Raw genomic sequence first — 72089 nt, forward strand, 5'->3', positions numbered from 1 at the left:
CACATTCTCTATTTTATGTGCTTCACTTGAACTACTCAATATACAAACAGTTTATGGATGGAGCAATGCAAGTCTTGACACATTATTGAAGTAAGTATTCTAACTTGCAAATTTGAATTAGTGGTTTAGGGTTTAGAGTTTAGGGTTTAGGGTTTAGGACTAATTGATGATATTGGATGCAGGCTATTATCAAACATGCTTCTAAAGGGAGATAGACTACCCACCTCAAGAGACATAGCGAGGCGCTATGTGACATCTCTTGGAGGATTGGATTATGATCGCATACATGTATGCGTCAATGATTGCATTCTCTTTTGTGGGACGCATAAGGAGACTCGACATTGTCCCACTTGTGGTGAAGCAAGGTATAGAACAGATGTGAAGAGTTTTGATGTACCTCGTAAAGTCTTGCGACACTTTCCTATAATTCCTCGCATCAAACACATGTTCAAGTGAAAATCCATAGCAGAGCTCATGTCATGGCATTCCTCACATCGATCGGATGATGGCATGTGGAGAATTCCCGCAGACACTCCTGCTTGGAAGCATATTGAAGATGAGTGGCCCAGCTTTAAAACAGAGCCCAGAAACTTGAGACTTGGCCTAGGCATGGATGGAGTGAGTCCATTTGGTTTCAAAAGCACCGCATACAGCGTGTGGCCAGTTGTGTTGGTGAATTACAACCTTCCACCATCAATGGCGATCAAGAAGGGACATCTTATGTTATCCCTTCTAATTCCAGGGAAACATAAAGTCAAGCATATGGATGTTTATCTCGAACCGTTGATTGATGAGTTGGAGGAACTATGGAGAGGTGTTGCGGTGGTGGACATTAGTAGCCCTCCCTCCTCTCGACACTTCGACTTAAAAGCAGTGTTGATGTGGACAATGCATGACTTTCCAGGATACAGCGATTGTTCTGGTAAGAATTCTAATTACCTCCCGACTCTAATACTATTGGCTATATTAATTATAACTATTGACTTTATTATTCTAACTTTTATTTATATTTTAACAGGTTTGAAAACATCGGGTAAACATGCATCTCCTATTTGTGGCCCTTCGTTAGTACATGAGTATGCTGACGGTTTGTGTAAGACCATATTCGATAATCATCATCGATTTCTCCCGTCAGATCATCCTAAATATGTTGCTAGTAAGAGTAACATTCCTCCACAAACACTTCGTGCAAAAGATTAGGAGTCTACAAATATTCTTCCTCCCCAGATGGCATGAACAGGTATAATAATGTTTTTCAATCTTGTTTTGTGTAGTCTCTAATTGGATTAAAGATCACATAGAGCAATCCCTTGTGTAGGTACTCCATTTTTTTTCGGCTACCATATTGGACCCATCTTAAGATCAACCATCTTCTTGATCTCATGCACATCTTCAAGAATGTGGGATCTGGTATTTGGGAACATGTTATTGGTAAATGAGACAATGTTAGCGTACGGGAGGACTTGCGGGTCACAGCACGCATGCGTCAAGCTTGGCCACGAGAGGAGGGTGGGCACGTTCGTCTTCCGCCTGCACCATGGATTATATCAAAGAAAGAGGAGAAAGCAGGCCATCACCACTTTGCGTACTCCCACTGGATGCATGAGATCATTGAAGGGAGCCTTTACAACCACTAAGAAAAGAGGCGTTGAGCAACTATATGGGTTGAAGTCCCACGATTGGCACAAGATGCTCTAAGTAAGTGTTTTCCAAGTCTTGTACATTGAAATTAAATTTTGTAATGCCATAAACCATATATACATGTGCTCTTATGTGTGCAGTTTATACTACCTACTAGCATCGACCATTGTGCAAATAAGAGTTTGAAAAAATGTATTTATAAGATGGGCGAGCTTGTCAGGTATGTAAAACCCATGTCAGATCACCCTTCATTATACCTTGCAAAATGAACGTGCATGAGGTATAACGTACTATTCTTTCAGATATGTTAGTTCCAAAGAAATTGATCCAGCCACGTTGGATGATGCGCGTGTTATGGTAGTGGAGGTGGTTTGTTTGGTAGAGGAGACTTTTCTGCGAACCATTCTCACAAGTCAACTACATCTCATTGTGCATTTAGTGGACGAAATTGCTTTATGTGGCACTGTGCATGCACATTGGATGTTCTTCCTAGAGCGCTTCATGAAGACCTTAAAAGACTTTGGGAGGCAAAGTGCAAGGCCCGAAGGAAGCATGGCCGAGGGTTGGTTGATACAAGAGTCTCTTGTATATATTTCAGAATTTCTTGGTCAGGTGGACAGCTCTTTGCCACGACTATGGAGAAATGAAGAGGACTTGAGGATGACCTCTATTGTGTCTCAAGGAAAAGGACAGAGTAAAGTAATTGACAGAACATTGATTGATGATCTCAATTTCACTTACATCCTTAATAGTGATGTGATGAGCAGATGGGTTACAAGATATGAGGATGCAAAGACAAAAAGGCAAGCAGAAAGAGCTCTCTTTCGGAGGAAATATGGCTCTCGTAAGGCGTACCCTAAGCATCTAGCAACACTTCCGAATGATATCCATGTTGATTGGTTGCATGAGGAAATGGAGAGAGCAGAGAGCGACGAGGGGCTGCATATCACGGCGGAAGAATGGGAGTATGCACGAGGATGCATGTTAAAGGTACATAGAACTAATGTTTTGCATTAGTTGTAAGTGATTTGCTTTTAATATTTATTCACATTGCTTACACAAATATTGCTTCTATTTTGGTCCAGTGCACTATGTTCAATGCTATATGGTGTGAAGGTAAGCATTTTCGAACACAAAGAATTGATGAAAAGAGGAATACACAAGATTGCGGTGTCATTAGTAGCTTTGAGGGAGTTAATGGAAAAATGGATGATTATTGTGGCACAATCCAAGACATATTTAGGCTTGACTTTCGTCGCTTCTTTGTGTATGTTTTGGATGTCAAATGGCAAATGAACGTGATGGAAAAAGGGCCTAATGCAACGATAAAACGCCATGCAAGTGCCTATGTAACTATTGACTCTACAAAGTTTTGGCAAACAAAGAAAGATAGGCTCGTATTGCCACAACAATGTGAGCAGGTATGCATTTTTTTACTAACGTGTTTCATGTACATATATATCTAAGCTTGCATACCCCTTGACTTTTGATATGCTAATTAATTACTGCAGTATGTGTATTTGAGTAGGTTATCTATTTGCCAATGGTGCATGACATTAAATGGTGGTATGTCATCCCTATTGGCACCACGTTCCAAAACCACGTTCCGAAGTGATGTATAATACATTCACTGATATGGAGCATATGGAGGATGTAACAAGCCGCAATGAAGATGATGTCGAACATGCCAATGAAGATGTTGTGATCGATGATCAAGAAATAAGAGATGATCATGATAATGAGGATGAGCGTGCCATTTCTCATGATCATGAGAATGACCCTACCATTGAGGATGATGGTGATGTTGATGAGGATGATCAGGACATCGATACCATTATCAATGGACAGAATATCGATAGTGGAATAAATTTAATCGTAGCCTTACAAATTGATCAAATGGATATTGATGTTGATCGTTTGGCAAGGATGGATCTTATTGAAGATGAGATCGAACCCTAACCAATCCATCACTGTATCGTTCTAAATTGATGACATTTCTATTGTATATGTTGTCTTTTAATTATCTCATGATTTATTTTTGAATATATTTCATTGTTGTAAATGCATGTAGTGGGATTGTGTAATGATATATACTGTAATGTACTATGAGATGGTTTAAAGAAAATAGTTTTTAATTTTATAAAGGAATTTAGTTTTTCTAAATAAAGCGTGTATTCATGCATGTATAATTGCGTGTATATACACGCGCTGGTAGACGCGTTACTTAAAGTTCAATACACGTGAATTTAGATGCCAATATACACGCGCTCGATACTATTCAAATACATGCGCGACCATACACGCGCCCGTAACTTATCGCGTATATGGAACGCGTGTATGGCAGCAGTGTCTTGTAGTGATAGTAGTTTCTATTTTCGGCTGGACGTTAAACCTCAACCGTATGATCGGCATATCACCTCGCACGTGTACGGTCTCAAAAGACGTGCCCAATGAATCAATTTTTGAGGTTCAACTGGATGATACCATGTGTCGAACAGTACTCATACACGTGTAAATCCAAGGTCTATTTTGCTAAACTAAACTCGTGTTTGCTGTGAGTTTATTGCTTCATCTACTTTAGTAAGCTTATAGGTACATTTAAATCCAAAAACTCACACATGCACACTCATAGCCATTTGGCGCATATTCTTAAGTGGACAAGTTAGCACCAAGGGGGCATGTTGGAAAGGGGTGCCTACTTGTAGTATTACCTCAAATTAGATAGACTGGAGGCCTTTAGCACCTTAAGATTCTAGAGTTTGGACGGCTAGAACAATTTGTGGAACCTTGTAGTTAAGTGCACCCGTGTAGTGACAGTACTCGGATGGGTGACCTCTCGGGAAGTTTTTCCTTCATTACATTTTAACGTCATAGCCATTTAGCATGCATAGGAGTTTTCATTCTCCTTTCTCTCCCTTATATCGCTCCAAATGGCTATCATAGCTATTTCAAGTGCATTGGTGCTTTGATTCTCCTTGCTCTCCCTTGTATGGCTCCAAATGGCTATCATAGCCATTTCAAGCACATTGGTGCTTTGATTCTCCTTGCTCTCCCTTGTATGGCTCCAAATGGCTATCATAGCCATTTGGCATATATTAGTGCTTTGATTTTCCTTGCTCTCCCTTGTATAGATTTAAATGGCTATGCCATATAATTTTGGCTTGATTGTTTTTGCTCTCTCTTTTATAGCTCAAACCAGTTTTGTGAACGAAAACTAACCCATTTGTCGGTATTTATAACTAAAATTAGCAAATTTTAGCTTTTTTCTTAAGTGGACAAGTTGGCACCAAGAGGGGATGTTGGAAACGGGTACCTCAAATTAGATAGATTGGAGGCCTTTAACACTTTAAGATTCTAGGGTTTGGATGGCTAGATCAATTTGTGGAACCTTGTAGTTAAGTGCACTCGTTTGGTGATAGTACTCGGATGGGTGACCACCCGGGAAGTTTTTCCCCCATAAAATTTTTCCCCCATTACATTTTAACATCATAGCCATTTAGCGCGCATCTGTGTTTTCATTCTCCTTTATCTCCCTTATATCGCTCCAAATGGCTATCATAGTAGCCATTTCAAGCACATTGGTGCTTTGATTCTCCTTGCTCTCCCTTGTATGGCTCCAAATGGCTATCATAGCCATTTCAAGCTTTGATTCGTTTTTCCCCCATTACATTTTAACATCATAGCCATTTAGCGCGCATATGTGTTTTCATTCTCCTTTCTCTCCCTTATATCGCTCCAAATGGCTATCATAGCCATTTCAAGCGCATTGGTGCTTTGATTCTCCTTGCTCTCCCTTGTATGGCTCCAAATGGCTATCATAGCCCTCTCAAGCACATTGGTGCTTTGGTTCTCCTTGCTCTCCCTTGTATGGCTCCAAATGGCTATCATAGCCATTTGGCACATATTAGTGCTTTGATTTTTCTTTCTCTCCCTTGTATAGATTTAAATGGCTATTTGATGTAATCACATAGCTGATTGCCACATAATTTTGGCTTGATTGTTTTTGCTCTCTCTTTTATAGCTCAAAATGGCTATCTAATGTATTGGTGTGTTGGGAAACAACTTTTTTTGAGCATTGGTGTGTTGTAGCTATTTTTGGAAAAAAGGAACAGAAAGAGAAGAAGAAGACACGACGATGAGAAGAGCAAGACAAGAAGAAGAAGATCGAGGAATGAAGAAAACATTCAAAGTTCTCCCTCTCTTGCGTCAAAAGAAAATACATGCTTCATACTTGGTCAAGCCTCTTTTATTGCTATCGTCCAAAGAAAGCGCTACTTTTTAGATGAAAAGGCATGTTTATTGCTATTGTTAGCCACGTTCTCGAAAAGAATGTCACTTCTAGATGAATACGATAGTTTTTTGATTATAAGTTAAAGTTTTTAAATTTTTTTATTTGAATATAGCTATTTTTCAACGTTACGTTGCCCGCTTGCTCATTGGTCTACTTCTATTTTCTCTCTCTTCTAAAAGGCCCTCAAAATGACCTCCGAAATATTCTAATGATGGGGTAATCATTGCCTGTTCCCTAGACCATTGTTGTTGAAGTAAGCTCCCCTCGGAAAAAATCTTCCACCTTCCCCAAATCTTCCACCTCCTCTTTCATATGGTCTCTTGATTTGAGGTCCTTTGGTGGTGACCTGGTTAACGGTTGGGGCTTGCTACCTTTCCACCACCCTTGGGTTCCTATTCCGAGTGTTATAGTAACACATCTCTGCAAAGTGATGTTCCCTTCCACAGATAGTGCATACTTGCTGTGTGCCTCTTAACTGGCACTCCTCTTTCATGTGACCTTGATTGTTGCACCTCGTGCACTAGACATCTGGTCTGAGTCTAGATCCTGCATGTTCTCCGGTAATCTTGGCTAGGATGGCCCTTAGTTCTTCCTGAACTTTCTCTGCCTGCTTCCTACCTTTCTTTTTCTAGGGCTTCTGCTCTTCGGTATCAAATTCCTGACTGGATTCTGACTTTGAGGTGTCTTCTAGGGCTTCTACTCTTCGGTATCCAATTCCTGACTGGATTTTGACTTTGAGGTGTCTTCTCTAGAATCCAATTCTAAGGTTTCTTCCTCTTGTCCTTCTTCTTCTTGTTGGAGTCTTTGTTTGTTCGCTTCAGGACTCCTTTAGCTTTGGCAATTCCTGCCACCACTTGTTCGAACGTCAGGGCTCCCAGGTCATATGAGGCTACTATCGTCTGAAGCTTTTCCCTCTATCCTTTCACAAACCATTAGCTCAGCGTGGCTGGAGTAGGACGGTTGGGCTGGTCCAGGTGTATTAGCATTGCTCTGAATTCAGCTGCGTAGTCTTTTGTTGGCCTCTTTTTCTGTGTCATCCTCTGCAGCTTTTCCAGTACCTCCGTTATGGTCATGTCTTTCCTGAATCTTTTCAAGAAAGCTTTCTTCAGTTTTTCAAATGTCTAAAAGTGCTTTAGACCATATTGTGCGTTCCAGTTGGTGGCTTTGCTGCCTGATGTTGTCTTGCAAAGTATTCTGTCTTTTGTGGCAATGGGGCTCTGGTGGTCAGGAAGGTGGTTTCAAAGGCAAAGATGTGTACGTCTGGATCCTCGTCACTCTTGCCTTTGAATTTTGGGTACTTGAGGGACATCCTGCAAAAACAGTTGCCAGTTCTTCTCCTTCTTGAGCTTCCTATCTCCTGTTTGGTGGTTCCTGGTAATCTTCTTCCTGATTCCTGAGTAGGATGACAAGGGGGTAGGGTGTTAACACTTGTTGTGCTATCAAACAATTTAACATAGTTATTTTTGTTGTTTGTTGGATGGTGGCAGGTAAGCGTTCTTCCTCTTTAGACTTTGTCGAGTGCATAATAATTTGTGGTTGATATAACTAGTAGTGTACTCGGCATCGATAATACATCTCTCTAATTTATGGATAATGTTTTTGAATAAGCACATGTGATAACTATCAATGCAATGGTTTTATCCCATAATTGGTTAGACTTCTTGTTGTTGTTAAAATGCAAAGTAATTGAAATTTGAGCATATTGTAATAGCTCATTGATTCATGTTATAGTTGAAATCAAATTTATGTAAATGTATGTGATCTGTTTATAGGGTTGGTTTAGATGTCATCCGCTTGATTAAGTGGTAGTGTAAAATACATAATTTCACTGTAACAAGGAGCCCTGGCACTCTAGTAGAGATTGTTGTGTGAATTACACTACCCCAACTTGTTTCTCATTCATGTTTTGTGTTGACTACACAATCATATAAGTACCCCTTGTGGGTGGATTAGTTGAAGTATATTTTAGTGCAAAATACCTAATGTCTTAGGGATTACATATTGGGATTATATTACATAACCTTGTCTTTTGATGTCATTATGTATGATACCTTTATGTATACTAAACTTGTCATGATTGTAGGTGTCACAATGCACATAGACACACACATGCACATGTTTGTGCGCATGCACACACATGTTTTGTAATGTGCATGGATGTGCTTCACTTATTTATTGTTGCTAGTGTTTTCTTACTTCTATTTTTAAGTTTTCTGACAACCCCTCCCTAGACAACCATTAAGTAAGTTTTTAAATATCTACAAGGTACTTTACAATATGCTTTGAATTATAAGAAATTAGATAATTTACACTTTCTTGATCACTCAAATTTAAATTGGGTAGAACAAAAAACTATCCAATTGCAACATTGGATTGCTTAAGCAACAAATGATATTTTTGATTTGACCAATGGCATATTGCAAAAAAACAAGACAAATCTGTACAAGAAGCATAAAGGCAAGACAACATTAAGAAGATAAACTCTGTGATGGGTACTACCAATGCCTCTCTAACCTTGGAGTTAGATCTAAAGATCAAGGAGTGTGTACATGTCATAAAAAACAATGAAGATTTGCAAGTAGCCTTACAAGACTTGAGAGCATGCATGCTTACACAACAAAGATAAGTAAACTTACACGAATAATGGTTAGAGAGTAAACACTTGTATGACCCATAACAAAGGATGACCCCTCATCATCTCAAGAGATGCAGTTTTGCCCTTTATCTCCTTGCATTAGGTGTCATGAATGGTCCCAAATGTGGCATACAAGATGTTTCGCTTATCTTTTCATCCAACCGTGAGTGTGACAAGCATTAATCTCCAACTTGATTATTCTCATCCAATAAGGGCCTATGGTTTATTGAATCTAACATGACAATAGCATGTGAGAGGATAGACTAGTACTTGAGTTGGCCAAGATCCTATGCCTCTCAGTCTACCAATGAAGCAAAATATATCAAAGATGTATAATCCAAAGATTACGAGGGATAGTGAACAACCCTATTTGACCCTGAGAGTGATATGGATCTCCCCAAGTAGGGCTCTTGGTGCTTGGACTCGTATAGTGCGAATGCACCCCACGTTATCTCTAGAGGGAATTCGTGCCCAGGCTCAGACTCAGAAGGATCTTGGTGTGGCTCTTGATGTGCATGGACTCTTATAGCACCAACGCACCCCACATCATCTCTCGAGAGGGATGTAGAGGGAACTAGAGCTCTTGTAGGTGGCCATGATCTTGGGACTGAATCAAAAACCTTTTCAAAGTCTACAAAACAATAGTAGAACTAAATATTTATGTGAATTTTCCTCCTTAATGATATTTTGAAAGGTGAAGATATGATATTTTCGAATGATCCCATTCCAAGCCTTCCAAGCCTTCCTTTCTCTTCCTCTGATAAATGGTATCTTGCCTCCCTTTTTTTGTATGTTCTACTTTCCTTTTTTTTTGGGGAGGGGGTCCTAGGCTAGCTTGGCAAGACTTATGGGTGCTAAATTTCAGTAATGATGGTTTTTTTTTGTTTCCTTTGAATAGAGAACTATTAGTATGGGGTTCAATTATTATAGTAGATGACTCCTCTTTCTATTTTTTATACTGGATTATGCCTCTAACTCTAAGTTTTTTAATATAACTATGGGTTTAACGATCTTAATAAATCTAGAAGTAAAAGGTTATGCATATACATATGGCCTTCATAATGTTGGAAAGGAAGATTCAAAAGTTTGAGAATATAGAGGGGGTGGAAACTTATAATAAAGTTGTGTGTTCAATTAATCATAGATTACATCTGGCATTAAGTTAGAATCTTGGTAGGCTGTACATTTTTCTCCAATGTTCCAAATGCCATCATGTTGCAAGCTTTGATAATAAAATGTATATTATTAATATTCGAAATGTTCACCTATCTATTGAAATATTCACCTATATGCTTTATTGTATGACAATGCTAAGTTATTTCCTTGTATAGGAAAATTTGGAATTTGAAAAATGTGCTCTTATTATGAAGTTGATGTGTGCATAGGGTGGCAAATAAAGAAAGTGTGGAAAGATATGTGGTGGTGGTTAGGCATTTGAGTAAGATTATTGTGGTTAAATAATTTAAGGCATTTGATTAAGACTATTGTGGTTACATAATTTAAGGCATTTGATTAAGACTATTGTGATCAATAAACATGTGATTTTATGTGAGCTATAAAGACATGTTAACTCATAAAATTAGTGAATTTTGTAAATTTGAAATATTTGCCCAAGATTTCTATACTTTTATGTGCATAGAAGAAATATATAATATGTCACCTTACCTATACTTATACCAAAGATGGCCTCTTTAAAAAAAAACCTAAATCTTCGTTGATGTACAATGTTTGTATTATACCATAAAGATGGCGTCTTTTTATACCATAAAGACGGCAGATCTTCTTTGTTGTATGATGTTTCATTTGTTTACATGTACTATAATATTTTCTAAATATTTAATAGTGTGATTGGCATGGGTCAATTGCTAGTGTGCTACTATATTGATATTCTAGGGAGGTTGTTGGCTAGCTTGTGAGATCCTCAAGTTCTAGAATGCATTGAACACGAGCATCAATTGGGAGCTCCTAGTGCATGGATTCTTCAAATGAGGGTGCATAGGGATTGTCAAAAGGAGAAAAAATAGAAAATGCAAGGGCATGGTGATGGCTATAGGTTTGCCACATAGTGAGGCACTGAGGGAAATGAATGGAGATTGAGTTCATGACAAATTGAAGTTATGAAAATGGATAGGTAGTGTGGGGGTTAGCCACAAGGTTATGGGAGAGTGTTGTAAGCCACACAATTATGGGTATGTGTTGTATAGATCAAGTCTTGGCAAATTGGACTCTGCATGGCATATAGTGCACCACACCTAGCATGGGATCTCTCAACAATTAGTCATGGTCGGAGTTGTTTCATGACATTCTAGACTCACCTAATCAGAGAGTGTGCTTTTCATGGACAGCTACATGTGGTCTACCAACGTTAACAAGCTACCACATTTGCTACACTCAGAAAGAGGGGAACCAAACGTGGTGGATTAGTGGATAATTGGGTGGTATTAGAGGTGGATTAGTGGATAATTGGGTGCTATTAGAGGTGGGGTTAGATGGGCTAAGAAGCCAATTGGTCCCTAATGCATGATTAAGGGTGTAGTTGTGATAGAGGCATTGGGTTAGGAGGTGTATATGAGATGGGTTGGTGATGGGTATGCGCTCAAGAGTTGAAACGTGTGGTCGTCCTGTGTGTGTGCGCGCGAGCGTGCGTGCGCAGGTTGACTCGTGTGGGAATTATTGGAGCCTGTGCAGGGTTGTACCGTGTCGGTAGGAAAACACCACAAATCATGCGTGCGAAGCGATGGACAGCAACAAAAGCAAAAAAAAAAAAAGAAAAAAGAGAAAAGAGAATATTAACGTGGTTGTGTCATGCTAATCCATTTCAGACCATTTGCACAAAACAAGCATAATGTCCGGACACGTCCAATTTGAACCAAAATGCAAATGTCCGGACACCTATCAATCAAACCCAAGTTGCGGCCAGCTGCCCAATGTTACCATCATTAATTATTAGTGCCTTCATGTCAAAAGTTAGCATCACTATATGATCTTTTTTTTTTTTTTTTGCCTAAAATCAATCCTCCTTTTGTTCACATTTGCATCACCCTCATTATTAATACTAGTGTATTAACGTCAATTTTATAGCAATTAGTTTTCCTTCCTAATGATTAAAGTTGTGTAAAGGGCAATGTGATTACATTAGTGTTTCTTGTAGCTAAGGGATAATATTGTTTGCTCTAGTCAATGATCAATAGTGTGTGTAAAGGACAATGTTATTGCATTAGTGTTTCTTGCAGCTCAGGGCAACAAAAAATGCTAATGCAATGCCTGAGCTGCAAGAAACACTAATGCAATGATCAATAGAGTGTTTCTTGCAATGATCAATAGAGTGTAAATGGCAACATTTGTGATTGCATTAGTGTTTCTTGTAGCTAAGGGATAATGTAGTGTGTGAAGGTAAATGTGATTTAGTGTTTTAGCTAATGAATAATATAGTGTGTAAAGGTCAATGTGATTGCATTAGTGTTTCTTTTAGCTAATGAATAATCGTGTGTAAAGGTCAATGTGATTACATTAGTGTTAGCTAATGCACGAACAAGAAAGAAAAAATGTTATATTAAATGTCTCTAAAAGACACAATATTAGCTAATCGAATAATAGCGTGTTAAGGTCAATGAGATTACATTTGTGTTTCTTTTAGCTAATGAATACTATAGTGTGTAAAGGTGAAAGTGATTACATTAGTGTTTCTTTTAGTGCCTAATGAATAATATAGCGTGTAAAGGTAAAAGTGATTACATTAGTGTATCTTTTAGCTGATGAAGATGTGATAACATTAGTGCTTCTTTAATTTTACCTAATGTGAGTAATAGTGTGTTAAGGTGGAATGTTTTGTTTTGGAGACCTCAAGTGGGGGATAGGTAATGGTTCATGGGGGAGACAAGGAGCTCTCACTTTCTAGTGTAGAAATATCAATACAAAATGCCCAAAATATCACAAGCTAGCTCCTTCTACTATGTTGTATTGTAATGTGCATTATTGTAATGTGTTAACTCATCTAGCAAGGAGTGAATGTGTCTCTGGAAAGTAAAGGGGATCTAGGCCTCATGTCATTGTCTTTCATTTTTGCTATTAGAATAGTAGAGTCAAGTGTTCTCACCTTAAAGTCAGTAGGGACTTTTGGGCCTTGTAATTACTCGCCAAGTTTAAACTCCATTTGAATATGCCCTTCAAGTGTCATATCAAGTAATCAAACATGATTTTTAAAGTGTCATGATTATGCTAACACATTTACTTGTTAACTTATTAATAAACGGCTCCTCCTAATGACATGATTTATCTCAATGTTATTAATTAATCCTAATGGCCCCTAATGACATGATTTATCTCAATTTTTATCTTATGGAATAGTGTTAGCATATCCATTAATGGCCTCCAATAGCTTGAAGTTCCTATAATATAGACACATTGATAATTGCTTTGGTATGTTATGAAAACCCAACAGTCTAACAGACTCTTTTTAAATTACTTTGTTAGGTGGGAAGAAAACCCAAGAGTTTAACAGACTCTGTTAAATTACTTTATTACATCAGTAGCTCAAAGACACTATTGGTATAGTTATATACACTATCATAGAATAATACTTGAAAACATGAGAGTGAGGGATTTCACAATTATTAACATCATGAGGAGCTGTTACCTACACAATTATTATGAAGGAGGCTACAATGCCATGGTGTGGGGGAATCAAAAACCAAATCTCTCTCTCTCTCTTTGCTCCATCCACATCATGCAGAGCCCACCAAAGGCTTGGCCTCTCCTTCAACATAAGGCCTCCTACTCCTCCCACATTGCAGTAAGGCCTTGTGGAATCACCAAGGGGCCTTGCCTCTCATAGAACTACCCCTCCTTTGGACACCCCTTTGGAGTGTTATCCAGGGTAGAGTATTCATGAGAACTCCCAACTAGCCCTGTGCAATAGGTCTCTAACAAGGATTAGCGCCATCATTAGCACCTTCTAATCCTCATTAACAGCCCAATAACGCCATGGATGGCCAGATTAGCCATGGCATTACCTCGCAAGACAGCAATGCCATGGTTAATGACACCGCTAGGTTGGGGGAGGTAGAGCGAGAAGGCACTTCAGAGAGAGTGGTTTTGGAGGTGACTCTCAACGTGCATAAGGACTCCGTCACCCTGGCAAGCATAAGGCATTCATATAGCCTGTCATCCCAAGGCACAAATGCCATCGTCCAACCAGAGCACAGAGAGGTTAATTATCATGATCATGCACTTAATAATCATCATCATCCCCTAATTAACAGCCATGATCATCATGCATTCTCCATTGCAAGCACATCATCAAATTACTGTAATACTACCTCAAACTGGAAGAGATCCAAGAGCCTCACCTCTGCAACTAATAGGGTCATTAGGCACCATAATAATTACTCTAATTTGGAGCAATTATTTCAAGACAAGTTGAGGTTATCCAACAGCAATTCAGCCTCGAGGGTGGTGCCCTTCAATTATCCTTTCAATGCTGCTTCCAATCATGATAATGCTATTATTAGTATTAACAGTGGGGAGGTTAATGTTAATGATGGACAATTAGGGCCTGCAACTCTTGCCAAATCTGTGTCTAGAACTGAGCATGCTATGGATTGCCTCCGGTTTATCAACAAAGCTACTCATGAGAAGGACACCCAAGGGCTCTGGAGGGAGGTTGAGGAACGCTTCCACAAGCTTGCGACTCCAAATGGGCTCCTCTCTCGGAGCAATTTTGCCTCCTGCATAGGTCTCAAAAATCCTTGCCTTTACTCATTTTGCCTCAAGTTGCATTTATATTCCTTGCTTTTGTTTAATTTGTTGCTTTCTTTCATGCTTTTGTATGACTCGAATTATTATATCTTGCCTAATATTCCTTGCTTTTTGTTTAATTTGTTGCTTTCTTTTGTATGACTAATTATTATATCATGGGTTTGATTTATATTAGTTCCTCTTAACCTAGTTTTGCACTTCAAAAAATGTTACACTTCTTGCACAGGTTTGATAAACTTCTATTGCTTTGATTTCCAATTCATTAGTGCTCTTACATATATATATATATATATAAACACACACACATTTATTTTTTCTTCTTCTCCATTATCTCAGATAATATAATTGATGTTGAAGTCATAATATCCTAATCCATCCAAATAGTCCTTTGTTGAGAAATTGAAGCATGCCTTAGTTGACAAGTTATATTAGCCAGCTTGATTGTGAAACAATTGCAAGTACTAAATGAAATGTAATAATTACATTGACATCCAGAAGGCTTAAATGTCATGCTCAATATTGCAATAGTATTAATTGAATTCCATCAATTAATTAAATGTTTAACAATCATTTGTCAATCAATCTTGTTGCAGGGATGATGGAGTCCCAGGAGTTTGCTCTTGAGCTTCTAGATGCCTTAGCACGTCGCAGAAGAGGCCTAGAGAAGCACCCTTGCAATATCTCCAAAGAAGCCCTTCATGAATACTGGTTGCAAATCACAGACAAAAGCTTCCGCTCCAGAACCCAAATTTTCTTTGACTTGTGAGATTAATTGCTCTCCTGAAAATGAATGCAATAAGCTTAATTAAACTTATCTCATCTGCAATTGGATATATTAACCAAAGTATAAGTAAAATTCTAGTAGAATTAACTTAATTATCATTGCCATATTAATCTAACCACCTAGATTGTCTAAATGATCTAATCACCATTTGCATTTAAAAATCTGAGTATTTGAGGTGTACCCTATCTCATCACTATTATCATAAGAACAACTCAACCACCAGATTGACTGTCTAGATAATCTAATCACCATGTGGTACCAAATTAAACAGTTTAATTAATCTAATTGCCATCGGTATATTTTGTGATCCGGTAGATGTGACAAGGATGCAGATGGTCGCATAGCTGAGGATGAAGTTAAAGAGGTTAGTGTTTTTCTGGGTTATTTATTGCAAAAATCACGAGATTACAGCTAATTATCAATTATTTTCTTCTGCCATCAAGTCAGATAATTCTATTGAGTGCTTCAGCTAATAAGCTGTCCATTTTGAGAGAGCAAGCTGAGGAATATGCTGCTTTGATAATGGAGGAGCTTGATCATGGAAATCAAGGCTACATTGAGGTATAACTAATTAGATCAATAATATGATTAAGTTAATGTGTGATAACCTACCTAGATTAATTTGGCTGGATTAAAATTTCATTTTTCAGACTTCACTCTTCTTCTGTTTTGCATTTGGATTTTTGATACAAGAATTACTCATGATTTTTCAAGGCTGGTTGAATTTTTGTGAATGACGTAGTGAGTTCCTAATAATCAAAATTGCTTGATTTCTGCGAATAAAGCAGTGATTAAGTAGTGAATTAATGATAACTAATTGCCCAAAGATGGCTAATATTCGATAGTTAATTAATGACGATTAACCCGAAAATAATTGGTTGTTTTATGAAAATAAACTGCAAAAACAAAAACTAGTGGAACTGTGTAAGCAAGGATGAATTAGGCGGCTTTCAAAATTAGTAGAATCTTACTAATATTAATACTACGATGATCATGATTAGGATTATCATAATCATTGCTGTTACGACTATTATTATGATGATAATCATTCATTTCAGATTAAAAATTATGCTACTTTTAATAACGGTCGTCATCATATAAATATAACTGTCTTAATTACAACGGTAAGAATGATAATGAAGTTAAATGAACGCAGAATTATGATGATGATGATGATTAGTTTGAAATGAGTGGTGATTAAAACAAGGTTGGATGGTTGTGGGGTGCAGCTAGGGCAGCTAGAGGCGCTGTTCAGAGGGGGGTTTGGGAAGGAGGCGGCGGCGGCAGCTGCACAGAGCCATAGCCAGATGCTAATGATGGTGGCAAGCGCAAGCAAGAGGAGGTGGGGAGTGAAGGAGCTATGGAGGAGAGCAAGGTGGGTTGTGATGAACAATTGGCAAAGGCTGTGGGTGGTGGGCGTGTGGGTAGCCTTGATGGGTGCTCTTTTCACATGGAAGTTCATGCAGTACAAGAGCCGATCAGCAGCCCAAGTTATGGGATACTGCCTCTGCACAGCCAAGGGCGCCGCAGAGACTCTTAAGCTTAACATGGCGCTAATCCTCCTCCCTGTCTGTAGAAACACCATCACTTGGCTCCGCTCCACCTTCTTGGGATCCCTAATCCCCTTTGATGACAGCTTGAACTTCCACAAGGCAAGCTTTAATCCTTCATCCCTCGTTGTTTGTATATAATTCATCATTATTTATGTCACTCAATTTTCCACTAGCTTGCCTTCACCTTAATTATTATTAATATTTTTTGGCTACACCCACATGTGTGTGCGTGCATGCACATGCACATGCACATAGGTATGTGCTTCCGCTATGCACTCGCGCGCCCACACACACACACACACAACCCTACTCACAAGAACTAGATTTTCTCTGATTTCCTTCAACTTTGGTTTGTCTCCATTAAAAGAGTAAGCTGTGCACCTATGTGCTTCCGCTATGCACGCGCGCGCGCGCGCGCGCACACACACACCCAACCCTACTCACAAGAACTAGATTTTCTCTGATTTCCTTCAACTTTGGTTTGTCTCCATTAAAAGAGTAAGCTCTAATGCTCTAATGACAAGCACATGGATTAAAAGTAAACCCTAATGGTATATTGCTAACTCCACGCACGCCCACATGCCCATGCGCATGCATGCACACACACACAACCCTACTCAAGAACTAGATTTTCTTTGATTTCCTTTAGCTTTGTTTTGTCTCCATTTAAAAGATTTTAGAGTAAGCTCTAATGACAAGTAGCATAGTTAAAAGTAAAGCCTAATGCTATATTGCTAAGTGGTTTATATTTAACTCTAATAATATCTTGCTAGTAGTTGTCCTTCATTTTGTTGCTAATTGTCTTGATTGTGCAGCTAATTGCAGGGGCTATATTATTTGGGGTGATGTTGCATGGGGGGATACACCTATCATGTGATTTTACAAGGATTGCAAGGGCTGATGAGGAACAATTCAAGGCAAGCTTGGGCACATATTTCCAACACAAGCCTTCTTACAGGGAGCTAATGATGACTCCTGAGGTGCTAGCAGGTGTGCTAATGGTAGTGTTAATGTCCATAGCTTTTCTTCTCGCCATGCGAGTATTCCGGCGGGATGGTGTAAAGTTGCCATGGCCACTACATAGACTAACAGGCTTCAATGCCTTTTGGTACTCCCACCACCTCTTCATCTTAGTGTATGCCCTCCTGATCTACCACTGCCTTAACCTCTTCTTCGCCCACCATTGGAGAGAGAAGACTGTAAGAACTTTCAATACTTTCACTTTAACACCACTAATCTCTTCTAAATCTAATCATTCTTCAAGGTATTCATGTTGCTAAGTTCCTAACCCAACATCTTTGATTGTTGCATAAATTATCATTTTAGACTTTGACCTACATCAGCATCCCCCTCCTCATGTATATTGGGGAAAGGACTTTGAGAGCATTTAGATCTACTCAACTACATAGAGTGGATGTAATAAAGGTGGGTGCCTTAAACGATATTTTATCCCTTTCATTATTATGTTACATTAATATTATCTTAGATGTTGCCTTATGTTTCTCTACACTAAACACATCATGTGTTTACTCCAATGGAGGGGCATATTGTCTTAGTGTTTTATCCATACTACCATGTAGAACTTGTTAAGGAGTATAATTCCTAATCTTAATCTCAGAGTATCTCAATCTTAGGAGCATGTGAGCATATGCTTTAAATCTTCATCTAACTAAACCAAGTCTACTTAGACATATTGTTTCTGGCATTGAATGACCAGGCTGAAACCTACCATGGCGATGTGCTAGGGCTTTACATGACTAAGCCCCTCGGGTTCAGTTATAGAAGTGGGATGTACATTTTCTTAAGGTGCCCAAATGTCTCCTCCTTTGAGTGGTAAGCAATATATTATAATCTTAGCAAATGCATGGTTGATTTAATGATTTATGGATTTCGTGTGTGTGTGTGTGTGTGTGTGTGTGTGTGTGTGTGTGTGTTGGTGTGTGTGTGTGTGTGTGTGTGTGTGAGAGAGAGAGAGAGAGAGAGAGAGAGAGAGAGAGAGAGAGAGAGAAAGAGAGAGAAGCTTAGTCTCCTCTAAGGTTGATGCTGCAATATTATAAGTATATTAGCAAATGCATAGCAGTTGTTTGTGAGCGAAGCAACACTAGAGTAGCTAAAGTTAGTGTTGTGTTAGCGATAATCATTTAGGAAATGCATGATTGATTAGCTAATGAAAAAAAACTAAGACAATAGTTAAACCTGATTGGCTTTACATTAGTGTTGTGCAATGATGTAGGCACCCTTTTTCTCTCACATCAGCACCTGGAGACAATCATTTAAGTGTGCATGTTCGGGCATGTGGTGATTGGACAAGTGAGTTGATGAGAGTTTTCTCTCAAGTGGTAAGTAGAGGGCTAATGGTTAGGCCTACAACCTACCTATAGGGCTAAGGGTGCCATTCCATTTTCAAAGTTGTATCAATGAAGCCCTTTTTAATAACTCATCTTTACACCTTTAAAAAAATTCCCTTGACGTTTGCACTTAAAGGACTTTGAAATCGGTTATGAAAATCTATAAAATCTTAGTAAATTCTAAAGGACTACCATCAATTCCATCAAATGAGAGTTTTTCACTATTTGACGAGGGACCTTTCAACATCATGGCCTTCAAAGTTGTTGGAGGAGAGTGGTAAAGGTCAACCTTATTTTATTATAACCAAAACAGATTAGAAAAGTATAACTTGTTATAGGATCAATATAGCACATTCAATTGGGAGAAATCTAATATAGAACATTCAATTGGAGAAATCTAACCTTCGACTATCACTATCGCATTAAATTCATTAAATTGGAGAAATTAGCCAATACCACATCTAATAACATGTACATTAAATTGGAGAAATTATCTAACCTTCAATTGTGGTTGTAGGTGCCAATGCATAAGAACGATGAAGAGGAGGCTCACGTGAAGAGGTAATATAGTTCAAAAGGAATTCAAAGTAGAATATAAGCTCATGAAAACTTCAATTAATTAATGTGTTTTTTTGAAATATAACAATGGTTATTAGATTGTTTTGCTTGTCAAAATTTATAGTAACCTAGAATTTTGTCTCTAAGAAATTATCAGGTTTCCAAGGCTTCTAGTAGATGGGCCTTATGGGGCACCTGCTCAGGATTACAAGAAATATGATGTAATGCTTTTAGTGGGGCTTGGTATTGGAGCCACTCCATTCATTAGCATCCTCAAAGACCTTGTGAATGACTTGAAATCACAGGTGATCAATGTTATCTCCTTTTAAAAAAAATGATGTTTCCTTTTCAAATAAATTAAAAAAGATGACGATACTTAGTGATCAATGTTTTCTTCTTCTTAAAAAAAATGTGAATGATGTTTCCTTTTCAAATAAATTAGAAAAGATGATAATTAGTGAATAAGTTAAATATATAACTAGTAATAGTTATTGTGTGGTTATTTGTTATTTTGTCCTACCTATAGAAAATCTGTGATTAGGAAAATCACTAACAGTTATTGTGTTCTATAGAAAATCTATTAGTAGTAGTTATTGTGGTTATTTTGTCCTATAGAAAATCTATTAGTAATAGTTATTGTGGTTATTTTTTCCTATAATAGAAAATCTGTTAGTGATTAAGGAAAAAATGTATGTTTAGTTATGTAATTGGGAAAAGCTATGAGTGGATTTTTTTCATTTAAATAGAAAAATTAACATTAAGTAGGAAAAAGAATTTTCATGTATTTATAGGCAAAAAGGAAAAAAAGCTAATTGGTATAATAATCTAATCAGTATTTGTGCAGGGTGAAGATAAATTAAAAAAATCTCGGAATGTATATTTCTACTGGGTGACGAGAGAGCAGAGCTCTTTTGAGTGGTTCAAGGAAGTGATGAACGAAGTGGCTGAAATCGACAAAAAGGTGATAAATACCATTAAAAAAATTAAAGATCTATAATTAATACCAATCAGCTTTTAAAAAAACTCAATAATTACTAATAATTACTAATATTAAAAAAATTAAAGATCTATAATTAATACCAATCAGCTTTTAAAAAAACTCAATAATTACTAATATTTACTCATACATATTAATTATCCCACCTCGATTATGTACTATGTAATTTAAAATCTCCTTAGTATTAATTAATCATCCATTTTTTATAAATATATATGTATAATAGTTACTACTAGTTAATTATAAATATATTTTAGCCAGCTTATGCACTTTAAAATCTCTTAATGTTGTAAAATAATTACTAATAGTTAATCTTAAATACGAATTATCCAAACTCAATTATGTATATGTTAGCCCAAACTTGTGAATATGAATTATTGGTACTGAGTATTAATTATTCATACTGAATAAATAATTCTTTTTCTTGTAAATACGTATTATATAAAGGATGGTTATAGTTATTTATGCTGAGTAAATAATTATCCAAACTCAATTATGTAATTGCTAGCCCAGCTCTGCTAATTTGATTAAACTTGTGAATATTAATTGAGCAAATTTGATTAAACTTGTGAATATTAATTGAGCAAATTTGATTGAACTTGTGAATGTTAATTATTGGTACTGAGGATTAAATAATTCTTACTGTTGCAAGATATAAAAGGATGGTTGAATTAATCTCTTGGTTGAAATAATTAAGGGTAAATCTAATGATTTATACTGAGTAGGTGATTCTATGTCTTGTAAAATAAGTATGTATATATATATATATAAAAATGATGATTAATTTCTTGATTGGAATAATTATGGGTATGTATGTATAAAAAAGGATGATTAATTTCTTGATTGGGATAAGTATGGGTTTGTATGTATAAAAAAGGATGATTAATTTCTTGATTAGAAGAATTATGGGTAATCTCGTGATAAATAATGGCATGCAGGCAACGATTGAGATGCACAATCACTTGACGAGTGTGTATGAGGAGGGCGATGCGCGATCGGCTCTGATAACTATGGTGCAAGCGCTCCACCATGCGAGAAACGGCGTAGACATTGTCTCTGGAACAAGGGTACAAATTAATAATACAGTAATCTTGCTTAATCGTCCTCCTTAATCCCGTTCTTCTTCTTCTTAATCTCTCTCTCTCTCTCTCTCTCTTAATCCATAATCTTAATGCAGGTCCGCACGCATTTCGCCAGACCCAACTGGCGTAAGGTCTTCGCTCGGCTTGCAGCCAGGCACCCTGCTGCAACCATTGGTAATCACCAATTAATTATAATTCAAGTCATGATAATTGATCATTATCAACCCAACAATAACTTATTATCAACGCAATCTCTTTGCACGCTCAGGCTTAATCAGGCTCCTAATTAAACGCTAATCCATCACTCATGCAGGTGTATTCTACTGCGGACCCGCTGTTCTTACCAGAGAATTGGCTTCCCTCTCCTTCAAATTCACTCAAACTTCTAGAACCAAGTTTGAGTTCCACAAAGAGAACTTCTAATTAATTAATTAGGCCTACATCAGAGCTAAAGACTGATAGAATTATGCATTAATTAAGACAACTTATCGCCTAAACGAGAGTCGATAATTACAAACAGCATTGAAAGTCCATGTAATAAAAGACGGCGTTCTAGTATTCCTATTTTTTGAGCAAATGAGGTTACACTCTAAGCATTTCTTGCTTAGCGTGCTAAAATCACTTAAATTGGTTCCTAATCACGTTATTAGGTGTGAGACAAATGCATGCCAACAAACATTCATATTGTGTCTCAAGGTCACCTAACACACGAAAATCATTGCTTTGATAAATTGACATACCATCCTATTTCTAACTAATAAGATTGCTTTTTCAGCACATTTTTTTGCATGCTTATTTGCACGTGTGGTCACACGTTTTACCACCATCACACACGTACTAGTGCAATATGTGACGTGCTACTATACTAATGTATCTTTCCTTCATCTTTATAATTTAAAAAAATTTGCTCACCTAAGAGCATTTCCTCCAAGGGCCAAGTCTTCAAAGAGAGGCTCTCTTTCACCACAAAAACATGGTAGCAAAGTTACTTCCTCACCCACTTGAGAAAGTGGCACCCAACCACAAGCCACCCAATCTTGAGATGGTGGCTCCACAAGAGGAATTGCTTCTGAAGCCTCCCTAAGCTAAAGGCCATCATACATGTACTTGTCCAATAGGTGCAAGCTTGCAAATCCAAGCTCTTGTCCATAAAGTTCAAAATTAACATCATTTAGACACACAAGTGTCACTCACCCACTAGATCAGCACTATCTTAGATCAGCACTCACCCACTAGATCAGCACTATCTTAGATCAGCACTCACCCACTAGATCAGCACTATCTTAGAAATCTAAAAAGGATCGACAAGGATGTGTGAGCCTTGAGATGGGCTCAAAATTTGTATATATGCCTTTAAATCCCCCTTGTTTGTTTGTAAGTTTTAAGACAACCCTCCACGCTTCATCTTGTAAGAAGGATCTCTCTCTCTTCCCATACTCAAACTATACTTGAGTATGGGAAGCCCTTACACACAAAATTGTGCCAAGGCGGACGAATCTACAACTCGCAAGAGAAAGTGGAAAAAGGAAAGGGGGAAGGGGTGCAAGGGCTTCCCATACTTAGGTATAGTTTGACCATAGTACCAAACCTTAGTATTAGTTAATGTCTCCATAGAGGTATTATAAAAATATAGAGTAAATGGTGTATTAAAACACAATACCACCTATCTAAATATTTTATATGAAACTTGATCATTGAAATATAGAGTAAATGGTGTATTAAATTACAATCTACTACTTGTCTAAATATTTTCTAGTGAAACTTGATTATTGAATAAGCATATTTTTCTTTATAGAAAAATGGAGGTGTAGCTAACCTATCTAAAGGTCATGGACTTTGCCTTGTTTTATTAGCTTAGAGGCTTAGAGGATACTTGAATGAGCAAATAATGCATTTTAAGGAGCTCATGCTACAATTAATTTCAAGAGAGAATGTATAATTTTAGATTTTAAAAAGAATATGGAAGTATCTCTTAGAAAAGTGGAAGGCAAAGATAGAAGTAATAAAATAAGCCCTTTGATATGGAAGGTGAAACTTAATCTTTATTTTTATACTCGCTCAATTTTAAAAATAAAGAGGCCCGCAAATATCAATAAGTCAAGGTTGTATAGAAACTCTCATCTTTTGCAAGAAAGAAAACTCAAGTAAAAGTGGGGAAAAGTATAAACACTACATTTAAAATTTTATTGGATTATCATATGATGGTTATCAAACCTGATAAGTGTAAATTGGACATACCATATATCAAGGTTTTATAGAAATTCTCATCTTTGTAAGAACGAAAACTCAAGTAAAAGTGGGAAAAAGTATATAAGAAAACTTGGTAGCTTAGATGGGAGTCACAAGAAAACATGCTATAGATGTAAACATTTTGTGTAAATCATGAAAGAAGTTCCTATAATCATGCCTAGCCCCTAGATTGCATGAAAAATAGATAAAATTGGTAATGTCTCAATAAATGCAAATTATTGACATCAAAGTATGCATGAATATTAGCCTACTTGTGAGGTTCTTAGAGATTAGAAAAGTGTGTTCCTTAATTAGTATTTATCTATCTTTGATCTAATGTTCTTTTAATAATCCAACTATTAGGCTATGTTCTCTATTTAAGCTGTGAGGCAATGCACACTATTTAAGCTATTTGGTCCCCATACATTCCCAACTTGAAATATAATTCATAAATTTTTTGATGATATGCTTTGATTGAGATGTTTTAACTACAAACATAGAGTTCTTTAAGCTTACACACATTGACAACATTGATTGTGACTTTAAAGAGTGATGAATTTAGAGTGACAACATTGACTGGTGACTTTAAAGAGTGATGAATTAAGGATCTAATTGGGTAGTGACAATTGAAGGGTGCTTCCATGATGATTCTTGCAAGGGATACCACTCACATCATGACACCACTAACAAAGATGTAATCTTAAACTCTATTGATTATAATTAAAAGAGTTAAGCTATTAACTTTAAATTATGATAGGTAAAAGCATGGTTAGGTGGTCCAAAAAGGAGTGTTATTGACATTGCTTTGTCAAGTGGTGTGACAACTCATTTTTTCCCTAAAAATATGAATAGAAAAAGATATTTAATAATAACAACCAATTCTTAAATCTAATGATGAAAAGGTTGTGTGCATTTTTAGCTGAGTGGAGCGTGATGGCATTACTGCTTGGGAGAACACCCATCGCGTTACTACTTGGGCTCTCTCTCTCTCTCTCTCTCTCTCTCTCTCTCTCTCTCTCATCCTAGTATGAATGTTGAAGGGCATACAGAGGTGCAACCAAGTAGAGGCAAGGTCAATGTTTTTCTACTAGTATTGTCACCTCTCGAGGGGTGCACTACTAAGAAACCCTATGTATCACGTGCGTGCAAGGGGTATTAAAAAAACCCCTTACCTACTATGAATATTTCATGAATAAAATGACCCCTTTTTCTTTATAGAATTACGGGTTTGTTTTCAAAATCAATTAAAAAAATCCCTTCTGTAAATGTATTTCTATAAATTTATCTTAAAATTTTGAATTAGAACACCCCTTCATTTGAACTCACATGCTATACTTAAATTTTTTTAAGTAACCCCCTAAGTGTCACCTCATATCTATATGGATGTTGATAGGCATGCAGAGGTGCAAGAAAATGGAGGCAGAGTCGTTCTTGGGCACGAAGGCACTCAGAAAATGAAGGAGTATTGGGCGCTACTGCAAAGCAAAGAAAGCATCAACAAAAAGCTAAGGAGAAGCATTTTGTTGAGATGAGAACAGGACCATGGATGAGAAGAAAAGAAAGAGGATTTGCAAGATTATAGCCAACTCATGGTTTGAACAAACAAAGGGTCTCAACAAAGCTACAAGAAAAGAAATGTTTGAAGAACTCCTCCATCACTTCAATTTATGGGATGTTCCACCTCAACAAATGGGTTGTGAAAGAGCTCTGCTAGCCAACATTCACAACACTTTGGTGCAGGTGAAAGTGCCACAGTCAAAGGATGAGATCTTCTTGAAGAAGGCCTCTCTAATGATGGTTCTAAAAAGGATCGACAAGGATGTTCCAGCGAGATGGGCTCAAAATTTGTAGACATGCCTTTAAAGCCCCCTTGTTTGTTTACAAGTTTTAAGACAACCCTCCACACTTTGTCTTATAAGAAGGATCTGGATCTCCCTCTCTCTCTCTCTCTCTCTCTCTCTATATATATATATATATATATATATATATATATATATATATATATATATATATATATTCCACACAAAATTGTGCCTAGGTAACATCTATAGCCAACAAGAGCAAGTGGAAAAAAGGAAAAGGGGAAGGAGTGTAAGGACTTCCCATACTCAATTATAGTTTGACAATAGTACCAAGCCTTACTAAATATTAGTTTGAAAAGGAAAAGGGGAAGGGGTGCAAGGGCTTCCCATACTCAAGTATAGTTTGACCATAGTGCCACACCTTAGTATTAGTTCATGTCTCCATAGAGGCATTATAAAATATAGAGTAAGTGGTGTAAAACACAATACCACAAATCTAAATATTTTCTAGTGAAACTTGATCATTGAAATATACAGTAAATGGTGTATTAAAACAGAATACTACCTATCGAAATATTTTCTAGTGAAACTTGATCATTGAATAAGCATCTTTTTCTTTATAGAAAAATGGAGGTGTAGCTAAGGTCATGGGCTTTTCCTTGTTTTATTAACTTAGAGGCTTAAAGGATACTTGAATGAGTAGATAATGCATTTAAAGGAGCTCATGCTACAATCAATTTCAAGAGAGAATGCATAATTTTAGTTTTTAAAAATAATATGGAATCCCCCCTTCGAAAAGTGGAAGGCAAAGATAGAAGTAATAAAATAAGCCCTTTGATATGGAAGGCGAAACTTAATCTTTATTTTTATACTCACTCAAATTAAAAAATAAAGAGGCCTACAAATAGCAATAAGTCAAGGTTGTATAGAAACTCTCATATTTTGCAAGAAGAAAAGTTAGTAAAAGTGGGGAAAAGTATAAACACTACATTTCAAATTTTAATGGATTATCAATATGATGGCTATAAAACCTCATAAGTGTAAATTGGACATACCATATACTGTCAAGGTTTTATAGAAACACTCATCTTTGTAAGAAAGAAAACTCAAGTAAAAGTGGGAAAATTTATATACACTAGATCTCAAATTTTAATCGATTATCATATGATGCTATCAAACCTCATAAGTGTAAATTGGATGTACCATATATTAGAAATTCTAGAAAATATTTTGAATGTATGCAAACACCACTTTTTAGGTGGAAACTTGTAAGGTGGGGCCTTTAAAATAAGAACAAGCTAGCTTCGTAGGAAAAAATATATACACTACATTTCAAGTTTTAATGAATTTTCATATGAGGGCTATCAAACCTCACAAGGGTAAATTGGGCATACTGTATATCACAAATTCTAGACAATATTTTGAATGTACGCAAACACAACTTTTTATGTGGAAACTTATAAGGTGGGGCCTTTAAAATAAGAAAACTTTTTAGCTTAGATGGGACTCACAAGAGAATCATGCTACAGATGCAAACATTTTGTGTAAATCATGAAAGAAGTTCCTATAATCATGCCTAACCCCTAAATTGCATGAAAAATAGAGGTCCTCAAATGTAAAAAAATAGAAGAGATTAAATAAACTTCTAAGGTGGGGCCTTTAAAATAAGAAAACTTTTTAGCTTGGATGGGACTCACAAGAGAATCATGCTACAGATGCAAACATTTTGTGTAAATCATGAAAGAAGTTCCTATAATCATGCCTAACCCCCAAATTGCATGAAAAATAGAGGTTCTCAAATGTAAAAAAATAGAAGAGATTAAATAAAATTTCATCTTAGAACAAAGAAAAATAGATGCTTGATACTAGGGCCATTTAATTTGGCACCAAATAAAAAAATAAAATGTGTGAAACCTGAATGATTAGTGACCAAGATCTTGCCATATTGCAAATTGTTGATGTAACTTCTAAAATCTCAATGCATGGAACCACCTTCTTTTTACATGAATACTAGCAATTTGGGATTTTTTTTCTTTTAAAGGGGAGAAGCCAAAACTATGCTCACAAGAGAAACATGCAAGAATTGCAAAGCATTTAAGGAACCCACAAAGTACTAGACATGCCCCACCTCCCAAATCCATGGCAAAACACAAAGAATATTGATTTAGGGATACGCAATAACTTTGTCACATTTTCAAGGAGATAAAATTGGGATAGTGACCTTAAAGAGTGATGAATTTGGGAGCTTATTAGGTAGTGACATTGAAGGGTGCTTCTAGGACTCATTCTTGCAAGTGTAATGACACCACTAACAATTATGTAATCTTAAACTCTATTGATTGTACTTAAAAGATGCAAGATATTAACTCTAAATATGACATCTAAGTCAAATAACAACCATTAATAATCTAGATTTACTCCAAGTCTTTCCTAGTTTTACACCAAGCTTTTATAAAAGCCCATCAATAAATGTAAATTATGTGGTAAAATTGGTAATGTCTCAATAAATGCTAATTAATTATCATCAAAGTATGCATGAATATTAGCCTACTTGTGAGGTTCTTAGAGATTACAAAAGTGTGTTCATCATTAATTAGTATTTATCTATCTTTGACCTAATGTTCTTTTAATAATCCAACTATTAGGCTATGTTCTCTATTTAAGCTATTAGGCAATGCACTCTATTTAAGCTATTTGGTCCCCATACATTCCCAACTTGAAATATAATTCATAATTTTTTGATGATATGCCTTGATTGAGATGTTTTAACTACAAACATAGTGTTCTTTAAGCTTACAGACATTGACAACATTGATTGTGACTTTAAGGAGTGATGAATTTAGGATCTAATTAGGTAGTGACAATTGAAGGGCGCTTCCATGATGATTCTTGAAGGGTTAACACTCACGTAATTACACCGCTAACAAAGATGTAATCTTAAACTCTATTGATTCTAATTAAAAAAGAGTCAAGCTATTAACTTTAAATCATGACATCTAAGTCAAATAAAAACCATTAATAATCTAGATTTGCCTCATCCTTCCTAGATTTCCACCAAGCTTTTATAAAATCCCATCAATAAATGTAAATTATAGGTGGTAATATTGGCAATGTCTCAATAAATGCTAACTATTGAGACAACAAAGTAAAAATGAGTATTGGCTTACTTGTGAGGTTCTTAGAGATTACAAAAGTGTGTGCTTAATTGGTATTTATCTAACTTTGATTTAATGCTCTTGCAATAATCTAACTTATTAGGCTATGTGCTCTATTTAAGCTATTAGGCAATTTGCTCTATTAAAGCTATTTGGTCTCCATAGATTCCCAAATTGAAGCATATTTTAAAATTGTTTAACCTTTTTTGATTTTATGCTTTGATTGAGATGCTTTGATTCCAAACATAGAGTGCTTTAAGCTTACACACATTGACAACATTTGCGCAATTATTTAGTGAATGCACTCATGTATCTAGTTGAACTATTTAAAGTATTGATGTTTAATGTTACATTTTGTCTTACTCGCATTAAATTTGTCATAATTAGCTATTTTTGGGCTCCTTGAAGCAAGATATTACCATTTCCATTAATGTAGTTTATTATTGTTTCACAGTTGGTGGACCATCACTATATTAGGATGGAGGTATCACAAGGCTTATTCCAAGGGTAATTGCAAGGAAAATACACTTGGGAAAAATAATTGTATTGATTGCGAAAGCATCATAGCTAGAAGTGGACGCACTACATTAAGCCTCGTAAGTTGTGGGCCTTATTGTAAGGCTTATAGTGAGGTAGTTCAATGGATTTTAGGCACCTATCACCCAACAAGTAGTGAGGAAGCATTTTACAAGCTTTAACCCATATACCACTTTACCCCCAAAACATAAGGCCTATGTTTTCACCCGAAAATTCGTGTGATTGGCTTTTAGCACCCAACTAGCATCCCACAAGCATTGGTATTTATTTTTTACACCCCCTAAGAAGATGCTTGATGGAAGCATAAAAGTATCCCACTATGTTGTAGCTTCTAGTTTTGAAAGAGGAATGCATCTCAAAAGAATTGTGGTGTTTAGAAACACCTTTTATTGATCTCATGACAAGCTCTATTTAAATATTAAAACAAGTTCATCTTTTATAGAACTGTGTGTCATTTGGTTATGAAAGAGGAATTTTGCACTTATCATTAATCTCTTCAATATGTATATAATAAATTTTCACTTTTTGTATGGCACTTACGGCAGTTTGTTGGCCTTGGTTGCTTGAATTGTGTGTTATCTAGTTTTGAAAGAGGAATGTATCTCAAAAGAATTGTGGCATTTAGAAACAGCTTTGATGTACTTTTTAATAGATTAGAAAAAAAGTATGAAAAAGAACACACATAACCAATCAACAAAAAAAAGTACATCAAAGAACTCTTATTAATCATGCAAACAACTATACATGCACCAACAAGAAGCAAGACATAATAGGTTTTGAAACATTTAAAATTATAACTCATACCATATCTAACAAGACACAAACACACTCTATCACAAAAAAGAAGGGTCTTCCATTATCTCAAAGCAAGAACAACTTGAGAAGATTAGATCCACTCAAATAATGGACAACATACAAATAAAAAAGAGACAAGATTATAGTTCATAAATCTTGTTAATACAAATGGGTAATTGCCATGACAAAGGAAGAACATTTGTGGTTTCAAAGAAACTCATAATCACCAAACAAATATGTCCCAAGCTCAAATTTATCAAACTAGTTGAGACCATATTGCTTGCATGGTTGTTTCAAAAAGCTCTTGGCTTCATGAGGCTTAATCAATAGATCTTTGAATCCTAATTTTTGTGCAAGCATTATGGCTTATACTCCACTCATTTTTTATATGGATGGAGCATTCTTTAATAGACCTAATTTTTCATGCTCTAAAATTGTCTTTGAATGATGGTCTTGACTTTTGAGTAGAGTACACACTTGAAGTGCTAGAACCAGTACCCTTGGCTTTACTGAGATCTTGTACATGTGGGGGAAGCTTCCTGTGTTATAGAGTTTACCTGACTAAACTTCATTTTCTTCCTCCCACTCTCCCACAGCCACTTCAACCAACCTGTACCACTGATGATCTTCCAACATTAGTCTTTGTTCATAACAAAAAGATCTTATCACACAATGCACACATCAAGAGCATAACCAAGTTGAACCAAGTATGGTAGCAACCCTCCCATGAGAACATCATCATCTTCATCAATACTAAAAGAAGGTGGAAATATACAATTAGATGCAGGGTTAACACATCCCTTGTCATCCACAAGGATAGTTCTTCTTGCATCACATCCAAATGTCTTTGAGGCAATGGCCAATGGTTTGAACAAGGCTTCGGAACTTGAATTGTTTGGGTGACATAGTTTCCTTTTTTCACACACTCGGCATGCACCTTGTCCCCAAATCATAAAAAGTGGAAGTTTTCCACTTGCCTCCTTCTCTAAAGTGTTTATGATATCCACCACACTATCATCATTTTCAGCTGACCAAATTCCTACATTAAAACTATCTAATAATGTCTTCAAGAAATCCAAGCATCCAGGTCGAAGAACAAGATATTCATGGCCACACTTGAGGTTTTGATGCTTCGTGGATTTTTGCCAATAGCGCTTTAGATGTAATCTACATAAGTTAATTATGATTGTTAGCATTGGCCCGTCACTAGTGGACCACTTATCTTCTTGAGTATGCTTAATGCTTGCCATTAAGTCATCTAAACAACTTACCACAAAACTCCCTCTTAACTCTTTAGACAATCTAGACATCGCATCATCTTCAAAATCCATTGGCTTATTGTTGTGAACATTTTTATTAGACTTCAAAGGTTGGTTAGTTGCATCATTTAATGCCCCATCTTTTGTGAGATTTGTAGTGGATATGCTAGACAATTGAGTGTCATTCAACTCTAATGGTGAGGCAACTACCATATTATTGTTTGACTCCACTAGTTGACTAGAAAGTATATTGTGCATTGGATTTCCACCATCTATATTATTTGGTAGCTCCAATACATGGGTGGAATTTGTATCATAATCTGTTGTGATCACCTCATTAAGCACTATCATGGACGTGCTAGGCAAATTATTCTCTACCAATTCCATTACTAGATCATTTGAGCACATTGCTCCATTGCCATCTATTGCTTTGACTTCTTTGATATTGTTGTCCACTACTCTATCATCTTTCAGATTTACATTGGACAAGCTACGTAGCTTAATTTCTTTGAAATCTATGAGTAGTCTCACCAATGCATTGGAAACTAATTCCACTTACTGACTAGCCATCATATTGGCTACATGGGGTTTGATGTGTAAATCTGATAATTGACAAGCATCTCTACCATCTCTTATTGCTCCAACTTCTTTGGTCTCCACTTCACAACCTTGTTGAAAAATTGTACATTAAGAGTAAAATCTAGTGAAGCCCAAAAGTCATATAGTATTCTAATTTACAAAGACAAACTCCTCCTTAACCATAAATCCTTGTGGTCATGAAGGCCATGACTGTGTAGCCGTAAGATCACCTGAGTTTATGACCTTGTCACCATGTCCTCATGCCATGAAGTCTTGGGGTTTCCTCAAGCCATGGAGGCTTTTGGAATCATTAGGGACTTAGGACTACTGTTTAGCCAATAAGGGTCTCCTCAAGCCATGGAGTCTTATAGTCTCCTCCAATCATGGAGTCTTTGGGATTACTAGTGAGTTAGGCCTATGACCATGTAGCCATAGGGTCTCTTGAGTTTATGACCTTGTCACCATGTCCTCGCGCCATGGAGTCTTGGGGTTTATGGACGATTTGGGGTCATTGGGTACATAGTTCTATGATTTTTTAGGCCTAGGAGTCTCTGTAAGACATGGAGTCTAGGAGTCTTCATGGAGTCTAGGAGTCTCCTCCAACCATGGAGTCTTCATGGTCACTAGTATGGTAGGCCTATGACCGTTTGGCCATAGGGGTCAAGCTATGAGGCATCAGGAGTTAAGCCTAACATTGTTTGCTCAAAGGAGTCTCCTCAAGCCATGGAGTCTTTGGGTCACTAAGGAGTGATTCCTATGACCCTTTAGCCATAGGGGACATTAGGAGTTAGGCCTAACACTCTTTGCTCAAAGGAGTCTCATCTTGCCATGGAGCATTAGGGCCACTAGGAAGTGAAGCCTATGGCCATTTGGCCATAGGGATATCCTCAAGTCATAGAGTCTTAAGGTCTCATGACATGGAGTATTTCGGATCAAAGAGATATAGGCCTATGATTATTTGGCCATAGCGGTTTCCTCAAGCCATGGGATCATTAATGAATAAGGCCAATGACCGTGTGACCATGAGGATCACCAGTGAGAAAGGCTTGTGACTAATTGGCCATAGTGGTCTCCTTAATCCATGGAGTATTGGTTTCTCCTCAAGCAATGTAGCCTTGTAGAATCACTAGGGACTTAGGCATATACCGCTTGTTTGTAGAACTTTTTTTAAGCCATTAAGTTTGGACATAAGGGTCAAGGTTCAAGGAGTTTTGTGTGGCCATAGGGTCTACTTAAATTGGTCTAGTTAGGCTATGGAACCTTACTCTACCATTCATTTCTTTTTGGTGAAAGTTTCTTGTCATATGAAAGAAAATTCATTCCACTTACATGAAAAGTACATACCAAAGTTTCCGAGTCTTGGGAATCTCCTCAATCCATAGAATCATGGAGTCTAGGCATCCCCTGAATCAATGGAGTCTTGGGCATCTCCTCAAGTGGTGGGATTCTTAGGCATCTCCAAAATCCATGGAGTCATTGTAAGATTCCTCCCTCCAGCTTTTGAGGTGTAAAGGTGTAAGAACCTCCCCTTATGTTCTTGTAATTATTCCCCTCTGTGAAATAGAAGAAAGATCTTATTTTACCCTATTTTGGCCTAGAGAGAGAAAATGTCTAGAGAAAGATCCATGCCCCCTCCGCGGCGCAAGGAATTCTGGGGTGCTAGCAGCAGAAGTAGCACTTCTTGCACGCACGGCATAGCCTCACACTTGGGGCCTTGCACATGGATATCCAGACAAGAGACTAATCTCTCGTTTCTTCCAAAACCGAACTCAAAAAAACTTCCCTCGCTCAGCAGACATAGGCGATTCCTCCGAGATATTTTATTCTAACGTAGTCAAGGTCTTCACTAACCAAACTGATCTGACTGAACCCGTAAGTCTCATGGTCAGATCAAGGAAGAGACCTGCACTTGGATCATAGAGTCCAATGGTTTTTTCCTCATCAAGAGGCAGAGTCGTTGATTCTTTTCCATAGAACAAGGGTTATCCGAGATTTACTTCAACTATCGTAATTTAACAGAATTTATTCTCATTTTAGGGATCCATCAGTCCAGCCTAACCTCATCAAATCCACTAGGTTAGCCAACCGCCGCCAACCGCCCAACCATTGTAGTGATAGGATCCATTTAGGAATTTGGTTATGTTTTGCCTCGGGTACCAACAAGGAAAAGAGTTCCCAGGCCCCCTAGCCGGCGCTTCAAGCAAACTTCAAGATAGTCACACCACTTACACATCCAATATAAAATTGCCTGTTTCACAGATTCAGTTGTCTTTAAAAAAGAATCTTTCCATATTGTTCCACATCATTTCTCGTTATTCTACATTCTTCTACATCAATTCACAGTGCTTAATACACATTCAATCATATGTATTCCCATCGTCCTTCATCCATTCTCATCCAATCACATTATATTATATCCCATCACATCTATCCACATCTATCCTCATCACATCTCATTCATTCTTATCTACCCATATCCACATCACATCACATCACATCCATTCACATCACATCTCATCCATTCACAACTCCCCCAATCCACATCACATCTAATCCATTCACATCTATCCCGATTCACATCACATCACATCTCATTCATTCACATCTATCCCGATTCACATAACATCACATCACATTCACATCTCATTCACTCACATCTATCCCGATTCACATCACATCACATCACATCCATCTCACATCACATCACATCTATATCACATCACATCACATCCATTCACATCACATCTCATCCATTCACATCTATTTACATCACATCCACATCTATCCACATCATATCCCATTCATTCCATCCACATTACATCACATCCATATCCACATCCATCCATATCTCATCACATCCATCCATCTCATTCATCCACATCCGTCCATTCATTAACATGTACGTCTATCCTGTTGAGATATCGAGCTCTAGTGAGGCGGTGGACACTGATGACCCGCCTGGGGGATAGGCCCCGCACTTACACCACTGGCATGGTTGGTGAGATCTTGGGTGATATGCGGCCAGTGGGATGACAGGCTGTGTGACAGCCACTCTAGAGACTGGCATAGTTATAGCGCCAGCTCATTTAGTCGGGTTCACACTATAGAGAACCCGTGTATGTATTTGGTTGAGTACCTTTCATATTGTGTGTACTCTTATTCTTGTATATGGTGTGTTGAGTGTTGAGTAGAGAAGAAGAAGATTTTCAGCCTCTCACCTTGTGTGTTCTCTATTAGGGTTTTGTGAGTGTGTGTGTGTGCTTGCAAGAGCTCAAGCTCTCTTCCCCCCTGCATCTTTTCATGGTATCAGAGCCTGGTTCGTGCTAAGGGCTGAGCTGCAAGCAAGAGAACCACAAGAAGCGGTACGAGGGTAAGAGCTTCAACTACTCTTCCCTATTGTGTTGGTGACTACACCCTTGTCGGGAGCTCTACGGGAGGCACCGGCAAACGATCTCCGATTGAGGAGCTTTCTTCGCGGGAGTGAAGCTACAGGGCAACTATACAGTCCTACGAACTGTCCTACGGACTGAAATTTTCGGGCCGAAAACGCGTTTCGGGCGCGTCTGGACCTCCGTTTTTCAGAAAGCAGGCGATTTTGAGCACTGCGGGTAAGTCATCGATTCTCTGCAGAACTCTGTTTTAAGAACTGCAGGAAGACAGATTGACTGTGCAGACACTGTGGGTGCTGCAAAGAGGTGTACAGTTGCCATTGGGTGTATGTATGTGCATTGAAGTCACTGGTTGTGACATTTGAGAGTACTGCAGTACCGCTGTTCAGAAAATACAGCAGTTGTGCAGGAAAAACCAGAGTGCAGTTTCTGGTAAAGTTGTGTGTTTGGCAAGATGTCAAATGATGGGATAACTCAGATTGTGGCTGAGAAGCTGGATAAGAATAACTTCCATGCTTGGAGGTTCAGGTTGACGAATTTCCTGATGGGAAAAGGTTATTGGGACTACATAGAAGGTGAGCATGAAGAGGCGCCGGAGATACCGGATATAAATCCGATATAAATCCGACTGCTGCAGATGTGAAAGAGTTTAAAGACTGGAACCAAGGAGCCAGGAAGGTTATGTATTGGCTTTCCATTAGTATACAGGACACCATGATTGGGCACATTCAGGATGCCAAGTCCCCCAAGGAGGCGTGGGACACCTTGGTAAAGCTTTATGAAACAAATACCAAGGCTCGTAAGATACAGTTGAAGAATGAACTTCATACTGTGGAGAAAAAGAGTATGTCTGTGAATGACTATGCGTTGAAGATAAAGGGTATTGTTGAATCCCTTGCATCTATTGGTGTGTCAGTAGATGATGATGACAAGGTGGAAGTCTGTCTACGTGGTCTCGGGCCACAATACAAGGCGTTTAAGACGTCTATTCAGACTCGGGAAAACATTCCCAACTTTACAGATTTGGTGTCTATGCTGATCATCGAAGAGAAGAACTTGGGTGAAGACCAACAGTCTTCACAAAGCAAAAACAGTTCAGAGCAACAGGCCTTCTACACGAGTTCTGGAAGAGGACGAGGTAGAGGAGGCCGTGGACGCGGTCAAGGAGGTGGCCGAACAGGTAATCAGAATTATGGCCAGCAGCAGCAACAACAACAACACGCAGGTGGAAGAGGCAAATTCAAAGGCAGGGGGAGTCAAAGAGGCCGTGGAAATTGGCAAAGGCAATATAATGATGCACGTGAATGCTACTATTGTGGTAAGCCAGGACATGTGCAGTCAGAATGTTATAAGAAGCAGGCTGACATGCAAAATGGGAAAGTGCAGCAAAACAACTATGCATCCTCAAGCAGAAATAATGAGGATAATGAAAGGTTGTTTGTTATGCAGCATGTTGTGAATGCCATGTCTGAAAATGTTGATGCAGCACAAAAAGATAATGTATGGTATGTGGATTCAGGCGCTTCGAACCACATGACGAGTCATGGGGAGTGGTTCAAGGAGATGAAGAACCCGGAAAGACCAGGTTTTGTGGAAACAGGGGATGACACTGCTCATCCAATTGCCCACGTTGGAGATGTGCCATTATCTATGCAGGATGGCAAAGTGAAGTACCTTGCAGATGTACTTCATGTACCGAACATAACAAAGAATCTGGTTTCAGTTGGCCAGATGATTGAGCAAGGGTTGCAGGTTCGGTTTAACCCAGATGGGTGTTATGTTGAAGATTTCAAAGACAAGTGCAGGTTGGTTGCAAAAGGCAACAGAGTGGGCAGAATGTTTACGTTGGATGTAGACATGCCTGAAATGAGTGCTGCGATGTTTGCAAATGGTTCAGGAGTTGTTGCAGACACAGACATATGGCATAAAAGAATTGGACATGTAAATGTGCAGAGATTGAAGTCTATGCAAACAAAAGGAATTGTGACAGGGCTGCCAAAATTTAAAGTGGAAGGTATGCAGAAATTGTGTGAAGCATGCCAATTTGGGAAGCAAACAAAGCATGTGTTTCCACGTAACAGATATGTGAGCAGAAATGCACTAGATGTTGTGCATTCAGATGTATGGGGTCCTACGAAGACCATATCTATGGGAGGCTGCAGGTACTATGTGACTTTCATTGATGACCACACAAGGAAAGTGTGGGTATATTTCATGAAGGAGAAGAGTGAGGTGTTCACTCACTTTCAGAATTTCAGATTTTTGGTTGAAAAGCAAACAGGGAAATATGTAAAGTGCCTAAGGTCAGATGGAGGGGGAGAGTACTTCTCCAATGAGTTCTCTGAATATTTGAAGAAGAATGGTATTCGGAGACAGTATACATGCAGATACACTCCGCAGCAAAATGGAGTTGCTGAGCGGAAAAACAGGCACATTGCTGAGATTGCGCGAGCATTGATGGAAGAGAAGAATATGCCGCATTGCTATTGGACTGAGGCTGTTTCTACAACAGTATACATCATGAACAGGACTCCAACTGCAGCCATACATGATGTAACTCCAGAGGAGAGGTTTACTGGCAGAAAACCAGATTTGTCTCATCTGAAAGTCTTTGGATGCATTGCATATGTGCATGTGCCAGATGAGCTGAGAACTAAGCTGGATCCAAAAGCTGAAAAATGTGTGTTTATTGGATACTCCCTTGAGCAAAAGGGATACAGGTGTTATAACCCTGCTACACGTGAGTTGAGGGTAAGCAGGGATGTTGTCTTTGATGAGATGAGCAGCTGGTATGCTGCTGAAAAAGAAGCTGTTGGGGCTGATTTGAGTGGAAGTGTGGTTGCACAGAATGCAGGTCAGCAATCACAGTCTTTGAGTGGACCAGGAGAGTCCTCATCTAGTGGGTCTGTTGATAGACCATGGAGTGGCAGGCTGCGTCATAATACCAGCCATGCAAATGTGATTACTACATCACGTAAAGGAAAAGAGAAAGTGGTTGAGCCCCTTGGTATGCCTGACATTTCTGCAGGGCATTCTCATGTTGATGGAGAGTCTAGTGGCTCAGATATGAGCCTTGATGAGGAGCTTGGGATCCCGGTTATGAGAACACCTGGTGTAAAGAAGGCTATGGAAGCCATGAATGAGAAGCTGCGAAGATCTGGGAGAGTGAGAAATCCTGTGCAGAGATTTACCTATGATGGTTATGTGGCACATCACTATGCATATATGGCAAAGGTTGTGCAGGTTGTTGAGCCCACATGCATTGATGAGGCTGTTGGAAATGTGTGTTGGGAGAAAGCTATGGATGAGGAGATGGATGCACTATATGGAAATGAAACTTGGGATTTAGTGCAATTGCCAGAAGGCAAGAAAGCCATTGGATGCAAGTGGGTGTACAAAGTTAAACATAACAGTGATGGAAGCATAAATAGGTACAAGGCTAGATTGGTAGCCAAAGGATATGCGCAGACATATGGGATTGATTATGAGGAAACTTTCAGCCCAGTTGCCAAGATGGCAACGGTGAGAGTTGTGATAGCAGTGGCTGCGTCAAAGCAATGGTCTTTACATCAGATGGATGCAAAGAATGCATTCTTGCATGGGGATTTGCAAGAAGAGGTGTATATGTTGCAGCCACCTGGTTATGAGGATGTGGGTCACCCCGAGCATGTTTGCAGGTTGAAGAAAGCCTTGTATGGCGTAAAGCAAGCACCAAGAGCATGGTCTGACAAGATTTCTGAATATCTTGTCACTATTGGCTTTCATGTAGCCAATGCAGATTTCTCATTGTATGTGAGACATGGTGATAGAGGGGTTGTGCTTGTTGTCATCTATGTAGATGACTTGATCATTACGGGGGACCATGATGCAGAGATCTTTGATGTAAAGATCTTGCTTAGACAGAAGTTTGAGATGAAGGATCTGGGGGAGCTCAGATATTTATTGGGCATTGAGGTGATTAGGTCACCACATGGTATTGGATTACTGCAGAGACAGTATGGCTTGGACATGTTGTCCAAGTATGGTATGACAGGCTGTAAGCCTATTTCTGTGCCATTGGATCAGAATGGCAAGTTGAGTGCAGATTCAGGAGAGATTTTGGAGGATCCTACTATGTACAGGAGCATAGTAGGAAGTTTGATCTACATGACGATCACCAGACCAGATTTGAGCTATGCTGTTGGGTTGGTGAGTCAGTTTATGCAGGTTCCACGGAAACCGCATTTGGATGCTGTGAGACGCATACTGAGGTATGTGAAGTCTACTTTACATTGTGGACTATTCTATGAGACTGGGACAGAGATATGTGTACATGGGTACACAGATGCTGATTGGGCTGGTAGTATCTCAGACAGAAGATCTACCAGTGGATTCATATTTTCTTTGGGGAGTGCTGCTGTGACTTGGAGCAGCAAGAAGCAGCCTACGGTTGCTCTATCGAGTACAGAGGCCGAGTACAGAGGAGCTGCTATGGTAGCATGTGAGGTAGCTTGGTTGAGAAAGCTACTTGCAGATTTGGGTCTATCAGTGGATAGACAGGTTGTCATTTTCTGTGACAACATTAGCAGTATACAGTTGGCCAGGAACCCAGTCTTTCATGCTCGTACGAAGCACATAGAGGTCCACTACCACTTCCTCAGAGAGAAGGTCTTGGCAGGAGACCTTGACCTTGTTTATGTTAGCACAGAGGATCAGGTAGCTGACATCTTCACCAAAGCATTGGGTACAGAGAAGCTCCGCAGATTCAGGGCTTCGCTTGGTGTACATGAGATGGAGTTGAGCTCGAGGGGGAGTGTTGAGATATCGAGCTCTAGTGAGGCGGTGGACACTGATGACCCGCCTGGGGGATAGGCCCCGCACTTACACCACTGGCATGGTTGGTGAGATCTTGGGTGATATGCGGCCAGTGGGATGACAGGCTGTGTGACAGCCACTCTAGAGACTGGCATAGTTATAGCGCCAGCTCATTTAGTCGGGTTCACACTATAGAGAACCCGTGTATGTATTTGGTTGAGTACCTTTCATATTGTGTGTACTCTTATTCTTGTATATGGTGTGTTGAGTGTTGAGTAGAGAAGAAGAAGATTTTCAGCCTCTCACCTTGTGTGTTCTCTATTAGGGTTTTGTGAGTGTGTGTGTGTGCTTGCAAGAGCTCAAGCTCTCTTCCCCCCTGCATCTTTTCATATCCACATCCATCCATAAATTCACATTCACATCCACATATATTCACATCACATCACATTTCGTTCATATCTCATCACATTCACATCCACATCCCTTTACATCACAACACATCTCATCCACATCCACATCCACATCCATTTACATCACATTACATCTTATCACATCCACATCCACATTCATTTGCATCACACCACATCTTATCACATCCATATCCACATTCATTTATATCCTATCACATCCACATCCACACCCATTTACATCACCTCACATCTTATCATATCCACATCCACGACCTTGATCACAAGACGGTCAAAATGCTTTCCCAGCATTCTTGACATAAAACAGTTATTTACAAACAGTCACAAAATACAGTTTCTATATCGAACTCCGTCTTTCCACATTATCCCTCCTCAATCCACATTATTTATTCCACATTCCTTTCATATGTACTCATTCTCATCCATTCATTCATATCAACGACACATTATTTCCCATACACATTCACCTTCATTATTCTTCATACACATCCATGTATACATCCATTTTCACATCCTTATTCATACATCCACATCCATATACATACATCCATACATACACATCCACATGTTTACATCCACATCTACATGCATACATCCATACATACACATACATATGCATACATCCACATCCTCATTCGCTTACAATTACGCCTTTTGAAGTTTGAAATGGTAGAAAGCCCTTTGTGGCTAACTTATGCATTTTTGGTTGTCTTGCTTATGCACTTGTGCCTGAGAAAGTAGTCTTTGACGACGATAAGGCTATTAAATGTATTTATGGGATACAACTCAAAAAGTAAGGGGTTAGCATCTCTATCATCCTACTACCAAGCGGATTCTTGTGAGTAGAGATATTGTATTTGTGGAGGATGCAATTCATCCCTTGCTTTCATGTAAAACACAACAAAATGTATGTCTGCAGCACGACATATTCAACACTCTCCTTCCATTGTTCAATGTAGGACACATTTATATAGAGCATTTGGGTAATCCAAGGAATGCTGAAAATCAGCCCACACAGGCTACAAATCAACATGTTTTTCAGCCCACCAATCAACCTATTGATAAGGCAAAATGTGGATGATGCAATTGATGAGTAAAGAAGGGAAATTGTGGAGTCAAAAAGTATGCCAAAATTCCTGGTGTAAACACTACATGATAGCAAATTGGCCACTCCATTGCCTAGAAGAACACATGCAAGCTCTCATCATGCATCTCTTGTGGACACAGGTTATGCTCTTATTTACCAGTTTATGTGATGAAGAGGAACCTATCTCCTTTGATGCATGATGAGAAAACATGTAGGCTCTCATCATGTAGAACACATGCATGCTCTCATCATGCATGTCTTGTGGATGCTCTCATCATGTAGAAAACATACATGCTCTCATCATGTATAACACATGCATGCTCTCATCATGCATCTCTTGTGGATGTAGTGTTATATGCACATTATGTGTGCATATACTAGGAGTCTAACCCACATTAGGCTTGTGAGCATGGGAGCATGGGCACAAGCTCTAGTGGAGCATGGGTTACGAGACTAACCTTAAGGGTTAAGGTTAGGGTCAGGCATCCAAGGGTCACACATGGGAAATGGAGAGTCAAGAGTCACTGGAGGGCCCTCCTATATAATAGGGGGACATGGGGCACACTCAAAGGAGGCTTGAAGGCTTGCCGGGGCTTGTGAGGCCAAGGCTATGTTATGCTCTCTTGTGTAGAGGACCATATCTACTCACCTACCATTTCACACTATAGCTACATGCTATTAGATTGGAGTTATACCTCTTGATGGTATGGGACATCAAGGTAGAGGTATGATGTATTTCATTATATTTCATGTGTGCATCCCTTGGGCTTAGGGGTGGTTGGGTGGATGAGTTTATGCCTAATTTATGCATGTTTATGCATAACAATTACCTAGAGTGGATGAGTTTATGCCTGATTTATGCATGTTTATACATAACAATTACCTAAAGAGATCTTAGGGTTTTAACAGTGGTACCAGAGCAATCTCTAGTTAATTGTTGTTGATTTCTCTTTCTTATTGTAATTTTTGGCATTTTTTAAAAGTAAATTTTAATATTTACTAATAAAAATGTTATTTTGTTGATTTGTGTTGATGATTTGCACATGGATCATCGATATGGTGATTGGAACGCGTGTTACTACTATTCAATGGACGAATCAATGTTGCGGGAGAATTTCGTGAGTTTAATGCTATTTTTTTCTATTTTTATGGTATAAAATAAGCATTAATGGAAATTTTTAAAAAAATACCACATATTTTATTGTGGATTATTTTGGTAGAATGGATTCCCTAAATTTTTAAAAATTTTAGGAAATTTTTCTTAATTTTTTAGAAATGTTTTGAGCATTTTTATGGTTAAAAATATATTTTTAATACATTTTTGCAGGTTTTTTGGCGGGTATGCGATCAAATTTCTGCCAATTTTCTAGTGAAATATAGTAGGAGACAACATGTTAATGCATTAAATGCTCTCTCGTGTGCGTGGGACCCTCTCCGCCTCTCAAATCTGATTTTTCTCATCTATTTTACTCCCGCCCGTGTGAATTTCTCTTAAAAGGGATTTTTAATTAAATATTAATCCTAATTAATAATTAATTATGATTAGGCTTAGTTTAATTAAAAAGATTAATGAAAGCTTAATTAGACTCCTCTCTAATAGAGAAGGAGAGGGTGGAGAGAGAAGGGAGTGGAGAAGATGGAGAGGAGAGAAGAGTGAGGAGAGATAATCTCTCCCTCTCTCTCATTTTTCTACGCACAGGCCGGGGGGGAGCCCCCCCGCTGGCGGAAAAACGATCCCCCCCTTTAAAAAAAATTTTATAAGCTTTTCAGTAAGCTTAATAAAGTTGGTTTTTTTGGTTTTTTTAAAATGAGTTTTTTGTTATTTACAAAAAAGCTTTTGAATTTTTTCCAAAAAAGCTTGGAAAAAAGCCTTAAAAATAGAGAAAATTTGACATTTGAGGAAAAAAATCTCTGGAAATTTTTGAAATTTTTCTCTTAAAACTTTTTGGCTTTTCATCTTCCGGGAAACCTTTTGGCTTTTGGCATTCCCGAGAAACCTTTTGGCTTTCCGAATTCCAGAAAATCTTTTGCCCTTTCAAATTCCGGAAACTTTTGACCTTTCACATTCTTATTTTTTTTTCTTGTCATTTTCCTGAAACTTTTGGCTTTCCATATTCTGGAAAAACCGTTGGGATTCTGAAATTTTTTTGACCGTTTATATTCTAAATGCATTCGGGGTAAATTAAAAATTTTAAAAAAAATCTTGAAAATTAGTGAAAAATTAGACAAGTTATTTTAAATTTCTGGAAAATGTGGGGTTGGTGTTTGGCATATGGTGTGTCCATTCGGGCATCCGTGACCATTCAAATTCCTTTACAAATATATTTTTTGACCCAAAAAATTAGAAAATCCATTAAAATTGTAAATTTTCATTGGATTTGAGAATTGTCGAGCGGAATTGGAAATTTCGTGAATGATGGGATTCTTAGGAAAAATTAGGAATATTTTAGAAATTATTTTTAGAAATCCTAGAAATTGGTATTTTTTAAAATATCAATGGTATTTTGGCAAATTTAATTGCTAAAAATTTTCTAGAAAAATATAGGTTTGGAATGCCATAAGATAGGTTTGGTGGAATTCAAAATTATCATATTTTGAGGCCCTAGAAAATTAGGAAAAATTAGAAAACAATCATGATAATTTTTTTCTTGAGAATTTAATATTTTTGAGGGTTATTTAATGTTGAAGTACGTTTTCACATGCTGACATTAGATAGATGCGGGTTATTCGCATATTATTAATATACAATTATACCTCGTATTAGTGGTTATTTTTGTTTGGATTAATTCTAAACGATGTTTTCATGATTTTTACCATTGTTTAGCCATTCTTTTTGGACATGTTCCTTAATTTCTTTTAATGGCTATAATCTGCGTTCAAAGTGTGTTTCACCTTTGACACTTTTCCATGATAATTTATTTTGCACTTGTTTAAGTGTGGTTCAAAGTGTGTTTCACCTTTGACACTTTTCCATGATAATTTATTTTGCACTTGTTTAAGTGTGGTTTCTCCTTAATTTCTTAAGCCTAAGAAAAATTCTATCATGGGTTAGTTGATCTGTTTGTTTTGGTGGATTTTATTGGATGTTTTCCAACTTTTATTTGGACTCATTAGGTTTTGCCTAGATCACTTATGTCTAGGGGTTTTTTTAATGAGTGTTACACACACATGTGTTTCACTTGCTTACTTTGGAGTTTTACTTGAACGACACCATGTTCATATACTCCGGATTGATGAGTTGGCCCCACCAATTTTAATGCTTCTTTTGGCATGATTAATGACCATTAGATGGCATGCATTGATTTTTATGATCAACTATGGTTTTCATGGATTCGAGAAGCTTCTATGCTTTTATCCATGGTTTTATAAGGATCTTTTGATCTTTTGGATAATGCAATGTGCTTTGAAGGTAGCATTTGCCTTCGTTTTTTGCACGTAATTTTGGACTATGTCCCTTGTACACTTGTACATATTCCAACTTGGATACCTAGTTGCTTATGTATCTAGGTGAGTTATTTTTCTACCCTAGATTTAGTGTGTTTTTTGGGTAGTTGTCATTAGAAAGGCGCCAATAATTCAAAATTATTTTCTAATGATGTACTCGAAAATAGTTAGTCCTTGATGTGGTCTCAGGTATATAGAGACAGATTTTCTAATGATGTACTCAAAAATAGTTAGTCCTTGATGTGGTCTCAGGTATATAGAGATAGATTTTAATATGCAAAAGTCTAGGATAAGGCCATCTTATTCCTTTTATACAGGATTTTATTCATATTTTCCTAGACGGCAAACTAGGGAGTTTCAAATTGTTAAGGTATGTATGGGTGATATCATGGTGGTATGGGACGCTAGTGATCCCTCACATATATTATCTTATGGGATAATTTGGGCTCAAGATTGTTGCTTTTCTAACATCACTTAGCATGTTGACCTCAATGTTTAAAGACAATCTCATTTTCTGAATTCATTAGAAGTTATAGTGTAGGCATTCTCTAGATAAACTTCTTTTATTTATAGCCTGCATATTTTGATGAGTGTAATCTTGTCGATATTTTCATTTGTGAAATCTCTTTCTTTAGAGTTCAACGAGTTAATCTTGTTGTGTTCGGATTAAGAAAATTTGGATTTTTTCTTTGTTGGCATTTCTTTCTCTAGTTCCGTACTTTAGATGATTTATACATTCAACCTGATGGTTTACGGATGTACATATATGACTCACCGAGACATTGAATGACTCTCTATATTGATATGGGTAACTTGGGACACCAATAATTCCATGTGCAGATGTGGGTACATCGGGGCACCGATGAATCCCTGGTTCCTGCTGTTATAATGCCATGTTTTCCTACTTTATTCCGAATGGTTTACAACGAGAAAATTACTTTGAGTATGAATTCCTTTGATTATCCACAGTAGTCTGATGGCAAAACAGAGCATATGAATCAGATTGTAGAGGATATGCTTTGTGCATATGTCTCCAGAAAAGTATCAAATTGGAAAAAATATCTTCCAATGATGGAATTTGCCTATAATAATTTTAAACATACAGCTATTAGTTTTAGTCCGTTCATGCTTATGTATGGGTATCAACCCAAGGCACCTATTGATGTCGGATGTCGGTCTTAAAGGACATCGAGCTTGATATGCAGGAAATGCTGACCGAAGCTCGGGATTTTATCAGGAGTGCTCAGGATAGGGCACGGTTCTATGTTGATAGAGGATGCTCAATTTGGTCTTTTGAACCAAGAGCGTTGGTTTATTTAAAAGTTCCTAAATATTCTCAGACTTTGTCAAGAGGAAAATGCTCAAATTTATCTCCTAGATATTGTGGTCTATTTCGATTTATACATCGGATTGGCATGGTTGCGTATGAACGTAAACTACCTCCACATGTTAGAGTTTATCCAGTCTGTCATATCAATAGATTGAAAGGGTGACATAGTTACTCCTCAAGAACTCATTGAAGTCAAAGAATTATCCTATGTTCCACACATGAACGTGATAAGGTACTTGAATTTAGGGAAAGGAAACTTTGTACTTGACTAATCCCTAAGTTTAAAATTAGGTGGAAAGATAGGGAAATAGAGGATTCGACTTGGGAGTCAGTTGAGATTGTTCAACGCAATTCTCCTACTTTTCATTGCAAGAGTGCAATGTTTTGAGAGAGGGGAAGTATGTTATATGCACATTATGTGTGCATATACTAGGAGGCTAACAACCCACATTAGGCTTGTGAGCATGGGAGCATGGGAACAAGCTCTAGTGGAGCATGGGTTAGGACTAACCTTAAGGGTTAAGGTTAGGGTCAGGCATCCAAGGGTCACACATGGGAAATGGAGAGTCAAGAGTCACTTGAGGGCCCTCCTATATAATAGGGGTATGGGGCACACTCAAGGGAGGCTTGAAGGCTTGGGGCTTGTTAGGCCAAGGCTATGTTATGCTCTCTTGTGTAGAGGATCATATCTACTCACCTACCATTTCACACTATAGCTACATGCTATTGGATTGGAGTTATACCTCTTGATGGTATGGGACATCAAGGTAGAGGTATGATGTATTTCATTATATTTCATGTGTGCATCCCTTGGGCTCGGGGGTGGTTGGGTGGATGAGTTTATGCATGATTTATGCATGTTTATGCATAACAATTATCTAGAGAGATCTTAGGGTTTTAACACGTAGGTTATTCTTTTATTGCCAGTTTATGTGATGAAGAGGAACCTTTCTCCTTTGATGAAGTAAAGCAATCTAGAAATTGGATGAGTCCTATGCAATATCTGAGTATGATTTGATACTCAAAAATGATACATGGGATTTGGTAAACTTGCATCTTGGCAAGAAGGTCATTGGTACAAAATGGATTTACAAGATCAAACATAAAGTAGATGGGAGTTTTGAGCAATACAAAGCTACACTTGTTGCAAAGGGTTATGCATAAGAGAAATGGATTGACTATGGTGAAACCTTCTGAGAACCTTTGCACCCACATGTCGTATGACTACCATGCAGACTATCATTGCATTTGTAGTACATAAAGGTTGGAATGTACGTTGCACCCACATGTCGTATGACTACCATGCAGACTATCATTGCATTTGTAGCACATAAAGGTTGGAATGTACGTCAATTGGATATCAAAATTGCTTTCTTGAATGGAGATTTGCATGAGGAGGTCTATATATCTTAGCCTTGTGGTTTTGTTCAAAAAAGAGGAATCAAAAGTATGCAGATTGAAGAAAGCTTTATGTGGTCTTAAGCAGGCTCCTAGAGCATGGTATAAAAAGATACATACATACCCAATTGCACATGGTTTTTGCAACCCAACTGATAGTACCCTCTATGTTAATGGTACTAAGGATGTTTTATTGGTCATCATGTTATACATTGATAATATGCCGCTCACATGCCCTAATGATGATCATATTCAACTTTTATAGAGCTGATTTAGAGGTCTTTTGAGATGTTAGATCTTGGACCATTGCACTATTATTTGGGCATTGAGTTTTGGCAGTGTAATGATGGCATTGTTATGTTGCAGAGAAAATACATAGATGCATTATTAAAGAGGTTCAATCTTGAAGAATATAAACCTATGGTGGCTACACCTATCGAGCAAGGTTTACGACTAATTCTTGAAGATACAGGTGACTCTTTTGATGTTGCCTTGTACCAAGAAGCTGTTGGATGCCTTATCTTTTTGTGTAGCATCAAGCTTGACATTCAATATGTGGTCTCAATATTGAGTAATTTATGCATGGCTCTAGCATAAAGCATTAGCAGTCTGTTACATGGGTGTTCCGTTACCTAAATGGCACTAAGCACTTTGGGTTATTTTATCCCAAGGGGGGTAAATCATAGTTGCATACATTTACAAACTCAGATTGTGCTGGATGTTATGACACATGAGTGTCCTACGAGTGGTTTTTTCTTTCAGTATGGTGATTCATGTATATCATGGCTCAATAAGAACCAACCCACTGTGGCCACTTCTAGCTACTATGAAGCTGAGTAGAGGGTAGTGTGTGTAGCTGTAGTTGAGTGTGTTTGGCTTCTTAGACACCTTGCTGATTTGGGTATTGGTGAGTCCTCCACCACCATCTTCATTGACAGTAAGACATAAGAGCTTATGCATTAGCTCTTATGCATAAGCTTTTATGCATTATACACAAGAGCTTATACATTAGCTCTTATGCATTATGTTGAGATATTGAGCCAAACTAGTGTTATGGTAGATGTTGATGACTCGCTGGGTGATAGCTTCCACACTTATGTCATTGGCATGGTTGGTACGATTATGATTGATATGCCACCAGTGGGATGACAAGATGTGTGACAACCACTTTGGAGTACTATAGTTATGGCATAGTTATAGCGCCAGCTCATATAGTTGGGTTCACACTAACTGACTACTTTGTATGTTGTTGTAGGAGAGTACTTTTCCTTTACGTTGTTGTAGGAGAGTACTTTTCCTTTATGTATGTACTCTTATCTTTTAGTTATAGAGAAGAGAAGAAGATAGAAGAAAATTCAGCCATCCATATCTCGTGTCTTGCACTCTCTTGTGTGTGTGTGTGTGTGTGTGTGTGTGTGCGTGTGTGTTTTTCTTGCAAGGAACTCAAGCTTTCTCTCTGTCCCCCACATTTTTTTTATGGTATCACAGATCTAGTTTGTGTGAGAGCTAAGGAGGCAAGAACAAGAAAGCAAGAAGCAATACACGTGTAAGAGCATCACCATCTCTTTTCCTTCTTGGTTTAGGTACAACACCCCTCGATAGCTCTGGGAGCTATACATCTCCAATTGAGGAGCTGTCTTTGCAAGCTTGGAGGTGCTTGTGTTTTGTACTGCAATTTTTCGGCCAAAAACACGTTTCGGGTGCGTCTTGGTCTCCGTTCTATCATTGCAAGGTATTTTTTACTGTTTCGAGAAGTTATGGTGGTTGAGAACTGTCTCTCTTTGTTGAAATCTGGTTATTACAGTGCAGCAGTGCATTTTGGGAGTGTAGACAATATTTTCTCTACAGGCTTCGACTCATGTATATGATTGCGGTACACATTGCTCTTTTGTGAGAATTCGTAGGTCTCGTTTTGTGTGCATATGCTCTACGTGAGCGGATTTCAGTCACACAGGTCTTTTGTTTGCGTTCCGGATTGGCAGACATTTTGAGCTTTGTTGCTCGCATGTATGTGACTGTGGATATCTATGCGCATGAGCTTGAGTTACGCTCAGAGACACGTACTGTGTGTGAGCTTGGTTTAGCTCAGTTCTGGACATAGATTTGCAGAGTTTTGTGCATGTTTGAGTGCGGATTTTGATGCGTATTGGATGCCCATAGGCAGTTACTTGGTTATTGGGTTTATAGCCATTTTGCTACCGGAACTCTAGTGAAATTTTCTCAGGAGTTTTATGCGCGTCATTGATGCGATCGAGGTTGCGATTGCAAGTAGCACTCAGGATTTGCGTGTGGTGTTCTCTGCAGGTGGGAGATTAGTGTGTGTAAGCATCAATACTGCATAGCGTGAGCTTGGTCATTAGCTTACGGGATTGCAGTGTTGTGCTAGAGTGGGTACCGCTCATGTATTGACACTGTGGGAGCTTTACGCTCATTGATAGAGATTGTCTCATGATTTTGCCTGCTAGTTGCTACGTTGTTCGGGATTGCTCTAGTGAGACACAGTAGTTGTCAGAGTTTGTGTATATAGAGGTAGAGCGGATCTACTCCCTACAGACATAGATTGACAGGATTGACTTGACTGCTAGTATAGATGTTGATGCGGCATCTGTGACACAGTCTGACTTTGATATGCTCATGCTAGAGGCTGATACGGTTATGTCAGGACATGTGGATCCAATCGTTATGGATGTCAGGGAGGTGACAACCATCCTGGAGTCAGCCATTATGCACTCATTCCTCACCATGTTTGACACAGCGAGCATGAGGATTTAGTTGTGCAGGATTTGTCTTCTAGTAGACACCTAGAGCAGCAGGATTTGTCTTCTAGTAGACACCTAGATTCAGTTGTGCAGGATTTGTCTTCTAGTACACCTAGAGCAGCAGGCTTGCTCTGAGTTTGCACAGCAGGATTATGCATCTTTTGTAGACACTCAGAAGATGCATGGGGTTGACATGCCTAGTCAACCAGAGATGCCTATTGCCAGGGACATTCATGTTGATGCATGTTCAGTACGGCTAGCAGGTTTAGCTAGTGTTGCATCAGCATTTGGTGGTCTCATGTACGAGATGTTGATCTCGAGACCGGATATAGCAGCTGCAGTGGGAGCATTTGCTATCAGTCTTTCGGTGACTAATGCTGGCATAGCGCATGGGGGAGTTATGCAGGTATTGCATACATACTTGCAGGACGTGTGTGGTATGTCTGGTGGTGTATGGACTTACACGGGAGCAGGACAGCCGGGGATGCACACGATTATAGACCATCTGTGGACATTGGATGAGTGTGGTTCTCACTCATCAATCTTGTACATTAGTCATTAGACTAGGTTCTCTTATTCAATGGCACATTCGCCTCTGAGTGGGAGGTTGTTGGGGTCAGAGGTGCATTGCCTTTGCCCGGCCGCCCATGCCTTGGGCGGGCACCCACACTGATGATTGTACCCTTATACATATATATACTATAGTGTGTATAGGGGGTTGCCACTTTGAGGTCTCCCCACCCACATTCTGTGTGTTCCTCTTCTCCTTCATCTCCTCTCTCGCACAGCACAGCATCCACGCACACCCCTAGGTCTCTTCACCATCAATGTATCGATGGAGGATGATGACTTGGTAAGTGTCTGTTTGAATGGGCTTGGCAAAGAGTACAAGCCATTCAAGAACTCCATTGCAGTTAGGGAGAATATTCCCAACTTTTGGGACTTGGTGTCTATGCTGATCATAGAAGAAAAGGTTTTAGGTGTGAGGACTATTCTTCACAAACCAAGAACACATCAGAACCGGTCTTCTACTCCAATTCAGGTAGAGGTCATGGTCGAGGGCCAAGGTGAAAACCGACAAGGAAATCAGAATTTTAGACAATAGTCCAATGATTCACAGCAGCAGCAGCAACAATCATACATAGGTGGAAGAGGCCAGTCTCTAAAGGCAGGGGGAGCCAAAGAGGCTAAGGTGGTTGTTGGCAAAGAAAACAAAATGCAAATAGAATTATTCTGGTAAACCAAGGCACATGGCAAAGGACTACAAAGCAGAATGACATTAAAAGTGGAAAGTTGCAAACAAGGCAGCTATGCATCATCTAGTAAATAGGGAGGTGATGACATAAGTGAGAGCAGCTGTTTGTGATGCAACACATACTTAGTTCCATAATAGGAGATGTGTCAAGATCTCAAGATACATGGTATGTAGATTTTGGTGCCTCTAACCATATGACCAATCATGCTGAGTGGTTTAGAGACACGCAGAAAATGGAAAAACTAGGTTATGTAGAAGCAGGTGATGATACTAAGCATCCCATTGCACATGTTAGGAAAGTGCCATTGTCTATGCGTAGGATGGCAAAATGAAGTACTTGGTAGATGTACTTCATATTCCAAATATTACAAAGAACCTAATTTCTATTAGACAGATGGTTGAGCAGGGTATGCAAGTGAGGTTTAATCCTCAAGGATGTTTTCTAGAAGACTTTAAAAATTAGTGTCGCTTGGTTGCAAAGGGTAACAGAAATGGCAGGATATTTACTTTGGATGTGAACATGGCTGAAGTAAAGGCAGCCATGTTTGTGCTTGGAACAAGTGTCATTGCAGATATTGACATATGGCACAAGAGCATTGGTCATGTGAATGTACAGCGACTGAAGTCTATGTAGGCCCAAAATATTATTGCAGGTTTGCCAAAGTTTAAGGTTGATGGTATGCGCAAAATACGTGAAGCATGCCAGCTTGGTAAGCACGCCAAACATGCTTTCCCACATGAAAAGCATGTAAGTGCAAGGCCATTAGATATACATTCAAATGTATAGGGACCGACCAAGACTACAACAATTGCAGGTTGCAAGTATTATGTTACATTCATTAATACCACACTAGAAAAGTGTGGGTTTACTTCATGAAGGAGAAAAGTGAGGTGTTTGCTCACTTTTAGAGATTTAAAGTGTTGGTCAAGAAGGAAAAAGGCATGCAAATAAAATGCCTAAGATCAAATGGTGGGGAAGAATATTTCTCCAATGAGTTCAGCGATTTCCTGAGGAAGTACGGAATCAAGAGATAGTTTACATGCAGGTATAGTCTGTAAACAGAAAAAGGCATGGAAAAAAAATGCCTGAGATCAAATGGTGGAGGAGAATATTTCTCCAATGAGTTCAGCAATTTCTTGAGGAAGTAGGGAATCAAGAGAGAGTTTACATGTAGGTACACTCCATTATAGAATGGTGTTGCAAAAAGGAAAAATAGGCATATTGCAGAAGTGGCACGTGCCTTAATGGCTAAAAAGGATATGCCACATTATTTTTGGGTAGAAGCAATAGAAACTGTTATGTACATTATGAACAGGACACCCACTACAGCTGTTCATGATGGTATGATACACTTGAACAAAAGTTTACAAACATAAAACTGAATGTATTACATATGTGCATGTTCTTGATGAAGCAAGAACAAAGTTGGATCCAAAGGCAAATAAATGCATCCTTATTGGTTATGCTATGGAGAAGAAAGGTTATAGATGTTATAACCCTACCACTCATGAGATGCAAGTAAGCAGAGATGTTGTCTTTGACGAGATGAGTAGCTAGTAAGCACTAGCAGCAGTGAAGGCAATAGAAGATGCAGATGTAAGAAGTGATGATGTTGCACCACATGTAGAGCAGCAAAGGCTATGCACAGACTTATGGCATTGACTAAATGAGACATTCAGCCCAGTTGCAAGAATGGCAACCGTTAGAGCTGTCATTGCTATGGATGCAGCAAAGGGTTGGTCTTTACATCAGATGGATGTAAAGAATGCCTTCTTACATGGTGATTTGCAAGAAGAAATTTACACGATGCAGCCACCAAGTTATGAGAGTGATGCACACCCAGATTTTGTGTGCAGGTTACGCAAAGCCTTGTATAGCTTGAAGTAGGCACCTAGAGCATGGTCAAACAAGATCGGGGAGTATCTTGTTACCATTGGATTTCAGATCTCCAATGAAGATTTTTTACTTTATGTGAAAAAGACAGATAGATGGATCATGCTATCAGTCATCTATGTGGATGACTTGATTATCACTGGTGATAGTGATGTTGACATACAAGATGTTAGGAGGCTTTTGAAGCAAAAGTTTGAGATGAAGGATTTGGGTGAGCTGTAGTATTTCTTGGGTGGCATAGAGGTGCTGAGATCACTTCATGGCATTTTATTATTACAAAGGCAATATGTCTTTGACATGTTACCCAAGTATGGTATGATAGACTGTAAGCCTATTTCAGTGCCATTGGAGTGGAATTCAAAGCTTGGACATGTTACCCAAGTATTGTAAGATTCCTCCCCAGCCCCTCAAGATGTCCAGTATCTTCCCTTGTAATCAATTCCCTCTTCAGAATAATAAAAGATCTTGTTTCAACCTATTTTGGCTTAGAGAGAGAAAATATTCTAGAGAGAGATTATTCAGATTTTAGATATTTTGGATGGAAAAATATCTCTTCTTATTAAAATAAATTCCCCCGAAACAGAAGTTCAAAAAGATTTTCAAAAGGTGCATTAGAAATAAATTATAATCTGTTCAAAAGACCTTATCCTAAGGGTCCAGATTTTTTGAAATTTTTAAATTAAGGTTCTGAGGGGCCAATCAGATTCATCCAAATGTATGGAGGAGATAAATTGAAGAGATAAAGAAAATCCCCCCAAAAATGAGTAAATACTCACATAAGATGAAGAGTGGACTAAGGACCAAAGGAAATACTAAAAAAATGAAGTTTTGACACCTCAGAGTGGGGATTCCCCTTCATGAAGGAGGTGCCTATTTCACATGTGTGGTAGAGTTTTAAATTCTCAAATATTGAGATATTTCATCTCTCCTCTTTCCTAATTCAAGTCTAGTTCCAAAAAGTAAGCTAAGGTGATCCAAAAATGGTCAAAAATTGACCAAACTGATCTGGAAAATTCTAGAATCAGTTTGCTTGGTTAGAAGCTCACAATTTCCTATAAATAGAAGCCTCCCCCTTTGTAGAAGCTTAATAGTGTTTTATGCACTGTTACTCTACTCCACCCCAGAGCCAAAAACAGTGAATTTATTGATGATAATTCATTAGTTTTTGACCTTTCCCTCTTCAAAAGATTTGGTGGCCACTCTTGTTGCAAACAAGAGTAGATCCCTCAAACCATCAAGCCAAAGGAAAGCTCACAGAAATTCAAGTAAGCTAGAAATCCTACTTTTTCTTTATTCCTTTTAATGGTTTTCTAATTTTTGTTTTCTTTAAAATGAAAAAATGATGTTATGCCTTGTTGGAAAGGCTTTCCCCCTCTCTTCATTCTTAAATTCAGCCTTTCTTTATCCTAGATAAGTAATCAAATTGTTAGAATTAAACTTTTCATATTGTTTCTCTTTTAAAAGTGGAAAATGCTTTAAACCATTTGGGTTAATTTTTAAGTAACTTGAGAATAATTTTTAAGTAACTTGAGGATTTTTTTTGAATAATGGTCAATTATACAAAGGAGGTTATGTGGCAAAATTTTCTTAAATTTTGTGAAATAAATTTTATCTTTTATTATTAAAAAAGAGTAATCCCCACCATTTGTGTATTCTAAAAGTGTTATTTTCATTCTAGGCATAGAAAAATGCATAGTAGAAATATTTTTATTATAAAAGTGTTATTTTCATTAAAATTTAAATTCTATGCATATTGGTTATTTTTTTATCATAAAAGAGTGATTTTTATTAGATTTAAATTCTATGCATAGAAAGATGCATATTGGTTATTTTTTTATTATAAAAGAGTGATTTTCATTAGATTTAAATTCTATGCATAGAAAGATGCATATTGGTTATTTTTTTATGAAAGAGTGATTTTCATTAGATTTAAATTCTATGCATAGAAAGATGCATATTAGTTTTTTTTATATGAAAGAGTGATTAGATTTATATTCTATGCATAGAAAGATGCATATTGGTTATTTTTTTATTATAAAAGAGTAATTTTTATTAGATTTAAATTCTATGCATAGAAAGATGCATATTGGAAATATTTTTTATTATAAAAGTGTTTTTTCATCAATATTGATTTTTATGCTGGGTATGGTGAAAAATGGTGTGCTTCCGGTACGATGGGTGAGGGGGGCCAACGAAGCGATCCTCCCTGAGTGAAGTGCGAGGACACCTAAGGAGGATCGTGGAGGGTTCTGACCAGGCGATGCACTGGCTCGCGGTGCTTAAGACACCCATGCATATGTCATGGAAGATATATATATGTATGATGACGAGAAAGTTATTGTAATCTGTTATTGGATCTCATTGGCTAACTTGCTGGTCTCAACGGAGAGTCCAGAGTGATACTGTTTTGTGAGAAACAAGGATTGAATGGAAATTTTGAGTTATGACATCTGTAACCAATAATTGTTTGTCAATGGATTGTTTTAAAAGTTAAAGTTTAAAGAGGAGTGTGTGCGTATCTGTATTCGAAAGCAAAAGTTAAGAAAGACATTCAATTATGGGTGGGTGAGTACTTGTCTAGTTCTACCAATTCCAGTGGTTGGGCGATGGCTAACCCATGGGCCGGATGGGGTTAGGCTGGAATCAGTAGAGTTTTAATAATAAAATTGATTAATAGGAACACGTTTAGAACGCAAGTAGTTAAATAAAAGCCTGAAGACTTCTAACGGTTGTGCCTGATTCAATTAGGAAAAAAGCGTTGATCCCTTCAAGTTAAGTCTATAATAGTTTCCCTTCTATCTAGTTTATTCAGATAAAGGTTAGTTCAATATCTTGACCTCGTTAGAAAAAATCGTTAAGAAATTCAAAATGGTGGAGTCGTCCCCATTTTTCGAGCATAGGAAATTTTTTCGGTTTTGGTTTTCGGAATGAACCAGCTTAGTCTCGTGCCCAGACATTCGAGGGCGAGGCCCCGAGTGGGAAACCTTGCCCCGTGCATGAGGGAGCTGCTTCCGCTGCTACCAGCTACACCGGGAATCCAGTGTGCAGAGGGGGGGCAGTGGGATCCCACAGTTGGTATCAGAGCGCTATTGTAAATTTACGTATAACAACAACATAAATTGCTTAAAATTTTAAAGTAAATCTAGGAAATAATGTTTTCACTTGTTAATATTATGTTGAATGAACTTCAAAATTTGAAAACTCATAAATTGAATTGGAAATTTATAGATGGATACCCCGAATCTATTTGGCATTCCTGAACTCTCCCAGAGTCAGGATATGATAGCCTTTGCATTCGAGCATCTCATCAACTCTGCTACGACCCGAGTAAGCAAAGTGAGACTCGCACGTCATTTTGAGAGTCTTTACTTTCCTGATTCTATTGAGCGATGTCGTATATGAGGTTCTTTGGAGGACGATGTATTAATGTCAGTACCAGTCAGCCTCAGAGGCTCAGGCAAAATATTTCCTTAGCCATGATTCTGATAAGGCTAGGGCTTGTTCAGCATGTTCAACTCTTTGATCATTCACCCAGGAACTTCAGAATTTCATGCCAAGGTTTTTAGGCTTCTTAGCTGCTTTATCCCTAGAAGTAGAATTACAGCACCTCTTTCTGTAATAAATCATGTGTACCATGGTATGCCTCCTTCGCAGTTTTGCTTCTTTATGCGTACGCGATTGAGGCAGTGATTTTGGGAGCCATGATGCTCTATGTATATATCGAAAACTTTTGATAATAAACGATGTTTTGCAAAAAAATTCCAAATTGTTTTCATGATTGTGAATATGGTTAATAAAATTATCAGAGTAAATCTTGTTTCATGAGTTGACGAAAATCTCGTTTTGTCAGAATCATGAGGCGTGCGGCCCGTGCAAAAGCTACCAGATCCTCTAACCGATGGACGAAGAGTTAGATCCAGATGTTCGAAAAGCCCTCCACAGATCCCAATCTGGTCCCTTCAAGGGTGAAGGGGAGCAGTTAGGTGAAGTAGTGGAGAAGTGGATTGAGGCTATGGAAGAATACTTTGATGTAACTGACTACATTGAGAGAATCAAGATGGCTCTTGCCAGGTTGAAGATTATGGAAACGGCCAGGGTCGCTTGGAGGAATCATTGTGAGACTAATGTCTCGACGACCAGAATACCCAGACCTGGATTGATCTTAAAGCTTACCTCAGAAAGAGGTTTTGTCCTCCGGGCTTCCTTGAAACTAAAATGAATGAGTTCTTGGAACTAAAGCAGGATAGCCGAATAATTGAAGAGTACTATCAAGCTTTTGCCCTTCTCCTCAAATATTCCCCGCAGTTGGATGAAGAGCAGTTGATGGCCAGATTCATTCGAGGAATGAACGATCCATTGGACACCTTAGTGAAGAATGCCAAACATGTCTCAATGGGGGCCGAAGCTGTAAGAATGGCAAAGGACTTTGCCAAAGCCTTTGTTGTTAAGGTCCCGCAAAAGCCTGCACCCTCTAACTTTAAAAGATTCCAAACCCCGGGAAGTACTTCAAACTTTCCTCCCCCAAAGAGACAGCAAGGCCCAAATAAGAATCAGGATACTGGGAGATTCAAAAGTGAAGGAAGACCCTTCCCACAGAACACTTTCTCAGGAGCCCCACCTCTTTCAAGGATTCAGAGGGATGAGCTCAGAAGTGAGAACCTGTGTTTTGGATGTCAGGGTTTTGGTCACCAGCTAAAAGACTGCCCGACTCCTGCCATGTCAAGGGGACAGGGAAGTCAAGGACCGAGAGTGCAGAGACCAGCCCCTTCCTATCAGTCAAACAAATCACGGTCCATCTCATCAAAATCAAGGCAATCCAGGAGAACTCCAACTCAGCCATCTGCCTCTGTCCAGAGTAGCCTCAGAACTCCTTCCTCCTAGAACTGGGGCAACCAAAGAGAAAGAGTTCCGCCTCAGACTGTAGCAGCCAGAGCAGTCAGAATAACAGTCATATCACAAGTCACAAAGTAAAATAATAAACTCAAAAGATGATTACACATGCACTGAAGAGCTAGAATGTTTTGACACTCCCCCCCCCACACACACACATACACATAACAATAATAAGGAGTATTTTAATATACAAGCTTCAAGGGCACTTTGTGCTATATTTTCTTTTTAAAGGGGCATAGGTTAGAATTAATGAGAAAAAACTCCTAAATGCAGTACTAGAAAGGATATACAAGATCAAACAAGGGCCACAGACCCGAAGCCAGTACAAAGCAAGGATGATCTTATTAAATATGTATCTACAATGCAACTCTTGAAGGACAAGGAGAGGCTCATGCAACTTTGAGCCATATTTTCATTACTAAAGTAAAATTAGGTACCAAACAATGGATATATGTTAATGTGTGGACTCGAATCCCACCTCACCTCTAAGTAGTAGCTTGATGTTCTCTAAGATAGAGTGTCATGCCAAGATGAAGCATTAGGTTGTTCAACTCCACAACTGTTGAGCCCACTATGCAAGCACAACTAAGATACGAGATGGTGTTAGCATTTTGTACAACATGCATGGCTATGTATGGCCTATATAGTAGATTTCCAGCCTGGTACACAAGTAAACATGCGAATTCAACAACCTAAAACAACCAATTCAGAAGCTCACACATGAGAAACAGGTGTAAGAAAGAGGTATTATTGGGTGACATCAGCTAGGTACAATAGTTCTTAGTAGGACTTTATGGCTTGAATACCCTATACTACACAGATAATATGGTGATCCCTTCCTTACACACATTCTTTCTACCCCATGGAGAGAGAGAGTGTCTCCAAAGTCTAGGCGACTTTCCATGCACCTAAAAATAGGTTCTAGTGCAGGGCTAGCCCACACACACAGCCTCACTTACCCCTTTGGGTAATTGAATTCCCTTAGATGGGTGCCCACACATCACATGTCCTCCCTTAATAGAAGAAAGGGGGTATGACCCACAGTTAATATGCTTTTAAATAACTCTCCTTATGGGTTACTAACCATCCAATTATTATACTATTACACTAGAAAAAGGGTAATTAAATAGTAACTTGGTCACAAGTTTAACACTCAATGTAGTCCAATAATAGTCCCATCACACTATATATTTCACCTCTCTTCCTTAATTTGCCTCCCAAATTCCTAATTCAAACCCCAAAAATCAATAGTCATACTCAAATATATTACCATAAAAACAAACTCCAATGTCATTTGCTCTAATCAGGCCCCAATCAGCAAAAGAATGGCATAATCTAATCCCCCTCAACATTGCTAAAGCCTTGGGGGGTGCACTACTAAGAAACCTTATGTATCACGTGTGTTCATCATCAAGGGGAATTTTAAAAACTCATTACCTGTGAATTTTTTATGAATAAAATGGCCCCTTTTTCTTGATAGGCTTACAGGTTTTCTTCCAAAATTGATTTAAAAAACTCCTATAAATGTATTTCTATAAATTTGACTTAAAATTTTGAATTAAAAAACCCCTTCATTTGAACTCACATGCTATACTTTCATATTTTTAGGTGAACCCCCCGAGGTTAAAGCATAGAAAGTGATTGTAGGCAAAATAGTGTGGAGAGATGAGAGCCCTCACAAAAATTGATCTTGCCTTCTTTTCTTCTCCATGCCTGGAAATTAGGAGGATTTTCATTTTTTAATTAATTTTTTAATGATTTACAACCCCCCATATCACCGAGCCTAAGGTTTTCAAGCCTTTATAATCTTCCCCATCCACATACACCAGACTCTTCCAAAACTATTTACCCTAGCAATATTAATCTTTTTGCCTAAAAATTATATTAAAATAATACTTCGACCACAATTTTGCCAAAAAAAAATATCCACTTTTTTCCACAAAAATATTGGGTTATCATGGTACCCTTCAAGCCCTTGTATGGTCACATAATAAAAGGCCTAGCCTTATTAATGAAGTGTCTACCCACTTTTAAGTGGTTGTGAATCTACGAGACAAGTTATAACGTACAAAGCTGATAAAATAATCTAAGGAGTAGAAATCATACTTACCACTACCTGGCTCACATGCCTGCTCACAAATTACATTAGTAGTAGGCAAGTTCACATGCACGATTCACAAGCGGCGAGTGTGTCCCTCTAACCCATGAACTAGACACACAAACAAGCAAGAAAATCAAATAGTTCACATGAAAACATTTGCCAAGCACAGAAATATGTATAAAGTACAATCTCCTTCTGACAACACCCTCAAGCTTGAGGTCTAGATTGCTGCCATGAGTCAACCAAGCCCCAATAGCTTGCCCTATTGCGGTACCATACCCCTAGGACCATACCACCAAGCCACCTACCTACTTGCTTTGAGCTTGAGGTATATGCCTTGGTGGACATCTCCCACCACAAGAGGAAACCTCATAATAACCATAAGTGAGTACAAGGTACACTTTTATAGTAATAGCTAACTACTTTATTATTAAGTTATTAGTCCTTAGTTAGCTTCCCCTAGGACCCAAATCCAATCCACACCTCATCCTTGATATCCCCTCTGTCTTCGAAGCCCTAACCCCTTGTAGGTTAGCTTTTAACATTTACCTTAGCCATAGATAACTTTAAGCTAGGTAGCATATCCCTACCCATGGTTAATAATAGTCCAAAGACTAGTTAAGGATGTAACATGAAGCATGGGATTCTTTGTTGGAAATAGGGTTGCAGGAATGCACACACACACACACACACACAGTGCGCAGAAGCTCAAGAGAGCACATAATGCAATGATAAATAGATAATAAATGTGTGTTGTACAAAAAAGATAAGTATACTCCAAGATTGGTGTATACTAGCACGGGGAAAAACCTCCTAAAGAGGGAAAAATGCACCCCAACTAGTCCTAGTATGTTCACACACATCACTACCAAATATGGTTACGAATCCCCCTGGGGGGAGTGATGATGTGAACAAGGGGTGAGCTAGCACTAGAAGTACAGAGATGTGCCAGGCTCTTTGGACTGTGATAAGGAGCCCAGACTAGTCCCTAAAGGGAAGTAAGTTTAACGCTTTACAAAAAGCTTCAAACTTCTCTCGTGGGATAGCCTTCGTGAACAAATTTGCCAAGTTGTTATGTGTTGGCATATAAGCCAAACTCATTTCCTTTGTAGAGCATCTCTCCCTGACATAATGATAGTGCACCTCAATGTGCTTTGTGCGAGCATGAAAAACTCGATTCCTCACAATTGCCATAGCACTCTTATTGTCAATGAAGATGGTAGTGGCTGAGCCAATACCCAAATTAAGAATAAGGTGCCTGAGCGAAGTACACTCAAGTATAGCTTCCTGTACTCAGCTTCATAGCTAAAAGTGGCCATATTAGTGAGTTTCTTCTTATTGAGCCATGATATAAATGAATCACCAAGGCAAAAGCAAAAACCACTCGTGGGACACTCATGTGTCATAACATCCAACCTAAGTCTATAAGCAAAGCTATGAGTTAACCCCCTTGGGATAAAATAAACCAAATTCCATAGTGCCCTTTAGGTAACAGAACACCCATTTAACAGACTGCCAATGCTTTATGCTAGGCTATGCATAAATCAACTCAATATTGAGACCACAAAACTAATATTAAACTTGGTGTTACATGAAAACATGAGGCATCCAACAACTTCTTAAGACAAACCAGCACCAAAAGAGTCACCTGCATCTTCAAGACTTAGTCATAAACCTAGCTCCATAGGTGTAGCCACAGGTTTACAGTCCTCAAGATTGAAACTCTTCAACAATTCATCTATGTATTTCCTTTGCAATATAATAATGCTATCATTACCTTGCCAAAAGTGAATGCCCAAGTAATAGTGCAACGGTCCAAGATCTTGTATCTCAAAATACTTCTCTAAATCAAATCTATAAAATCTGAAATATGATCATCATTAGGGCCTATGAGAAGCATGTCATCAACGTATAACATGATGACCAATAAAACATCCTTAGTCCCCATAATATAGAGAGGGTACTATCAGTTGCATTGTTTGCAAAAACCGTGTGCAACCAAGTATGCATGTATCTTTTCATACCATGCTCTAGGATCCTGCTTAAGACCATATAAAGCTTTCTTCAATCTTCACACTTGTGATTCTTGACTTTTTTGAGCAAAACCACGAGGCTGAGATACATAGACCTCCTCATGCAAATCTCCATTTAAGAAAGCAATTTTGCTATCCAACTGACGTACATTCCAACCTTTATGTGTTGCAAATGCAATGGTAATCCGCATGGTAGTCATACGACATGTGGGTGTAAAGGTTTCACCATAGTCAATGCCTTTCTCTTGTGCATAACCCTTTGCAACAAGCCTAGCTTTGTATCACTCAACATTGCCATCCGCTTTACATTTGAGCTTGTAAACCCATTTTGTACCAATGGCCTTCTTGCCAAGAGGCAAGTCTACCAAATCCCATGTATCAGTTTTTAGTATCGAATCATACTTAGATTGCATAGCACTCATCCAATTTTTAGATTCATTTGCTTCATTTAAGGAGACAGGTTCCTCTTCATCACATAAACTAGCAATAAGAGCATAAGCTACATCCACAAGAGATACATGATGAGAGCCTGCATGTGTTCTGCTAGGCAAAGGAGTGGCCAATTTGCTATCACGTAGTGTTTACACCAGCCATTTTGGCATACTTTTAGTGTTTACACCAACCATTTTGGCATACTTTTAGACTCCACAGTTTCCCTTCTTTCCTCATCATCTGTATCATCCACATTTGCCTCATCAATAGGCTAATATGTGGGTTGAAAAATATGTTGATTTGTATTCTGTGTGGGCTGATTTTTAGCATTTCTTGGATTACCCAAATGCTCTACATCAATGTGTCCTACCTTGAACAATGGAAGGAGAGTGTCGCATATGTCGTGCGAACATACATTTTGTTGTTTTTTATAGGAAAGCAAAGATTGAATTGCATCTTCCACACAAATACAACATCTCTACTCTCATAAGAACTCGCTTGGTAGGATGATAGAGACAGTAACCCTTACTTTTCAAGTTGTATCCCACAAAAATAAATTTAACAGCCTTATCATCAAGCTTGCTTGCGAAGTTGCTCAGGTGTACAAGTGCATAAGCAAGATAACCAAAAATGCATAAATGAGATACAGAGGGATTTTCGCCATTCCAAGCTTCAAAAGGCGTAATTGAATGCAAATCCTTTGTAGGACACCTATTCAAAATGTATGTTGCACACATGATTGCTTCTAGATTGAAACCAAGGTAACTCCTGACTTTTGACCATACAACATGCCTTCTCCATGAGAGACCTATTTTTACGTTCAACTACACCATTTTACTAAGGTGTGTAGGGCACAGTACATTGGTGTTTTATCCCATTATCTAGCCATGTATGCATGAAAATCCTTAGACATATACTCCTCCCCCCTCGATCAGTACACATGGTACCAATCTTACATGTAGAAGCATTTTGAACCACAGCAACAACAAAGTGCCTAAAGTGCATAAAAACCTCTAATTTCTATTTCAATGGATATACCCAGGTATGTCTAGAATAATCATCAATGAATATGACAAAATAGATGTAGCCCACCCCCAATAGATGGTGTCCTCATAGGACCACATATATCATTGTGTATAAGCTATAATTTATGGACAGCTCTAACTGAACCATCTTAGGGAAATAATGCCCACTGCATTTTTCCAAGAATACGGCCCTCACAAACATGTTTGTTAGGGGCTTCAAGATGTGGCACCTCAGAGACCATGTCATGTTTATGCAAACACAACAAACTGCCAAAGTTCAAGTGACCAAAGCGTGCATGCCACAGCTTAGTATCACCCATTGCCTTTGTGGCAAAAACTGTATATATATCATGGCTTTGTCTTTCATATGCATCTAGCCTATAAAGGCCATGAGAAAAAGTACTAGAAGCAAAAATTGTCTTGTCTTCACTGTGATCATGAACAGTACATCTATCATCTTCAAAATGAATCACTAATTTAGCCTTAGTAATGGTAGAGACAGAGATAACAAGTTCTTGATCCCTAGTACATATAATACATTTGAAAGCGCAATTGTTCCACCATTTACACTAGTGAGAACAACTTTACCAACTCCTTTTACAAGGTATGAGGAGTTGTTTGCGCATGTTACAATGTTTCCCTGCTGTGGGTCAGATTCAAGTGATAAGAACAAGCTGCGAGACAAGAAGTAATGTGCTTACTAGCACCACTGTCAAAATACCAGACATGTACATCTGTAAACAGCCATGCATACATCCTTATGTGAAGGGTCATAACTGCATTACACAATGAAAGCCCAATCATCATGTGCATAGTTTGTAGATTCTTTGTTTTCTGCAATGGATATTGATACGTTAGCTAGAGCTATACTTGAGTCTTTCTTTTTCTCCTTCTCCAACCGTTTCCTGCACTCATTAATGTAGTGACCAGGTTTTCTGCAATAGTTACATTTGTCGTTTTTCTTTGGCTTGTCGTCTTCCTTGTCTGTGTAGGCTTGCCCGATGACTTTAATTTTGGCTTATAACTACCCTGAGGAAAAATTTTACCTTAGTCTTTTTGTTGACTAGTAGCAAAAGCTTGATCTCCTGTACACAGCACAGAAAACAACTCTTCAAACTTCAAGGCATTTAGATTGCCTTTCATCATAAGTCTGATGGTAAAAGAAAAGCCTTGATACGAGTCTAGCAATGCATTCAAGAGAGTAGGTACCAATGACCTGTCAGGATATATTTCATCAACACTAGCCAACTGCTTCTTAAAATCCTTGATTTTTGTAAGGAAATTGTCCATGGAGTCTCCCTCATCCATATGCTCTGACTCTAACTGCTTGTGTATATAAGCAACATGTGCTTCATTATGTATGTACAATGACGCAAGTGCATCCCAAGCATGTTTAGCAGTCTTGCATGATCGAATGTGAGGAATGATACTCCTCTTAAATAACCGACATAGCAATCTTGCATGACCAAATGTGAGGAATGATACTCCTCATTCTAACTAACAAAGCAAGCACCTGCACATCTCTTCCATCCCACTTTGTTTGTTCCTGCATAGGAGGTATGCTATGTTGTGGTTGTGGTAATGCACCATGTGAAACTGAGTCCGTGTCTGCAGATGTGCCTTCAGCATGATGTTCATTAGAAGAACTAGGAAGTTTCTCGATGCCAACCACAACATTCCATATCCCTTTTGCTACCAATACACATGCCGCATCATATAGGACCATAACGGGTAGTTGGTCCCATCAAGCTTATCCTCAGTGGGATAACATCCAAAATACATCATTGTCTACCATTTCTGATAATACCCAAGAAAGTAATTAAGCAACTTGAAAAGCGTTGAGTGCTCTTTGATGCAACCAAGGTGGTTGCAAACAAGGTCACTAACAATGGAGACTTGCAAACAAGGTGTATCAAAGAAATGCAGAGTATAGTGAGTAGAAATTTTACTCGTAAGATACAGAGATCGATGTCGCTGAAGTGAAGCCCATAGATGCTTTCTCGTATATTTACACACCCGTCTATAGTATATTTGACAAAACTAGAATCCGATGAAGAACAAAGCAAATCCAGTCCTCAAAGATGTCTGCAGAAAACCAAAAACCACGCGAACAACCCCAAAAAGAGCCCGCGCCGACTGGAATGAAAATCTGTTCGAAAAACTTCAAGAAGATAGGTAACTTGGGATGAGGGGTAGGCAGCAGCATAGGGGCGAGGAGTGAATGCTCTGATACCAAATGTTAGAAATGGGGTTGCAAGAATGCACACACTCACACACACACACACACACACACAGTGGAGAAGCTCAAGAGATCACACAATGAGATGATAGTAGATAAATAATGAATGTGTGCTGTACCAAAAAGATAAGTATACCCAAGATGGGTGTATACTAGCATGGGGGAAAAAACCTCCTAAAGAGAGAAAAAGTGTCCTAGCTGGGAAATAGGGTTGCAGGAATGCACACACTCACACACACATAGTGGAGAAGCTCAAGAGAGCACACACTGAGATGATATATAGATAATGAATGTGTGTTGTACAAAAAAGATAAGTATACCCCAAGATGGGTGTATACTAGCACGGGAAAAAACCTCCTGAAGAAGAGGGAAAAAGCGCCCCGGCTGGTCCTAGTGATGTGTTCACACACATCACTACCAAATACGGCTACATTCTTCCATGACTTAAGGCCTAAGACCCTTCACCACACTTTTTTTTTTTGATGCATGAGATAACTTGCGTCATCCCGAGATTGAAGAATGCTATAGCTTATGGTGGCTGCCATCTTTCCTCCCAACCATATATACCCTTTCGAAACCACCACTAAGCCTGAGGTCCACATTATTGTGATTCAACCAAGCCTCTATAGCTTGCCATGGCATCCTATGCTACCACGTCACTTGCCTGCCTACAACTATACTTGCATTGAGTTCTTACATGCCTAGGTGAATGTCTCCACCATAAAGATACCTCATAATAATCAACGTGATTTCAAGGTACACTTCTATAGTAATGATAGACCTTTCATTTTTGCTAGCCCTTAGCCTCATGAATGAGTGGGGTCCTATTGGAGTCCTAACCGTTATCTAAGGTTGTCTTTCAACCCTAACCCTTAACCATACTAACTTTGGGTTAATGTTACAACCCATGGTTAATACTAGTCCTAAGCCCAATAAGTAGAGATGTAACATGGAGCATGGGATTCTTCCATGACTTTAGGCCCAAGACTCTTTACCACACATAATCTATTTCAATGCATTAGATAACTTGCATTGAATCTGGGATCGATGTGACCACAATAATAGATTATGGCTAGCAACTCTCCTCCATGCCTTTGTGGTGGACGTCTCCACACCACAAGGATACCTATTTTGATGCATGAGATAACTTGCATCGAATCTAAGATTGATAATGATCAGAAAAGATTTTGGCTTCGCAACTCCACCACAAGTATACCTCATAATAATCATATTAAGTGAGCGCAAGACACAATTTTATAGTATTAACGATGCTATTACTACATTATTATAAATCTTTTAGCCATTATGTGCCTCTGTTTATCTTTGATTGCCCCAAGGACAATCTAAACCTCGTCTTTTCTAGCCCTTAGTCACTTGAGAGCGATTCCTATTGGCCCCAGTGTGTGCCGATAGTGCTAACACTAATCCTAAGCTTTGTTTAGAAAGTAGTAAAGGTAATGCAAACAAGAAGAGGGATATAATATACCTAAAACCATTGATAGCCTAATTTTCAACTTTCTAAAGGCCTCAACCTTATTGATCAAAATTTATATCTACATCTTTGTGATGTAGACGTGAATCAACAACATGAAGTAGGAAGAATCACCCAAAGTTTTGGTTGGCCTCTTTTCACAAAGATCAACATGGACAAGCTTAAGAGACTTCTTATCTCTATGATTGGCCTTATGGAAATGGTTGTCCATGTGGCTTGCTCATCAACAAGCTTCACATGCACGTGGCATCTTTTAAAATATTGTAGGTATACCACGAGCTTCACATGCATGTGTCAGTGTTGCTTATAATACAAGTTTCACATGCGTTTTTTAAAATACTGGTAGGTGTGCCACAATCCCACTTTTTTAAAGGTTGCAAAGCTCAAATGCCCAAGTCTCTCATAATATACCTTATTTATACCCACATCAGCTCAGATAACAAAAGCTAAAAGCTTATAGAGATTGTTATGCATGGCTCCTCTCCCAACAACATAATCATGCACCATCTCAATCAAGTGAATTCTCAAGTCACAGTCAATGATGGACGTGATGCAGAGAAGTTCCTCTTGTAGAGGATGCTCGAAAGCATTTATTAATACTGTTCTCAAGTCATAGTCAATGATGGACGTGGCAGAGAGAAAGTCCTACTGTTTAACACATAGAGGATGCTCAAAAGCTTTTTAGTAATACCATTACTTGAAAGCAAAAGAGATATTACTTGTGCCCTTGGCTGGGTAATTGTTAGCGTCATTCCTAACTGCAATCGTGATGGTATCTCCTACTATTGTGGAGTTGTGTGCAGTCCTAACAGGGAATTCGTCCAGACACTCTACTATTAATGATTCAAGGTCCATTGAGCATAGTCCAATGGAAGCCTTTAAACAAATTCTTCAATCACTATGGTGGGCTTCAAAGTATGATTTTTCTTATCTGCTTAACTTTGCTTGCATTATTGAGAATTCATCAATGAAGTGGCAAGACCATCATACTTTTGAGACAAGACTTTTATCCACCTATGTGCAAGATCTTGGGGCATTGTTGTGATCCCAATACCTATCATTTGACCATGTAGGTTCTTAATCCTTGTGATGAATTGTTCCATTGCTTTTGCATCTTAGAAAGCTTTTTTTGAGGTAATATAATTCTCAAGGTTTTGAATTATATATCGATTCCTTATGACTAGCCATGCTTTTGTAGATATAAACACATGCTTAATCAACATTATAACATAAGCATTAACGCTAGTGATGATGGAACAAAGAGTGTCTACATTCCTTTTCCTCCCAGAAAAACAAGAGTAGGGTCTGACAAAAATAGTTGTGGATTGGATTGGCGAGATGCGATATTAAAATTGGCATCTTGTCAACCCCAATAGCTATCTCTCACAACTCATACACACATGCTCAATCAGCATTATAACATAATCATTAATGCTAGTGAAATGATGGAACATAGAAGAGTGTCCTCTACATCCCTTTTCCTCCACACCAAAACAAGAGTAAGATTTAACATAATTATTTGTGTTGATCTAGTATTGTAATTGGCATCTTACCAACCCGAGTAGCTATCTCTCACAACTTATATAAAGACAAAGATCGCATTTATTTTAAACCTGCAAAAAATGTAGATGGTTTCATAAGGTTTCATAAGACAAAGATTGCATTTATTTTAAACCTGCAAAAAATGTAGATGGTTTCATAAGGTTTTTCTTCATCTCCAAATAGTGTTGGTTAAGCCTATGGGGAATTTCCTGCATGTCAATCCATTTCTGTAAATTTGCTGACATATAGTTCCTTGCCAAAGGTCCTTTTCTAGAGCTCAAGCTCTAATACCATGTAAGATATGTGTTAAAACAACTTGTAATATCTTAGATGGTAACTCAGCAATAGGATCTTTATAAAGAGAACAACATTCAACAAAATAGATAGATGGAAAACAAACTCAATTACTATTGTAAACCAAGATTACAATTGATTGTGAGTGCTTTTCCCACCCATGTGCTTTAATTAGGAAGCTTTAATGGTAATCTAGAAAGACATTGAGATAGAGGTTGCATGCATTATGAAACAAGGGCCCCTAATGCCATGACGGTATATCTTAAAAACTCATAATGTAAATATGATGGAGGCTACAAAACATTTCTATATACACTACCCAAGGGCGATTGTAGCTTGGGTCACTTTCCCAACATTGAGTCCAAGACCTAATTAACCACATCACATAACCAAGAACAACTAAGCTGATAATAGACTATAAATTAGGCGTGTGTTCTTGATGCAGCTTCAAGACCCCTTCGAGGTTGTATGGGAGTCCATTCGACCCCACAACTTAAGGACCATATGTCATGGGAAGATCCCCTATGTTCTTAGTGCTGTCTGATATGGGTATATCATCCCACACTTGCATTAACCTATTTGGCATGATGTTAAACCTACCTAATCCATCCCTTAACCATTTGTCCATAGTGGTAGTTTAGTTTTGATACATTTCAAATCATGAGTAAACACATTAAGTATTTTTTTACACCTCACAAAATGTCTTTGCACTATCCCATAGTCATCAAGCTTGTCCATGTGCATCCCTACAATTGTATTGGTTCTCTTTCTCAACGCTTGCCATGATAGCATAGCTCTCATGGCAATACATGTTTCGCTTTGTGTCCATACACTCTTGAATTGTGCACTTTATATTGCCCCATGTTAAAGACAAGACGTTGAAGTTACACAGCACTATGGCATGTTTATAATAACATAGACATTTATAGGATCAAACACCCTCTAGTTACACACTTACATGAAAACCCAAATTACATATAGTCTTGTTGATTCTTTCTTCCTCTTACTTTGCAAATGTCATGAAATCTTTGAACGCACAAGGTTACAATGTCTTAGTAGAAGATCTAGCTCAATTGAGAAGGGTCCTCGTTTTTGCATTCTAATGAAAGCTTTTGTCTCTCCAATGTATTGTGTCTTTGTATCCTCATACGTCACCATGTACATGCAAAAGGTATTCATCTCACTGTAAATGGATTCATTCATCAACATACCCTCCCTTTTCCTTATGAAATATACATCAACATACCCTCCCTTTTCCTTATGAAACATACATCTCAATGTAAATGGATGCCCCTTCATCATCCTCATTACACCACAAACATGGAATGGGTAGATCCAATCCATCAAGCTATGGTGGAGTCCAATCCATCAAGGTATTCCAAGATGCACAGCAATGACTCATGGAGCAAGGACTCGTAGGTAGAATAACATGACCGTGTATGTGTGTGCACACGCATGTGCGTGCATGCATGCATGCCTACACGTGTGTGAGAAAATAAAGCATTGGTACATGCATGCGTGCGTGCGTGCATGTGTGAAGCTAAGCAAAAGCAAAAGAATTGCTACATGACATGCTTTGCAAATAATCAACATTTGAGAGACTCAAATGTGTATAGTACATAATTGTGTGTGTGTGTGTGTGTGTGTGTGTGTGTGTGAGAGAGAGAGAGAGAGAGAGAGAGAGAGAGAGAGAGAGAGACTCTGCACACGTGCGTGCAAGTGAGAGAGAGAGAGAGAGAGAGAAAAAGAGAGAGAGATTAACGACTGCCAAAGACCACAAGGGTCTATGAGACCAAAAAATGAGAGAGAGAGAGAGACAGAGACAGAGACAGAGACAGAGAGTTACTGTACACGGGAGATTACTTTGAATAGGTTAAACATTTGGAATCTTTTTTCGGTAGTGCTAGGAGAGTACCTTGGAAGGAGATTGTATTGAATAGGCTAAACAGTTGAAATAATAAGAATGTTACACGTCCTTTTTTTCTTTTTAGTAGTGCTAGGAGAGTACCTTAGGAGGAGATTGTATTGAATAGGCTAAACATTTGAAACAATAAGAATGCCGTGTATCCTTTTTTTCTTTTTGGTAGCTGCTAGGAAAGTACCTTGCAATATAATTGGTTTTTTTTTTAAGAATTTACATGGTTTTCCATGTTTTTGAAATATATCATAGAACTTGCATGGCCTTTCAACAGTGTTTTTTTTGGGGGGGCAAAGTTAATGGTCTTCCACTTAAGAATAGAAAGAAGGCTTTTCTTAAA

At 38.3% G+C, this 72089-nt stretch overlaps 1 protein-coding gene across 12 annotated transcripts; it reads left to right on the forward strand.

The window, feature by feature from the left end:
• The first annotated feature begins 13163 nt into the window (after nt 1–13163).
• Nucleotides 13164–25790, forward strand: LOC147613050 (respiratory burst oxidase homolog protein D-like). Of its 12 annotated transcripts, none has more exons than XR_015263345.1 (15): nt 13164–14301; nt 14918–15086; nt 15424–15472; nt 15556–15669; nt 16338–16760; nt 17477–17860; nt 17988–18086; nt 18379–18494; nt 18895–19000; nt 19527–19570; nt 19715–19872; nt 20412–20528; nt 21503–21631; nt 21742–21820; nt 21960–22425. XR_015263345.1 is itself a non-coding variant. In XM_086782348.1 (15 exons), the coding sequence occupies exons 1-15, from the start codon at nt 13551–13553 to the stop codon at nt 25331–25333; spliced, it is 2793 nt and encodes a 930-aa protein (XP_086638474.1). In that variant the 5' UTR covers nt 13164–13550; the 3' UTR covers nt 25334–25790. The 12 variants fall into 12 exon arrangements, 4 of the variants coding, with proteins under 4 accessions (XP_086638474.1, XP_086638473.1, XP_086638475.1 ...); XR_015263344.1 differs by having other exon boundaries at nt 19725–19872; nt 20401–20528; XR_015263348.1 differs by having other exon boundaries at nt 18895–18971.
• Nucleotides 25791–72089: the final 46299 nt, after the last annotated feature.

This window comes from Cibotium barometz, chromosome 44 (assembly GCF_041138505.1).
Source record: "Cibotium barometz isolate CiBa-2024 chromosome 44, ASM4113850v1, whole genome shotgun sequence".
NCBI classification, from domain to species: domain Eukaryota; kingdom Viridiplantae; phylum Streptophyta; class Polypodiopsida; order Cyatheales; family Cibotiaceae; genus Cibotium; species Cibotium barometz.

Excerpts from the sequence above, each read along its gene's own strand:
- LOC147613050 (XM_086782347.1), top strand. The coding sequence starts at position 13,551 with ATGGATGGCCAGATTAGCCATGGCATTACCTCGCAAGACAGCAATGCC. Across the intron at positions 19,001-19,526 it reads TGAGAGTTTTCTCTCAAGTG|GTGCCAATGCATAAGAACGA; the intron begins GTAAGTAGAGGG and ends TTGTGGTTGTAG. Across the intron at positions 19,571-19,724 it reads GAGGAGGCTCACGTGAAGAG|GTTTCCAAGGCTTCTAGTAG; the intron begins GTAATATAGTTC and ends AGAAATTATCAG.